Consider the following 72,089-nt stretch of genomic DNA (forward strand, 5'->3'; position numbering starts at 1 on the left):
ATGGCAATAACTTAAAAAGAAACTAAAACTTAAAAGGGCGTCGCAAAATTCTAAAGCACCTAAATCTTAGTCTAAAGAAAGAGCTCTTAAAGGATTTTACGGCAAAGCCTAAAAATCTAGAAGTAAAAATAACTATGGCAAAAACTATATTTAAAATTAAAAACGAGCGAAAAATACAAATATTACGCTAAAATAATTAAAAAGGGACAAAATATAAAAATATACAAAAAGTTGTAAAAAGTACAATTTTTATAAAAATATTATTTTTATATTATTTATTTTATTAAACTATTAATTTTATATTTTAATTAAACTAATTTAACTAAAATACAATTTAATTTAAAAACTTAAAACTAATTATAATAATAAATAAGTAATTAGGGTTAATAATAATAAATAAATAATAATTACCCCGTATTTAATGCTGATTAGGGTTTCTGTCACGTGTGTCAGGGAGGCTCCGCGAGTTGCGGTATTCGAAGCTGCAAACTCCGCGAGTCGCGGGGTTCCAAAATTCAACTCAGGTACAGGATTTAATTCGACGTTTTTTTTTATATTTTCTGTTTTAAAAACTAAATAAAATACTTAAAAAAAACTTATATTTAAAAATTAAAATAAAAATAGAACTACTGAATAATTTTATAAATAAAAATCTTAAAACTAGATTTATATATATATATATATATATATATATATATATATATATATATATATATATATAATTTTTTTTTCTTTTTCGGTTTTTGATTTTATATTTTAAATAAACACAAAATATTTAAATAAAACTTATAATTTTTATAAAATAAAAATAAAGAAACTTTATAAAACTTAAATATTTAACAAAATCTTAAAAATATTTATATTTTTGTTTTTCTTTTTATGTTTTCGAATATTTAAAACGTATTTTTACAAAAGCGTATAAAAGTAAACTAAAAAAAATAAATTTTTTTTTTATTATTAGCGTTGCGCTTCTCGCTTTTAAGGTAGATTGTTCCCCGGCTGCGGCGCCAAAAATAACTTGATGTTATGCGAGGTGTATATAAAATAGCTTTATATTTTACAAGGAAATACTATTAAATACGATACAATTTTACACAAGATATTTATTTATTTATAGAATGGATATACTTAAACCTTGCTACAACACTTATAGGCAGTGTACCTAATCGTACAGTAGTGTAGTTTTTAGTAAGTCCGGTTCGTTCCACAGGGAAAATCTTTAAACAAAGCTTAACGCTATATTAGTTTACTTTTATAAAAATACAAATATATATATATAAGTAATATTATTATTATAAAGGGGGGTTTTTACCGTTTAATGACCGGTTTGTCGATTTTAAAACTTTTGTCGCAGTTAAAACAAAATGTAAAATATTAAATAAATAAAAGACTTAATTTAAAGCATAAAGTAAATAACGATAATGAAATTGCGAATAATAAAAGTGCGATAAAATAAACTTGCGATAATTAAAAAGTACGATAATTAAAAGTGCAATTAAATACAATAACAATAAAAATGCGATAATTAGAAGTGCAATTAAATATAAAATAAAGGAAATTAAATATGAAATAAAATAATTATGCTTATTTAAACTTCCGTAATCATGATGTTTGACGTGTTGATTTTAGTTTTATGCCCATGGGTTAATTGTCCTTTGTCCTGGATTATTTAATATGTCCATCTGGTTTTTGTCCATAACAGTCCATCAGTCATAAATATAAAGTGCGAGTGTCCTCGTCAAATTATTCTTATACCCGAAGTCAAATATGCCAACTAATTGGGGACTTAAACTGTAACAAGATTTTAATACTTTGTTTAATAATTACACCAGGATGTCGACCGAGTGTAACCCAAGGTTTTAATACTTTGTTATCAATTATGCCAAGTGTCCTTGTACATAATTTTACCTCTGTTTTAATAATTCTAGTGGCTATTAATTCATTCCTGTGTCCGGTTAAATGAACGATTATTAGTACATATAAATATCCCGCCCATCTTGTCCGATCGAGTGTATATGGTTATTTATAGGGACGTCCAATTGTGAATCTTTATATTAAAATTAACAAACTATCGTTTAGTTAAACAAATATAAAGCCCATTAATAGCCCATAGTCTAATTTCCACAAGTGTCGTTCTTTTGTCCAAACCCCAATTATGGTACAAAGCCCAATTACCCAATTTTAGTAATTAGCCCAACATCATGATTACTTCGTTTTAAATAAGCATAATAATAACTTAGCTACGAGACATTAATGTAAAAAGGTTGAACATAACTTACAATGATTAAAAATAGCGTAGCGTTACATGGACAGAATTTTGACTTACACCCTTACAACATTCACTAACATACCCTTATTATTAGGATTAAAATTAAAATTAAAATATAAATTATAAATATAAATATTACGTATATAGATAGAGAGATTGATATATATTGATATTTTTGCGATCAAACTGCGTTTGCTTTTATAGGCGGTTTCAGAATTTGGGGCTCCGCGACTCGCGGCAATTTTTGCCTTCAAACTCCGCGAGTCGCGGAGTTTGATTTTCCAGCTCACCAACTTTGGAGTCTTTCTTTGCCGACGAATTTTTAATATATTATAATATTTAAATAATTATAAGAATTATTTAAATATTATATTATATTTATGTGCATAGTTGACTCGTAATTTTTAGTCCGTTGCGTCAAGCGTTGAGAGTTGACTCTGGTCCAGGTTCCGGATTTTCGAATGTCCTTGCGTACAATTTAATATCTTGTACTTTGCGTTTTGAATCTTGTACTCTTGTAATTTCGAGACGTTTCTTATCAACAATTGGAACCTCTTTGATTGTATTTTGTACTTTTGAGCTTTTTGGTCGTTTGCGTCTTCAATTCGTCGAATCTGTCTTTTGTCTTCACCTTTTATTATTTAAACGAATATCACTTGTAAATAGAACAATTGCAACTAAAAGCTTGTCTTTCTTGAGGAATAATGCTATGAAATATATGTTCTTTTTTAGCATTATCACCTGAATAAACGTTTAACACGTGTCTGTGCTAGCTCCTTTGGCATTGTTATTACTGAAAATAACATTGCAACTCCTTTTCAAATTAGCTAATTTTGTCACAGCTTCAGCAAATCAACTAAGACTTCCATTCGAATTAGCCTTATTATAACCTCGATATATAAGTTTGCCTGTCATCATCGTTACCGGGAAACCGTTTATATTCCACCACATTAGCAGTAAACTTACCAGCAACTTCAATGAATTTGGACTTTCCAAAAAATCATTATATTCATTGAAACCCCATCGTGTATTCATCTATACCCTGTAACAATAATTGCCATACCAACTACCGAGAATCAGCAATCAGTATTTCGAATCTCGTAGCATTTCTACATCAATAGTTATATGTATACATATAACAATTATCTCCTAGAATTATGATCTTAAATTATGAAATTTTGAAAAGCACCCAGCCAACGAATCAATACATTGAACTTTGAAAAAGCTGAATGAAGCAGCAGAAACTGTAGGCAACCGTAAACGACCTTAATCGTCGAAAGTTTGATGATAAAGAATAGTATGTTGGAAAAGCTCAGAAAAGTTAGAACTGGAAAACGGATTTAGCTAACCACGAAGGAGACCAAGGACAAATACAAGGACCATACCCAATATTCAAAGAATCTAGGTAATTCTGGATCCGTTGAAATCTTTAGAGAATATCTTGCTCTGAAGTCATGTTAAAATCTTGCGAAAAATTTTTCTTCATCAACCTTCGAACTTGGAAATTCTAAAATATCATCATAAATATCTTCGATATTTCTGAGGATATTTTCATAAATATTCTTTTTTGAAATTATATACCTCTTTGTGTTTCCTGTGTTTCATTATATTGGAAACTTCTGTAAAATTTAAGTTTAATTTATGAATGAATTCTGGAGAAATGTAAAGAAATTGATGCATGAATTAGTATAATATAATGACACTTGATCAACGTGATTAGATTACAGTAAGTCATGCTGAGTTTCTAATGGAACGTGATGATTCACAGATCATACCGTCATCATGTGCCATGTTACACGACTCTTGTATTCTATTTAACCTCAAAAATATCAAGAAAATATTTTCTTGATGATTCGGTCTTTTTCGGATATTCTGGTAACTTGACAAATCAAATCGTGCTAATACGTTCTTTCTTGTTTAGAACATGATGTTCATTCAAAACTCCATATTTACGAATTCAGGACCATTACTCGCTTTACTAGAGGTTGAGAAGAGAATAAAAAGGCAAAGAGCTCCAAAATATAAGAGAAAATATAAAGCCCAATAACAGCACGGAGGTTACAAACCGTGGATATTAATACGAATATCAATATAGAGACACGGTAGAATTAAGAATAGTATCACCCCAAGGTAATAGTAGAAGTAAACAGATTTTTCTGGTGGAAGATTGAAAAGAAGGATGACAGAAATGATAATTAGGAAAATATCAAGGATTAGAACGGGATCAAGCACTTTTACAATCTTTTAGATGCATGAACTAAGAAAGAGAGTATAGGAATGGTGAAAATAATGGAACGGAAAAAGTTTAATTTATAATGGAATATCAGACAGAGTATTCGAGGCAGATCACTGAATTTAATCATAGAGATCTTAATTCACGAAGAATCAAATCTTTTAGATTTCAAAGATTTTCTTTAAATCCCTTGAATTTCGGAATTCAACCATGACTATTCAAAAGTTATGATAAAACATATCTTTTTTCATTTCACTATTTAGTGATAGCTTCATTCGTACTATTCGAGTAATCGAATTATTTTATCCGTATTACTCAATGATGATAAAACTCTATTTATCAACTCATATTCGTCATGAAAACAGTTTTATTGTTAGCCATGACAACCTCGATCAAATTTCGGGACGAAATTTCTTTAACGGGTAGGTACTGTGACGACCCGGAAATTTTCGACCAAATTTAAACTTAATCTTTATATGATTTAATGTTTCCGACACGATAAGCAAAGTCTGTAATGTTGATGTTTCAAAAACTTTGAACTGTGTTCATGTAATCAATTACCCTTCGACTATTCCCGACGATTCACGAATCATTATGTGTAAATAAATATATTTATATATATATATATTGATTATTATAAATTAAATATTATATGAGTTAATTAATAATGTAAATATAATAATATATGATATTAAAATAAATCTATATATATATATATATATATATATATATATATATATATATATATATATATATATATATATATATGTAAGGTATATTGAATGTATATTTATATGGTTTCGAATTTATTTAGTAAACAATAACAACACTCGTTTGTTAGTCGATCGCTATTAAGCAAGTTAAATACAAACTTATGTGATTTTAAAATAAACAGTGATTCGAAAATGAGTTCTATAAATTTTAGGCTTACTAAAAATGTATTTAGAACCTAGTTTTTAAATTTTAACACTTTTTATATTTTACCCATAAATGAGAGGGACAGTTGATGTAATCTTTATTTAACAAATCAAGGATCAAATTTTATACCATAATGACCAAAATAAATAAATATAGTTAATTTAAAAATATGGGATTTTTCTGAACACTTTTATTCGCCACTGATTTTGCACGATATACAGTCCATGAAAACTGTCGGTAGAAGAGAACAAATTAAAGGCTGCTATACTATTCCCTAGTCACTGTTTTTGTTCTTCTCCTCATCAATTATAACATTATAGTGTATATATATATATGATTACATATATTACATGATGAACTCACACACCACTCCCTACCACCGCAAACAACCACAATTTCTTCACTTTTGTCTTCCTTAGGAACACCCACCGTTCATCACCATCAAACGCCATCATACTTCACCACTTTCGGTTGTGTTGAACGAAGATCCAACACACACCTCTGCAATTACCTTCACTGTATGCCACTTCCACCATCACTGGAGTACCACCACTTCAACCACCACCTGGAAACCATCGTGAACCACCCAACAAAACCCACCTTTCTCTCTCTATCTCTCTTCTCTCTCTCCTGTTAGAAAACCACCGATAATCACCTCATTTATATTTCTATTTTGGAACCAAAAACCCCACCACCATCATCGTGATTCACTCCTACTACTACTCGCTTGTTTTTGATTCTGTTTACATTCGAACAAATCAAAACCATCACACGCTACTTAAACTATTGTTGCTAAATTTTGTTTTATGTTTCTACCCGTTTTGGTTTTAAACCGCCATTGTTTCTATTACAAGACGTCACCAAAACCACCATCAAACCATTGAACACCATTAGTAGTAAACCTAGTAAAAACCTACAACCTGCAAGTCATCACCTTCATTGATTATTATTATCAATACTTTTCTTTTCTTTCCCTTCTTTCTTATTTGTTGTTACTACTGTAATCACTACATTTTCCACTACAAAATAGCCATCAAACCTGCTGTGCAGTTTCTATAATTTTCTTTCTGAAACAGTGCGTGAAAAAGGAACATGGTGATACTGCTATTTCTCTGTCTAAAAACCACCATTTAAACATGCTTTTCGAAGAAATAAGATGATTCAGTAGTTATAGCAACGATGATATGATCGATGATGGTAGTTACTAGCGAGTGATGACGATGAAGAACCAAGTCGTAACCTGCTATTTTTTTTTTCTGATTCCGGTTCTAGTTTGGATCGATAACCTATAAGTTTTATATTGAGCCGAGGCCCATTGTAAGTTTCCTGTTGGGCCGATGTATTTTGGGCCGAAGCAAATACTAAATAATTAATGATGATTCGATGATCGTCTTAAATAAAAAAGAGCAAGCTTAATAAAACGGAAAGACAAGCCAGAGTAGATGGTTTAGGGAAGTGTTTAGGAGGGTTGATGTTGTTCGAGAGGTCACGTGTTCGAGCCCAGGCGACGACAGTTTATTTTTTTTAGCTTGTTTCCTTTAAAGGTAGTTATTATTATTATTATTATTATTATTATTATTATTATTATTATTATTATTATTATTATTATTATTATTATTATTATTATTATTATTATTATTATTATTATTATTATTATTATTATTATTATTATTATTATTGTTATTATTATTATAATTATGATATAAAAGATATATAAATTATGAAAGATTAAGATAAAAGTAGTTATGGTTATATTTAATGATTATGAATATTATTAGTATGATTAAGATTAGGTTAAAATTATAAATACATATAATATTATCATTAGTAGTAAGATTTTATTATTATTATTATTAAGTATTAAGTATTATTATCAAAATTATTATCATTTTAATTATCATTATTATTAAACTTATCATTTTCATTAAAAACTATTATTATTACTAAAAGTATCATTTTTATTAAAATTATCATTTTTGTTAGAATTATCATTAAAAATATCATTTTTTAATATTATTATCATTATTATTATTATTATTACTATTATTATAAAAATAATATAACTCTTAAATTTATCATCATTATCATTATTACTTTTTATATTAACAATATCATTATAACAAATAAATAATATCTATAAAAGAATTTTTTTTTACAAATACCATAATATTCCATATAATTATATATATATATATATATATATATATATATATATATATATATATATATATTAATCCTAATACATTATAAAATATATAAAAACTTAGTTGATTAAATGTGATATGTGTTAATATATATACTTGATATAGGTTCGTGAATCCGAGGCTAACCTTGCATTGTTCAGTATCGTCGTATGAATATTTTTACTACAAAATATCGTATTGTGAGTTTCATTACTCTCTTTTTATATATATTTTTGGGACTGAGAATACATGCGCTGATTTTACTAATGTTTTATGAAATAGACACAAGTGATCAAAAACTACATTCTATGGTTGGATTATGAATATTGAATATCACCCCTTTTTAGCTTGGTAACCTAATAATTAGGAAACGTGTATGGCCCCTAATTGACGCGAATCCTAAAGATATATCTATGGACCTCGACAAGTCCCATCCAGGGTACGGATGCTTTAGTACTTCGAGATTATTATTATTATAGAGACGAGAGGTTCTGTTTGGGGATATTCTGTAGTGACCCGAACTTTTCCATGTTTATATATATTAACTGAGATTGATATTTATATGATTAAATGTTTCCAACATGTTAAGCAATCAAACTTGTTAAGACTTGATTAATTGAAATAGGTTTCATATAGACAATTGACCACCCAAGTTGACCGGTGATTCACGAACGTTAAAACTTGTAAAAACTATATGATGACATATATATGGATATATATATATAGTTAACATGATACTATGATAAGTAAACATATCATTAAGTATATTAACAATGAACTACATATGTAAAAACAAGACTACTAACTTAATGATTTTTAAACGAGACATATATGTAACGATTATCGTTGTAAAGACATTTAATGTATATATATCATATTAAGAGATATTCATACATGATAATATCATGATAATATAATAATTTAAAATCTCATTTGATATTATAAACATTGGGTTAACAACATTTAACAAGACCGTTAACCTAAAGGTTTAAAAACAACACTTACATGTAACGACTAACGATGACTTAACGACTCAGTTAAAATGTATATACATGTAGTGTTTTAATATGTATTTATACACTTTTGAAAGACTTCAATACACTTATCAAAATACTTCTACTTAACAAAAATGCTTACAATTACATCCTCGTTCAGTTTCATCAACAATTCTACTCGTATGCACCCGTATTCGTACTCGTACAATACACAGCTTTTAGATGTATGTACTATTGGTATATACACTCCAATGATCAGCTCTTAGTAGCCCATGTGAGTCACCTAACACATGTGGGAACCATCATTTGGCAACTAGCATGAAATATCTCATAAAATTACAAAAATATGAGTAATCATTCATGACTTATTTACATGAAAACAAAATTACATATCCTTTATATCTAATCCATACACCAACGACCAAAAACACCTACAAACACTTTCATTCTTCAATTTTCTTCATCTAATTGATCTCTCTCAAGTTCTATCTTCAAGTTCTAAGTGTTCTTCATAAATTCCAAAAGTTCTAGTTTCATAAAATCAAGAATACTTTCAAGTTTGCTAGCTCACTTCCAATCTTGTAAGGTGATCATCCAACCTCAAGAAATCTTTGTTTCTTACAGTAGGTTATCATTCTAATACAAGGTAATAATCATATTCAAACTTTGGTTCAATTTCTATAACTATAACAATCTTATTTCAAGTGATGATCTTACTTGAACTTGTTTTCGTGTCATGATTCTGCTTCAAGAACTTCGAGCCATCCAAGGATCCATTGAAGCTAGATCCATTTTTCTCTTTTCCAGTAGGTTTATCCAAGGAAATTAAGGTAGTAATGATGTTCATAACATCATTCGATTCATACATATAAAGCTATCTTATTCGAAGGTTTAAACTTGTAATCACTAGAACATAGTTTAGTTAATTCTAAACTTGTTCGCAAACAAAAGTTAATCCTTCTAACTTGACTTTTAAAATCAACTAAACACATGTTCTATATCTATATGATATGCTAACTTAATGATTTAAAACCTGGAAACACGAAAAACACCGTAAAACCGGATTTACGCCGTCGTAGTAACACCGCGGGCTGTTTTGGGTTAGTTAATTAAAAACTATGATAAACTTTGATTTAAAAGTTGTTATTCTGAGAAAATGATTTTTACTATGAACATGAAACTATATCCAAAAATTATGGTTAAACTCAAAGTGGAAGTATGTTTTCTAAAATGGTCATCTAGACGTCGTTCTTTCGACTGAAATGACTACCTTTACAAAAACGACTTGTAACTTATTTTTCCGACTATAAACCTATACTTTTTCTGTTTAGATTCATAAAATAGAGTTCAATATGAAACCATAGCAATTTGATTCACTCAAAACGGATTTAAAATGAAGAAGTTATGGGTAAAACAAGATTGGATAATTTTTCTCATTTTAGCTACGTGAAAATTGGTAACAAATCTATTCCAACCATAACTTAATCAACTTGTATTGTATATTATGTAATCTTGAGATACCATAGACACGTATACAATGTTTCGACCTATCATGTCGACACATCTATATATATTTCGGAACAACCATAGACACTCTATATGTGAATGTTGGAGTTAGCTATACAGGGTTGAGGTTGATTCCAAAATATATATAGTTTGAGTTGTGATCAATACTGAGATACGTATACACTGGGTCGTGGATTGATTCAAGATAATATTTATCGATTTATTTCTGTACATCTAACTGTGGACAACTAGTTATAGGTTACTAACGAGGACAGCTGACTTAATAAACTTAAAACATCAAAATATATTAAAAGTGTTGTAAATATATTTTGAACATACTTTAATATATATGTATATATTGTTATAGGTTCGTGAATCAACAGTGGCCAAGTCTTACTTCCCGACGAAGTAAAAATCTGTGAAAGTGAGTTATAGTCCCACTTTTAAAATCTAATATTTTTGGGATGAGAATACATGCAGGTTTTATAAATGATTTACAAAATAGACACAAGTACTTGAAACTACATTCTATGGTTGAATTATCGAAATCGAATATGCCCCTTTTTATTAAGTCTGGTAATCTAAGAATTAGGGAACAGACACCCTAATTGACGCGAATCCTAAAGATAGATCTATTGGGCCTAACAAACCCCATCCAAAGTACCGGATGCTTTAGTACTTCGAAATTTATATCATATCCGAAGGGTGTCCCGGAATGATGGGGATATTCTTATATATGCATCTTGTTATTGTCGGTTACCAGGTGTTCACCATATGAATGATTTTTATCTCTATGTATGGGATGTGTATTGAAATATGAAATCTTGTGGTCTATTATTATGATTTGATATATATAGGTTAAACCTATAACTCACCAACATTTTTGTTGACGTTTTAAGCATGTTTATTCTCAGGTGATTATTAAGAGCTTCCGCTGTCGCATACTTAAATAAGGACGAGATTTGGAGTCCATGCTTGTATGATATTGTGTAAAAACTGCATTCAAGAAACTTATTTTGTTGTAACATATTTGTATTGTAAACCATTATGTAATGGTCGTGTGTAAACAGGATATTTTAGATTATCATTATTTGATAATCTACGTAAAGCTTTTTAAACCTTTATTGATGAAATAAAGGTTATGGTTTGTTTTAAAATGAATGCAGTCTTTGAAAAACGTCTCATATAGAGGTCAAAACCTCGCAACGAAATCAATTAATATGGAACGTTTTTAATCAATAAGAACGGGACATTTCAGTTGGTATCCGAGCGTTGGTCTTAGAGAACCAGAAAATTTGCATTAGTGTGTCTTATCGAGTTTGTTAGGATGCATTAGTGAGTCTGGACTTCGACCGTGTTTTCTTTAAAAATGATTGCTTAACATTTTTGTTGGAAACTATATATTTTTAACATATGAATATTATGTGATATATTAATCTCTTAACGTGTTTGATATTATGTGATAGATGTCTACCTCTAGAACAAGTCCCATTGACTCACCTAATAATAATGAAGAGTCAAATGTAAATTGGAATGATTTGTGGACTGATTCACAAGTTCCCGAAGAGGAACCGGAAGAAGAGTCGGAACCGGAAGAAGAATCGGAACCGGAAGAAGAATCGGAACCGGATGAAGAAATAGAACCGGTGGGGAAATAATAAAACGGTTAAGTAAAAGAAAATCCTCAACCAACCGACCAAAGTTAATTATGGTCAATGGTGTTTCCGCCAAGGAAGCAAAATATTGGGAGGATTACCAATTCTCCGATGAATCGGATTCCGACGAGAATTCCGATGATGTTATAGAAATTACCCCAACTGAATTTAAAAAGGCAAAAGAAAATAATAAGGGAAAGGGCATAAAAATAGAGAAATCTAATTCCAACCCCGATGAACTTTATATGTATCGTCAACCCCCGAAGTCCTTAAGTTGTAACAATGACCCGGGAACCTCTAAACCACCAGGTTTTTCTAAACCAATGTGGATAACGACGGCTCGTATTAGGGGAAAATCATATATCCCTAGAAACTTGGCAAAACGAACCAAAACCGAAGAAGAAGAAACAAGCGAGTCGGAATAAGATAGTTGTATTCATGTGGTGTAATATATGTAATGTAGTGTGCTTATGCTTTATGATATATGTAAAAATTGCTTGTATTAATAAGTATTTTTTTTATGAATCTAACTCTTGTCTATTTTACAGTATAAAAACGCAAAATGGATAGACAACCCAATATTTTAAGAGACCTAGCCGGAGACATGATTGATGAAATCTTGTCTAGAGTCGGTCAGAATTCCTCTGCACAACTATTTAAGGCGAGATCAGTTTGTAAGACATTCGAAGAACGTTCCAAGAATGTCTTGGTTTATAAGAGACTTTCGTTTGAAAGATGGGGGATATCACATTGGGAAACCCATAAGTTACGATGTGTTTACTTTGACGCATATATTGCGGGGAACCCAAATGCTATTTTACGCAATGGGTTAAGAAATTATTTTGACTCAATATATCCGAATATTGGACTTCGTGATTTAGAAAAAGCGGCTAACATGCAACATAAAGAAGCATGTTATGCTTACGGATTAGTAATGTTCGCTTCTCACCAAAGTGAGAACAAGAACATCGGGCTACAACTATTAAACAAAACGTTCCCACAAGTGACGGAGTCGGTAATTGGGGTAAGAAATGAGGTTTTTAGATTGTTACGGGACTGTTGGACATTACGTAACCCTCGTCCCTTTGACGACGTTACAACACGCTGTCTTATCAACGGCCATAACGGTTATGTTGCACAAGACCAAGGATGGGAAGTAGTCCTAGTAAAACCAGAATGCATGACTTGTTTCTGGACGTATGAATTACGTGTCTTTATTGCCTTTGCTGAACGACTTGTGTACTAGCTAGAATTATCTTCACAACTATCTTGTATCAAAGTTATTGTGTGCTATATTTCATGCTTTATGTAAAATAAGCGGTATTGTAAGTTTGTAAAATATTGTATAAAAGTTTGAACGCGAAATATTATTATAATCAGTTTTTCATATAGAATTGTAGTAGTTGAATTGTATATTAGCTACTAAGTATGAACTTAACGGGTAGGTACTACCCGAATTTAAACTTATAAAACGCTAATATGAAGAAAAAGCTTTTATAAATGAGTTCATATTATGCTACGAAATACTATTAACTACTCTTAATATTCTGTATGATTAACTTGTTCCATTTAACTATTTTGAAGGAAATGGCACCGACTACTCGACACACCGTGAATATGAATGAAGAGGAATTCCGTACTTTTCTAGCTTCAAACATAGCCGCAGTACAGGCTGCGCTACATACCAACAATAACCTTGGATCTAGCAGTACAGGAAATCGTGTAGGATGCACCTACAAAGAATTCACTGCCTGCAAACCTTTGGAATTTGATGGAACCGAAGGACCGATCGGATTGAAACGGTGGACCGAGAAGGTTGAATCGGTGTTTGCCATAAGTAAGTGTACTGAAGAGGACAAAGTGAAGTACGCTACGCATACCTTCACAGGTTCTGCGTTAACATGGTGGAATACCTATCTAGAGCAAGTGGGACAAGATGATGCGTACGCACTACCGTGGTCAACATTCAAGCACTTGATGAACGAGAAGTACCGTCCCAGAACCGAGGTCAATAAGCTCAAGACAGAACTTAGAGGGTTACGAACCCAAGGATTTGATATTACCACGTATGAAAGACGATTCACAGAATTGTGCCTATTGTGTCCGGGAGCATTCGAAGATGAGGAAGAGAAGATCGACGCGTTTGTGAAGGGATTACCGGAAAGAATCCAAGAAGATATAAGTTCACACGAGCCCGCCTCCATACAACAGGCATGTAGAATGGCTCACAAACTAGTGAACCAGATTGAAGAAAGAATTAAAGAACAGACTGCTGAAGAGGCCAATGTGAAGCAAGTCAAAAGAAAGTGGGAGGAAAACGGTGATAAGAATCACCAATACAACAACAACAGCAATTACAACAATAATCGCAACAATTATCCCAACAATCGCAACATCAATCGCAACTACAACAAACGGCCCAACAACAACAACAACAACAACAACAGCAACTACAACAATCATCCCAACAACAATAATAACCGCAACAACAACAACAATCAGAAGCAGCTATGCCAAAGGTGTGAAAAGAATCACTCGGGGTTCTGCACCAAATTTTGCAACAAGTGTAAAAGAAATGGTCATAGCGCGGCGAAGTGTGAGGTCTACGGACCAGGGGTTAATAGAACGAAAGGAACAAATGGTGTCGGAACGAGTAATGGCGGAGCAAGTAGTGTCGGAGCAAGTTATGCCAATGTAGTTTGTTATAAATGTGGAAAACCAGGCCACATTATTAGAAATTGCCCGAACCAGGAGAACACGAATGGACAAGGCCGTGGAAGAGTTTTCAATATTAATGCGGTAGAGGCACAGGAAGACCCGGAGCTTGTTACGGGTACGTTTCTTATTGACAATAAATCTGCTTACGTTTTATTTGATTCGGGTGCGGATAGAAGCTATATGAGTAGAGATTTTTGTGCTAAATTAAGTTGTCAATTGACGCCTTTGGATAGTAAATTTTTACTCGAATTAGCAAATGGTAAATTAATTTCAGCAGATAATATATGTCGGAATCGAGAAATTAAACTGGTTAGCGAAACATTTAAGATTGATTTGATACCAGTAGAGTTAGGGAGTTTTGGTGTGATAATCGGTATGGACTGGTTGAAAGAAGTGAAAGCGGAGATCGTTTGTTACAAAAATGCAATTCGCATTATACGAGAAAAAGGAAAACCCTTAATGGTGTACGGAGAAAAGGGCAACACGAAGCTACATCTTATTAGTAATTTGAAGGCACAAAAACTAATAAGAAAAGGTTGCTATGCTATTCTAGCACACGTCGAGAAAGTACAAACTGAAGAAAAGAGCATCAATGATGTTCCCATTGCAAAAGAATTTCCCGATGTATTTCCGAAAGAATTACCGGGATTACCCCCACATCGATCCGTTGAATTTCAAATAGATCTTGTACCAGGAGCTGCACCAATAGCTCGTGCTCCTTACAGACTCGCACCCAGCGAGATGAAAGAACTGCAAAGCCAACTACAAGAACTTTTAGAGCGTGGTTTCATTCGACCAAGCACATCACCGTGGGGAGCTCCTGTTTTGTTTGTCAAGAAGAAAGATGGTACATTCAGGTTGTGTATCGACTACCGAGAGTTGAACAAACTTACCATCAAGAACCGCTACCCACTACCGAGAATCGACGACTTATTTGATCAACTACAAGGCTCGTCTGTTTATTCAAAGATTGACTTACATTCCGGGTATCATCAAATGCGGGTGAAAGAAGATGATATTCCAAAGACTGCTTTCAGAACACGTTACGGTCATTACGAGTTTATGGTCATGCCGTTTGGTTTAACTAATGCACCAGCTGTGTTCATGGACCTTATGAACCGAGTGTGTGGACCATACCTTGACAAGTTTGTCATTGTTTTCATTGATGACATACTTATTTACTCAAAGAATGACCAAGAACACGGTGAACATTTGAGAAAGGTGTTAGAAGTATTGAGGAAGGAAGAATTGTACGCTAAGTTTTCAAAGTGTGCATTTTGGTTGGAAGAAGTTCAATTCCTCGGTCACATAGTGAACAAAGAAGGTATTAAGGTGGATCCGGCAAAGATAGAAACTGTTGAAAAGTGGGAAACCCCGAAAACTCCGAAACACATACGCCAGTTTTTAGGACTAGCTGGTTACTACAGAAGGTTCATCCAAGACTTTTCCAGAATAGCAAAACCCTTGACTGCATTAACGCATAAAGGGAAGAAATTTGAATGGAATGATGAACAAGAGAAAGCGTTTCAGTTATTGAAGAAAAAGCTAACTACGGCACCTATATTGTCATTGCCTGAAGGGAATGATGATTTTGTGATTTATTGTGATGCATCAAAGCAAGGTCTCGGTTGTGTATTAATGCAACGAACGAAGGTGATTGCTTATGCGTCTAGACAATTGAAGATTCACGAACAAAATTATACGACGCATGATTTGGAATTAGGCGCGGTTGTTTTTGCATTAAAGACTTGGAGGCACTACTTATATGGGGTCAAAAGTATTATATATACCGACCACAAAAGTCTTCAACACATATTTAATCAGAAACAGCTGAATATGAGGCAGCGTAGGTGGATTGAATTATTGAATGATTACGACTTTGAGATTCGTTACCACCCGGGGAAGGCAAATGTGGTAGCCGATGCCTTGAGCAGGAAGGACAGAGAACCCATTCGAGTAAAATCTATGAATATAATGATTCATAATAACATTACTACTCAAATAAAGGAGGCGCAACAAGGAGTTTTAAAAGAGGGAAATTTAAAGGATGAAATACCCAAAGGATCGGAGAAGCATCTTAATATTCGAGAAGACGGAACCCGGTATAGGGCTGAAAGGATTTGGGTACCAAAATTTGGAGATATGAGAGAAATGGTACTTAGAGAAGCTCATAAAACCAGATACTCAATACATCCTGGAACGGGGAAGATGTACAAGGATCTCAAGAAACATTTTTGGTGGCCGGGTATGAAAGCCGATGTTGCTAAATACGTAGGAGAATGTTTGACGTGTTCTAAGGTCAAAGCTGAGCATCAGAAACCATCAGGTCTACTTCAACAACCCGAAATCCCGGAATGGAAATGGGAAAACATTACCATGGATTTCATCACTAAATTGCCAAGGACTGCAAGTGGTTTTGATACTATTTGGGTAATAGTTGATCGTCTCACCAAATCAGCACACTTCCTACCAATAAGAGAAGATGACAAGATGGAGAAGTTAGCACGACTGTATTTGAAGGAAGTCGTCTCCAGACATGGAATACCAATCTCTATTATCTCTGATAGGGATGGCAGATTTATTTCAAGATTCTGGCAAACATTACAGCAAGCATTAGGAACTCGTCTAGACATGAGTACTGCCTATCATCCACAAACTGATGGGCAGAGCGAAAGGACGATACAAACGCTTGAAGACATGCTACGAGCATGTGTTATTGATTTCGGAAACAGTTGGGATCGACATCTACCGTTAGCAGAATTTTCCTACAACAACAGCTACCATTCAAGCATTAAGATGGCGCCGTTTGAAGCACTTTATGGTAGAAAGTGCAGGTCTCCGATTTGTTGGAGTGAAGTGGGGGATAGACAGATTACGGGTCCGGAGATTATACAAGAAATTACCGAGAAGATCATCCAAATTCAACAACGGTTGAAAACCGTCCAAAGTCGACAAAAGAGCTACGCTGACATTAAAAGAAAAGATATAGAATTTGAAATTGGAGAGATGGTCATGCTTAAAGTTGCACCTTGGAAAGGCGTTGTTCGATTTGGTAAACGAGGGAAATTAAATCCAAGGTATATTGGACCATTCAAGATTATTGATCGTGTCGGAACAGTAGCTTACCGACTAGAATTACCTCAACAACTCGCGGCTGTACATAACACTTTCCACGTCTTGAATTTGAAGAAATGTTTTGCTAAAGAAGATCTCACTATTCCGTTAGATGAAATCCAAATCAACGAAAAACTTCAATTCATCGAAGAACCCGTCGAAATAATGGATCGTGAGGTTAAAAGACTTAAGCAAAACAAGATACCAATTGTTAAGGTTCGATGGAATGCTCGTAGAGGACCCGAGTTCACCTGGGAGCATGAAGATCAGATGAAGAAGAAATACCCGCATCTATTTCCAGAAGATTCGTCAACACCTTTAACAGCTTAAAATTTCGGGACGAAATTTATTTAACGGGTAGGTACTGTAGTGACCCGAACTTTTCCATGTTTATATATATTAACTGAGATTGATATTTATATGATTAAATGTTTCCAACATGTTAAGCAATCAAACTTGTTAAGACTTGATTAATTGAAATAGGTTTCATATAGACAATTGACCACCCAAGTTGACCGGTGATTCACGAACGTTAAAACTTGTAAAAACTATATGATGACATATATATGGATATATATATAGTTAACATGATACTATGATAAGTAAACATATCATTAAGTATATTAACAATGAACTACATATGTAAAAACAAGACTACTAACTTAATGATTTTTAAACGAGACATATATGTAACGATTATCGTTGTAAAGACATTTAATGTATATATATCATATTAAGAGATATTCATACATGATAATATCATGATAATATAATAATTTAAAATCTCATTTGATATTATAAACATTGGGTTAACAAAATTTAACAAGACCGTTAACCTAAAGGTTTAAAAACAACACTTACATGTAACGACTAACGATGACTTAACGACTCAGTTAAAATGTATATACATGTAGTGTTTTAATATGTATTTATACACTTTTGAAAGACTTCAATACACTTATCAAAATACTTCTACTTAACAAAAATGCTTACAATTACATCCTCGTTCAGTTTCATCAACAATTCTACTCGTATGCACCCGTATTCGTACTCGTACAATACACAACTTTTAGATGTATGTACTATTGGTATATACACTCCAATGATCAGCTCTTAGCAGCCCATGTGAGTCACCTAACACATGTGGGAACCATCATTTGGCAACTAGCATGAAATATCTCATAAAATTACAAAAATATGAGTAATCATTCATGACTTATTTACATGAAAACAAAATTACATATCCTTTATATCTAATCCATACACCAACGACCAAAAACACCTACAAACACTTTCATTCTTCAATTTTCTTCATCTAATTGATCTCTCTCAAGTTCTATCTTCAAGTTCTAAGTGTTCTTCATAAATTCCAAAAGTTCTAGTTTCATAAAATCAAGAATACTTTCAAGTTTGCTAGCTCACTTCCAATCTTGTAAGGTGATCATCCAACCTCAAGAAATCTTTGTTTCTTACAGTAGGTTATCATTATAATACAAGGTAATAATCATATTCAAACTTTGGTTCAATTTCTATAACTATAACAATCTTATTTCAAGTGATGATCTTACTTGAACTTGTTTTCGTGTCATGATTCTGCTTCAAGAACTTCGAGCCATCCAAGGATCCATTGAAGCTAGATCCATTTTTCTCTTTTCCAGTAGGTTTATCCAAGGAAATTAAGGTAGTAATGATGTTCATAACATCATTCGATTCATACATATAAAGCTATCTTATTCGAAGGTTTAAACTTGTAATCACTAGAACATAGTTTAGTTAATTCTAAACTTGTTCGCAAACAAAAGTTAATCCTTCTAACTTGACTTTTAAAATCAACTAAACACATGTTCTATATCTATATGATATTCTAACTTAATGATTTAAAACCTGGAAACACGAAAAACACCGTAAAACCGGATTTACGCCGTCGTAGTAACACCGCGGGCTGTTTTGGGTTAGTTAATTAAAAACTATGATAAACTTTGATTTAAAAGTTGTTATTCTGAGAAAATGATTTTTATTATGAACATGAAACTATATCCAAAAATTATGGTTAAACTCAAAGTGGAAGTATGTTTTCTAAAATGGTCATCTAGACGTCGTTCTTTCGACTGAAATGACTACCTTTACAAAAACGACTTGTAACTTATTTTTCCGACTATAAACCTATAATTTTTCTGTTTAGATTCATAAAATAGAGTTCAATATGAAACCATAGCAATTTGATTCACTCAAAACGGATTTAAAATGAAGAAGTTATGGGTAAAACAAGATTGGATAATTTTTCTCATTTTAGCTACGTGAAAATTGGTAACAAATCTATTCCAACCATAACTTAATCAACTTGTATTGTATATTATGTAATCTTGAGATACCATAGACACGTATACAATGTTTCGACCTATCATGTCGACACATCTATATATATTTCGGAACAACCATAGACACTCTATATGTGAATGTTGGAGTTAGCTATACAGGGTTGAGGTTGATTCCAAAATATATATAGTTTGAGTTGTGATCAATACTGAGATACGTATACACTGGGTCGTGGATTGATTCAAGATAATATTTATCGATTTATTTCTGTACATCTAACTGTGGACAACTAGTTATAGGTTACTAACGAGGACAGCTGACTTAATAAACTTAAAACATCAAAATATATTAAAAGTGTTGTAAATATATTTTGAACATACTTTAATATATATGTATATATTGTTATAGGTTCGTGAATCAACAGTGGCCAAGTCTTACTTCCCGACGAAGTAAAAATCTGTGAAAGTGAGTTATAGTCCCACTTTTAAAATCTAATATTTTTGGGATGAGAATACATGCAGGTTTTATAAATGATTTACAAAATAGACACAAGTACGTGAAACTACATTCTATGGTTGAATTATCGAAATCGAATATGCCCCTTTTTATTAAGTCTAGTAATCTAAGAATTAGGGAACAGACACCCTAATTAACGCGAATCCTAAAGATAGATCTATTGGGCCTAACAAACCCCATCCAAAGTACCGGATGCTTTAGTACTTCAAAATTTATATCATATCCGAAGGGTGTCCCGGAATGATGGGGATATTCTTATATATGCATCTTGTTATTGTCGGTTACCAGGTGTTCACCATATGAATGATTTTTATCTCTATGTATGGGATGTGTATTGAAATATGAAATCTTGTGGTCTATTATTATGATTTGATATATATAGGTTAAACCTATAACTCACCAACATTTTTGTTGACGTTTTAAGCTTGTTTATTCTCAGGTGATTATTAAGAGCTTCCGCTGTCGCATACTTAAATAAGGACGAGATTTGGAGTCCATGCTTGTATGATATTGTGTAAAAACTGCATTCAAGAAACTTATTTTGTTGTAACATATTTGTATTGTAAACCATTATGTAATGGTCGTGTGTAAACAGGATATTTTAGATTATCATTATTTGATAATCTACGTAAAGCTTTTTAAACCTTTATTGATGAAATAAAGGTTATGGTTTGTTTTAAAATGAATGCAGTCTTTGAAAAACGTCTCATATAGAGGTCAAAACCTCGCAACGAAATCAATTAATATGGAACGTTTTTAATCAATAAGAACGGGACATTTCATATTCTATGCATTAAAGTTAAGTCAGTTATCAAGCGTTCACCATATGAATGATTTTTAATTCGCGGGTTACGCGTGTTATTTTGTACTCGGGTTACGTGTACAATTAATTATATGAAATCTTGTGGTCTTTTAAAATGATGGAAATGAGTTTTTATGATAAACTAATGTACTCACCAACCTTTTGGTTGACACTTAAAAGCATGTTTATTCTCAGGTTTGAAAGAAATCTTCCGCTATGCATTTGCTCATTTTAGAGATATTACTTGGAGTCATTCATTGCATATTTCAAAATACGTTGCATTTGAGTCGTTGAATTCAACAAGATTATTATTAAGTCATTGATAGTTTGATATATTATGAAATAGTATGCGTGCCTGTCAACTTTCGATGTAATGAAAGTTTGTCTTTTAAAAACGAATGCAATGTTTGTAAAATGTATCATTTAGAGGTCAAATACCTCGCGATGTAATCATATGTTATTGTATTCGTCCTTATGGATTAGGACGGGTCACTTCAGTTGGCGTTAGACCATTTTTTTATTCAACTCTTAACAAAGTAAATCTTCAAGAAAGTAACCTACATTCTACCCTTTTGAATTTTGATTTTCACGGGGCGGCAACTAATTGCTATGTCGCATTGCACCTATAAGTTAGAGTATTTTGTAAACAAAGGAAAGATGAGTTTTATTGAGTTCATTTGCCCACCCCCCTGGTGATGAATTGTTGTTGGTCTTGGAGCTTTAACTGTTGCCAAAAGGTGGAGTGATTTGGCCGAAATGGAGGGTTTTTATTCGTGCGGTGTCGTCGGGCCGCAGCACGCCAGGATCAGCCACTCGACGGAGGGGTACTATTTTAAATTTATATTTAGTGGGGCCTAAATCTTACTGCTCCTTATAAGTAAGGGAAGTATGACCTAGAGTCGTATTTTTGAGATATCAGTAGAATCGAACCTATATTTAAGCCTAAGATAGTTAAGACGGAGTAGTGATTACCTATTTGGGATTTTTTAATTTATAAGACAGATAAAGTAAATGCGATAAAATTCGTAATTCAGATAAGGTTAAAGTGAGTGCATACTATGACTTCATCAATTATTCTGCTGAGATTATGGAATTATGGCTCATGAATAGGCAGAGGCCTTGTATTCATTACACTCGTCCTAAACACCCCTGTCATAAGACATGTCACTGGGTACTGCGTTAGGCTTAAAGATTCTGAATAGACAGCAACGTCCCTTACCCCCGACGCCTGTGCAGTCTGACTACAGGCATACACATTTAGACGGCTCATCCAATTGAGCGACTCGGTTGAGTGACATATTAACATTCCACAATGGTCTAAACTTTCTTAAGCATAATAGAATACATGGTTTACCATATCCGAGAGACATGATGTGTTTCAATGCTTTCGTTAATGATTGGTTTTAAAAGATAGTTAGGCCCTTAAAAAGAGTTCAACCATAAAGAACACCATGGCCAAGTCAAGCCGACTTCCATGAACACGTTCGGTTATCCTAACGGTCCAATCCTTAATTAACTAAGAATCCCTCAATTAACTAAGAATCCCTCAAGTAGGGTGCAATGCTTGAGACCGCGTTATGGTGCAGTGTACTGGTCAACACTAACCGGGTTCCATGGCCTTACTTAGCAGAGGTACAACTTACAACAACCGTTGTACTTCAGCGTGTACGTACGAAGTTTATATGCTTGGTGACTACACTAGCATGGTCTGGGACCGACAATGTACTAAGGGTCTAGTCAGACGTTTCACTACGAAAGAGTCCTCAGTCGGAATCTAAAGCTTGATAGACTTACTACAACTGGTGTGCCTCAGTCAATCTTACGTTGTATTCAATAGACTTCTCTTACCAAGGGGTGACACAGATAGTGTACTCTGAATCGGGGTTCACGACTTCCCAATAACAGAGCCTATAACTACGTTCTATTAGTTGGAAAAGTGATTGAGTTTAAAGCATAATCGGAAAGCATTTCAACAACATACACAAACCATAATATTATTTCGGCATTATAACTGCTTACATCATAGCATACACTAAAGATAACTACTCGCTAATCATGGCAACAATATCACATAACATAATGATAGAAGACATTATATAAAGATAAGGGATAGAAGTACCAGTAGATTAAATGAGTTCTGAATACAAAAGTGACAACTTCAAGACTCCAGACCGCTCCTAATACAATCTTCGGCGTTCTTCTCCGGGTACTAGGTTTCCCGCACGGAGTCGAAGGCCTTGAGAGTATGACTAATATTGTACAAGAGAGAGAAAGAAGTGAATTGAAGTGTGTGTTGGAATGAATGACAAAGACCCTTTAAATAAACAAGAATTTTTCCTGCAAACGGCTGGCAAGCCGTTTGGCAGGCCGTATTTGGCAGGCCGTTTGCTAGGCAAGCCGTTTATTGAGCCCGTTTGCCTGACCATTTACCAGGCCATTTGCCATACTGGCAAGCCGTTTGGCAAGCCGTATGGCAGGCCATTTTTGTGCCTGGTCAGCCATGATTCACTGGATCGTAACTTGATTTCTTGTCTTTCACCGTTTTCGCTCTAGAATCTTCATTTTAGCTCCGATTCTCTTGATTCTTTTTGCACCGTCTTCGTAATTACTTGTTCTTCAATTCTAACCGATGAAGTGGGTATTTTGCCGACAAAGTTCGAATATTTCTTGTTTTTGGGCCTTAATACCGGGGTGAATACGTGACTTTTTAGCCGATATCAAATATCCCACACTTAGACTTTGCTTGTCCTCAAGCAAACTCTCATTTCCTTAAGAATCCTTTCGGCGTTTCTTTTCTAATAGCCTAAGCAGTTTGCTTTTATTATAAGAGTAAAAAGATAATGTGAGTCATCTATATTAGGATTGAAATTATCTCTACAAGCATGCGAGGAGGTTACATGACATAGGCTAGCTTTCACGGGTCACTCAAATCACTCAAGTGTTTAGGGTTCCCTATAGATCTAAGAAATGAATACACTCATAGCCAGTCATGCTGCACCCATCATCATAGGCTTGATTAAGACTCAAATCCTTGCTGCTAATGCGAGAACGGTAGTAATCTCAGCTTTATAGATCATTTGTCAATGATGGAGTGGGAATTTTGGAGTGGTAGTGAAGTTGTTTTTGAGGGGTGAGATAAAAGGGTAATGTAGTCTTTATACAGACTTTTATTCGAGTAGATAGGAGTGCTGAAGCATTTTGAGAAGCACTTTTGAACTTTTCTACATTTGATAATCATTTTTGGTCGAGTTTTCTTCAGTATTTCTCTTATTAAGTTCTGCTCCTTTTTTCAGAACCAAATTTTTTTTTTTTTTTTTTTTAGAGACTTCATCTCGAGAACCTTTTTGCCGGTAAACTTTTTCAAGACCTTTTGCCATGATACTTGAGAGGTTTATAACATCAGATTTTCGGAAGGAATCTCGTTTTATGGATTTTTCGAGTAAATAGTAAAGATGATGTGGATGTGGTGGGGAGTAAAAGTAGTGGAGGTGCGGAAGGCTTATTTTTGACAAATGGCTAGCTCTTTTAATTACAACCGAATCATGTTTCGCTGCTTGGAGATGTAGATCTAAAGCAAGTTCTGATTCTAAGCACAGACATCGGCACTCTCAATGGAAAATAGTGAAGCATTAAAGATGAATGCTCGTCTTATTTGGGGTGCCTCACCATAATCAATTTAGGTCGATAATGCCTTAGTCATGCAATGCTCTATTAGAGATTTGGTTCAACCTAACAAGATTTCCACCTTACTTAAGCCTTATTTTTATTGACAAACATTTTAGGTTTTCAAAAATACTTTTTCGAAAAGGGTTTATTTTGTAAAAATTTTGAAATTTGGCTTAAGGACTTGGAATCTTCATAATGGGTTATTTTAATACAGCATAAAAAGATTATACCAACATCCCACACTTAGACGAACATTGTCCTCAATGTTCCTAGTGTATCCCACACTTAGGAGTTTTAGTTGAAGATTTGGGAGTATTTGTCTAGTGTTTTAATCAGGTGTTATCCCACACTTAGTGATAAGCTAGGATGTGGCATAGTTTGAATCTTGAGCTAGTAGCGAAAAGAAAGAAATACCCCTAGCAGATGCGGCTGGCTTCCAATCCTTGCGTCTTTATTGGCTCATTTGTCATCCTTGATTCTTCTACTCTACTTTATTGCACGGGTTGCCTCCCGAGAAGCGATTTTGTTTAAGGTCGTTGGCTCAACCGTAGTGATGCTTTAAAAAGCAAACATTCCTCGCTGATGGTTGTGATCTTGGTCTTCTCGAGGGAATGTGAGTCTTGGCAGATAAATCCTGAGAAAGTGTCGGACCAATAGTGGTAGCAGATCCGGTACTTCTCTTGAAGATCTTCTGAAAGATAAATAGTGCGCAGTTTTGGCTCTTGATAAGTCTTGAAGTCTGATGAGAATATGATCTACGGCTCTGCTGGTTGACCCATGAATGTCAATCCTAGAAGCAGTACTGGTGGTGATTGTTTCTCTGATGGGACGCTCCTTTCGGAGGTCTTCAAACAATGTCAGAAACTGTATCTTTAGAATTTCGAAGTCTTCGGAACGGTGATCTCTACAGTAAGAGTCTGTAGCTTTGCACAGATTAGTTAACAGACGAAGTTGAAAAGATGTGAACATCAATCCTGACCCGAGCATTAATGTCACCGTCTTTGAGTATATCTCCCGACATCCAGCTTTAAATGTGAAACTAGGATCTGTGGATTCGTGGAAGATACGTGATAGCTGCTTCGTAACATAGGTGGCAATGTTGACTCGATCTGGTTCAAGATGAGAGAATGGATTGTTTCTTCTTGCTTCTTCCGTAACTGCATCTTGTAACTCTTTGATAATCAGATCAGCATGGTGATCAATTGTTACGTAAATCACTAGTCTGTCTGGTGTGCTTTCGAAATTATCTCTTTCTAAGAGAGTGAAAAGGCTGTGAATATCCTCGATCATTTACAAATCAGAGTGATAAGTCGGGCGTCCGGTGGAAAGATCCATATGCTTTCGGATGAGAGTCAGTAGTGCTCGTTGGTTTCGTGAGAACGGAAGTGCAGATCCAGCTAAGGCGTTATAAACCCTAGAGTAAATGATCTTCTGATCTCGACAGAATCTTGTCTCGAGAATAGTGCGAACCACTGAATTGTGCTCTCGTTGCCTTTCTTCTTGGTAAATATGATCGTGAAGAGCATTGATAAAGTCTTGAATGCGTTCTTCTAAGATTTCAACATCATTGTCTTCTCTTTGGAGACAGAGGTTGTGTTCTTCTCGGATAGCCATAATTCGTTCTGTTAAGTGTAGCGAAAAATCAATGGTTGATCTTCGGATGGTTTCGAGAATGTCTTCGAATTCATCGGTATCATTGATGAAGGTTATCATGTCTGCGTGTGTCGATATGACCAGAATCCAATCTAAAGAAGAGTCCGGCTCCCCTTGATCTGGTTCGGTTGAAGAGTGTGAGTTATTCAGAATGTCTTCATGTTGCTCTCCCTCGTCATCATCGATGTATTGTTCTTCTGAGGATGCGTCTGATGAATGGGTTTCTTCAGTATTCTGATTCTCCACTTTGACACTTGCAGGATCAATTTCTATATCCTTGACCTGAGCTTTGTCGGTCTTCTTTTTGAAGCGAATGATTAAACTGTGATCTTCCATCCCAAGCCTCCTTATCTCTTCATGATGCTCAATGCTTGGAACGGGTATTGTCACAGTCTCTTTTACGTCTTCCATTTCCTCCTCCTCTTCAGATTCCTCCTCTTCCTCTATTTCTTCACTGGGATCCTCTTCTTCCATTTCTGGGTCGTCTATAGACTGTGATTCGACACCCATCTCGATATCATTGGCTGGCAGTGAAGATTCGTCATCGGAAGTGATCCGTCTGGTGGAAATAGCAAACATCTCTACCTGTCCAAAAAGATCAGTTGGTCGGTCAATTTTGAAGGTAACGCTCTCCCCATGTGATCGTAAGATCAAGGTTTGATTGTACACATCAATGACAGTCCTAGCCGTATTCATGAAAGGTCTTCCTAACACTATTGGTGTGTGTAGGTCTTCCTTAATATCCATTACTACGAAATTAGTAGAATACAAGAATTTATCGACTTTCACCAAGACGTTCTCAAATATGCCCTTAGGATATCGAATTGTGTGATCGGCAAGTTGGATTGTCATTTTAGTTGGTGACAAGTCTCCTAACTCTAATTTCTTGTAGAGAGAGTAGGGGATTAGGTTGATACTTACTCCTAAATCTGCTAGCGCATGAATGGTTCCAGATTGGTAGATTGAATACGGGAAAACGAATCGGCCCGTATCTCCTAGCTTTGGTGGTAGAGAGTTTCTGAGTAATGTAGAGCATTCTTCACTTAGTGAAATTTTGTTAGAGTCTGGTATCCTCTCCTTTGTAGAAAGAAGCCTTCGGATGTATCTCTTCTGGTTGGGAACTTTGGACATGGTGTCCAGGAATCTTCCATCAAGTTTGAAAGAATCAAGCTTGGATGGTTCTTCTTGTAGCCTTCCAGGATAGGGTACACGAACTGGAGTTTTCGGGGTCAGCTTCTGGGTATACGTTGATTTGTTCTTCAGCCTGGCTGACCTTCTTTGTGGTTCTTCCTCTGGGATTACGGAATCCATTTGATTTTCTTCTTCTATTTAGGGATTTTGGATAGTATTACTTTGCAACCTTCCATGCGGTCGGGTCTCAAGGCGTTGTGATAACTGTCCGAGCTGCGTTTCCAGACTCTTGAGCAGAGCCAATTGATTTCTCATTAGTATCTCCGTCTGATCTTGCCTGGCTGCAGTTCTCTGATTTAGCTGTTGTTGTCCTTGAATGAACTGAGTCAATTGATCATCATCTCCGAGAGTGGGGTTAGTTGCTTTTGTAATCTGGGTGGTAGGGGAATTTTCCTCAATTGGTGAACCAGTGAGTGGAAGTGGTTGATCGTAGGTCAATTGAGATTGTTGGGCTGGATAAGGTGGATAGCGATAGCGAAAAGGTTGATTGCTTCGCTGAAATTGATTAACCCTAGGTTGTTGATTGAATCTGAGATTTGGTGGACGAGCTGGGTATTGGACGTAACAGACTGAACCGTCATGGTTTTCATACTCAACTTGATATTCTTCAATAGGTTGCGGGTTGGTATAATTAACACAAGCCTGAGCTTGGTTAACCTGCTGCGGCTGCGTCTTCAATTCTCCGAGTTGTTTAGCGAGAGATTCCATCTTATCCGTAAGGGATTTGATGGCCTCCGTTTGATTGTTAAGTGCTGAGAGTGGGGCAGATGATGAAGTTGTTTCACCACTGTTCCAGTCATGAAGATGCATTGTCATGTTCTCGAGCAATTCCCATGCTTCGTCTGCGGTTTGGTTCACCAGATTTCCTTGAGCTGCTGCATCGATCGTCGTCCTATGATTTACCGTAAGACCATTGTAGAAGGTATAGATTTGGGCTGACCGTTCTAGCTGGTGATTAGGGCATTTCTTCAGCAGGGTTTTGAATCGCTCCCATGCAGTGTAAAGAGATTCATCATAACTTTATTTGAAGTTAATGATGTCATTCTTAAGTTTGGTTTGTTTAGAAGGAGGGAAATATTTGGTTAGGAATTTGGTAGCCATCTCCGTCCATGACGTAATGGAATCTTTTTCCAGTCCTTCAAACCAGGTTTGAGCATGATGAGTGAGAGAGTAGGGAAACAAGTATAGCCGGACTATATCTTGTCCGATTCCTGGCTGTTTGTAGGAGTTCGAAAGAGATATGAATTTATCAAGGTGAGAATTAGGATTGTCATTCGGTAATCCATGAAATTGGCAGCTATTCTGGATGAACTGGATGATGTGATGTTTTAACTTGAATGAGTGTCCTTGAATCTCTGGAAATCTGATTGGTCCTCCTCGACCTTCAATCGAGGGTTTGGTGTTTTCTGCTAAAGTAATGCGTAACGCCATTTGATTTCTGATTCATGCTTCCTTGCGTGCTTTAGAGATTGTTGCTTCTGGATCAGGTACGAATAACAACGGCCCTGGTCTAGATTGGGTTTGGGTCATACACTGGGTATGCCCTTTTTGTTTTTAATTTTTAGCAAATAAACTAAGATAATCTAAAGTAAGCTAAACTATTCTAAGGTAATCTAATTCTAAGGTAATCTAATTTAATCTAAGGTAGTCTAAAGTAATCTAATTTAATGTAACTAACTATCCTATGGTTGAATATGTTTTTGGTTCTGGCTACTGATTCCCTGGTATTTCGGTAACAGAGCTCCGCACGAACTATTCAACAAACCAAGTGGCCAGGCCGACTACGGAGAGGCAGGATCCTTTTGGTCCCAATATAATTGGCGACTGTTCGGAAAATCCAACAACTAAGTCCGTGTATAATTGCCTTTCTTAGACACCAGTAAATGCTTGTGAATAAGTTTGATAGAGTGCAGTATTGTCTGATACCAGTTTCCCAGCAGCGGCGCCAAAAGCTAGCTCCTCCCGTGATATGGCCGAAACGGATGTTTTTTTTCGCGCGGTGTCATCGGGCCGCGGCGCGCCAGGATCAGCCACTCGAGGGAGGGGTACTGTTTTAAATTTATATTTAGCGGGGCCTAAATCTTACTACTCCTTATAAATAAGGGAAATATGACCTAGATTCGTATTTTTAAGATATCAGTAGAATCGAACCTACATTTAAGCCTAAGATAGTTAAGACGGAGTAGTAATTACCTATTTAGGATTTTATAATTATAAGACAGATAAAGTAAATGCGATAAAATTCGTAATTCATATAAGGTTAATGTGAGTGCATATTATGACTTCATCAGTTATTCTGCCGAGATTACGGAATGCTGGCTCTTGAATAGGCAGAGGCCTTGTATTCATTACACTGGTCCTAAACGCCCCTGTCATAAGACATGTCACTGGGTAATGCGTTAGGCTTGAAGATTCTGAATAGACAACAACATCCCTTACCCCCGACGCCCGTGCAGTCTGACTACAGGCATACACATTCAGACGACTCATCCAATTGAGCGACTCAGTTGGGTGACATATTAACATTCCACAATGGTCTAAACTTTCTTAAGCATAATAGAATACATGGTTTACCATATCCGAGAGACGTGATGTGTTTCAATGCTTTCGTTAATGATTGATTTTAAAATATAGTTAGGCCCTTAAAAATAGTTCAACCATAAAGAACACCATGGCCAAGTCAAGCTGACTTCCATGAACACGTTCGGTTATCCTAACGGTCCAATCCTTTATGTGTCTAAACAAACAGTTCCTTAATTAACTAAGAATCCCTCAAGCGGGGTGCAATGCTTAAGACCGCGTTATGGTGCAGTGTACTGGTCAACACTAACCGAGTTTCATGGCCTTACTAAGCAGAGGTACAGCTTACAATAACCGTTGTGCTTCAGCGTGTACGTACGAAGTGTATATGATTGGTGACTACACTAGCATGGTCTGGGACCGACAATGTACTAAGGGTCTAGTCAGATGTTTCACTACGAAAGACTCCTCAGTCAGAATCTAAAGCTTGATAGACTTACTACAACCGGTGTGCCTCAGTCGATCTTACATTGTATTCAATAGACTTCTCTTACCAAGGGGTGACACATATAGTGTACTCTGAATCGGGGTTCGCGACTTCCCAATAACAGAGCCTATAGCTACGTTCTATTAGTTGGAAAAGCGATTGAGTTTAAAACATAATCCAAAAACATTTCAACAGCATACACAAACCATAATATTATTTCGGCATTATAACTGCTTACATCATAGCATACACTAAAGATAACTACTCGCTAATCATGGAAAAAATATCACATAACATAATGATAGAAGACATTATATAAAGATAAGGGATAGAAGTACCAGTAGATTAAACGAGTTCTGAATACAAAAGTGACAACTTCAAGACTCCAGACCGCTCCTAATACAATCTTCGGCGTTCTTCTCCGGGTACTAGGTTTCCCGCACGGAGTCGAAGGCCTTGAGAGTATGACTAATATTGTACAAGAGAGAGAAAGAAGTGAATTAAAGTGTGTGTTGGAATGAATGACAAAGACCTTAAATACACAAGAATTTTGCCTGCAAACGGCTGGCAAGCCGTTTGGCAGGCCGTATTTGGCAGGCCGTTTGCTAGGCAAGCCGTTTATCGAGCCCGTTTTCCTGACCATTTGGCAGGCCGTTTACCATACTGGCAAGCCATTTAGCAACCGTATGGCAGGCCGTTTTTGTGCCTGGTCAGCCTTGATTCACTGGATCGTAACTTGATTTCTTGTCTTTCACCGTTTTCGCTCTAGAATCTTCGTTTTAGCTCCGATTCTCTTGATTCTTTTTGCACCATCTTCGTAATTACTTGTTCTTCAATTTTAACCAACGAAGTGGGTTTTTTGCCGAAAAAGTTTGAATCTTTCTTGTTTTTGGGCCTTAATACCGGGGTGAAAACGTGACTTTTTAGCCGATATCATGGAGATAGTTTTTAATTAGGATAATGTCTATATCTGCTGGTGCTGGGATAGTATTATGGGTAGTTTTGTTTTTATATATCTGATGTGGGCCAATGATATTGCTGCTATTTTCTATCGGGTCAAAATGCTTACTATCTATATGATTTGGGTTTACTTTACCTTGGTATTTCGGTATTGGGTCAAAATTATTGCTGCTACTTATTATTGGGTCAAATTTGCTTATGTATCAGTGGTTTGGGTCAACATTGCTATTACATTAGTGTCATGGGTAGAGCTTTCCTTTGTATTAATATTTTGGGTCACGGTTATCACTGCGTCAGTTCTTGGGTCAAATTATATACTGTGGAGAGTGGGCTTGGTTTGCTTTGCTGAATGGCAAATTTTGGTTGTCATTGTGCTTTTTTTAGAATTTGATCATGGATTGTTATTATTGTTGTTGTGATGATGTGAACTCTAGGGATAATTTCAAATATGGTTTGGGTCAATGTTGTTATTGTAGTTGGCTTGAGGGTCAATTTTGGTTCTATCATATGCACTTGAGTTACTGTTGCTACTACGATAGTGACATGGGTCTATAATTTCATTTGTTGAGGTTCAGTTGCTTCTATAAAGCTGAATTGGGTCAATTTTACTGTTACAAAAATGTTATGAGTTGTGTTATTTATGTATGATGTAAACTGAGCAAAATATGGAGTTGGTTGATCTCCTAGATCAAGTAATATCAATACTTCATTTAGTTGAAGATATAGATTGTGGTGACATATATGAATGCTTAGTGTTTTGATTCATGGATTGATTATAGTGATTTTTGTTGAGGGATATTAGGCTATGAATTAGTCAGTCTTTGGTATTGGTTGTATTGACTATAATTTGGGCTTAAATTATGAAAGTGAAATAAAAATGCTAAATAGAGTTACTGATTTAAGGTGTATGACAATAGATGTACATTTTTCTCTTTATTTCAAAATCAGAGGTGGAATGGATCACGTTGAATTTTATGATGCTGAGCTCAATGTCACCATTTATTTACCTATAGTATTATTTTTTTAATTTTTTTGATGATTGGGCCTAAGTATTTTGTTTTATAATAATTTACATGTTTGTGTTTCATCAACATTATACTTTGAACTTATTTCAGTTTCAGTTTATTTCATTTTCAGCATCAAAATTTACAAACATTTATTACGATTTTTCTTGTCTATCAAAAATTTCTTAAAAAACCCCGCGAAGTCACGGATCTTTGACTAATATACCCTTATCAACATTTAAAATTACATATTTAGCCAAGTAAATCATATAATATCATATATACCCAATTTAAATACTAAAACTACCATATGTGCCCATTTAATTTAAAAAATTCACTAAACTCAATTTTACACAATTTAATTTCTATTTAATCCCTACTCTTATATAATACTATGATTATCAGAAAAACTACAGACATTTGTTCATACACACATGTCCTATTATTATAGTATATTCATACACACATTTGTTCATATAAAATCATAAAAAAAACTACCGAACAATTTTTAATACTAATTTTGAGGGAATGGTAACCTATTACTCCGTATTACTAAAATTATACCATTACATAATTAGATTCAACCAATTTCTTAAATCTGATAGAACTCGAGCATTTTTTGTTGTTGTAACTACACGTAATATGAAACATATATGTATTTTATAGTCCCATTTTGCCAATGAAACATACTAACGTACTGGAAATGCGTCATTTTTAAGAGCTTTCGACGATCGTCCGAGCACATTGACACATTGACGATTTTGTTTCTAAGAACAACCATTAATTAAAGATTTGTTAGTTTGTTTATTGTAATTAAAATGAAAAGAATTGGTACGCAGTAAGTACATAATTTATTTGTGGAGATATAACGTCAAAGAAGAAAATTGATACAAAATTTGTTTGTTAGAGAGAAAATTGAAAAGGAGTGGTTTATAAATCTGCATCATAAAATATATGTACGTTTCTTCTCTAACATCTAAGGTATGAACTTGACCGACTGTACTTCTCTAACCTCTAAATTATGAACTTGATTCCAACACTTTTTTGCTCATTTCATTTTAGTCTTATTGATTCTTATGTGTTATTTGTGGCAGTCAAAATATGATGTAACATATTATCTAAAAGACACATATTTAAAATATTTCAATGAATCAATAACAAAATGGGTAAATTTTAACCCTTTTGATCTGATCAACTAATCAAACCCATTTTCATTTTATCTAAACTTTCAAATAGTAACAGCTATGACTTATTGAAAATAGAGTACGAGCTTAAACTAACCACACGTAAGCTATTGAGTCGACATGTACCCCTTAAACGCAACCACAAATATTGCTTGAAAATGTAGATCAATGGTCATAAAATTAAAATAAGTGACTTATTTAAAACAGATTTTGAGTAGTCGTACAACGCAAGAGCTCAAAACCTAGTACGAGTAATATATAGCGTGATATCAATAATAAGTCATACTCCATCCATCCTTATATTTATTGTCTAAATATTTTTTTAATGCTTCAAATCAATGGTTCATTTTCAAAAAATAGATAGGATTAAAGAATTAAAGTTAATTCATACCCCTAAATCCCTTAATGTATGCTTGTAAGAATAGAAAAAGATATGTAAAAACTATAAAGTAGGAGCTGGCATGTGTAAAAGTGTGTGTTTGTACTTACCTTGTTTCAACATTCAAATTTATATTTTCTAATTTACTTTTCACTTTTAACACTTTAACGAGCAACAAAATCCGATCAAAGTAATATAGTAATTAATAAATTAAGTTTCGTTCAAAGAGACTACGGAAACGGAAACATATTTGTTATGTATTTACACTTAACCTCTAACATATTTTATCTGTTTGTTATTGTATTTCGATGCTCTTCATTGATTTAATGAAAGCATTTGATATATATAATCCATCTTTTTTTCGCCAAAAAAAAAGCTATAGAATCAGGTAAAAGTTGTTATTTAAATCTAATTCAGGAAATAATTATAAATATATTATATAATATATTATTATATTATATTTTAATTATTATATTATACCTCTTAGGTAAGAAATAATAAAGTAAAATTTTTTAGAGATTTTTATAAGACTATGTTATTATAGATAGAATTTGGATTATAATAAATTCATATATAATTAAACGAGTGGTTATTCGAACTTTAGAGTCATTAGAGATTAAATTGATTGGTTAGATTCACAACTTATATTTGATTTAAAAAATAACAATTATAGACCGACTGTTATTCCTATTAAAATAGTAAAACTAATTATCATGTAACAATCATTCATTATGACTTAATCTGGTTTTAATGTGATGAGTTAAACCTATCAGCTAAGTGAGCATACAAAGCTAATATCCTGATTTCATAGAATTCATATAATTGAATAATAAATATCATCTAGGTTTTGTGATGAGAACTCATATAATATTCAATCAGACTGATAAATAGATAAGCTAATAAACCTAATTAGATTAAATTTGGTGATATGCTAAAATTTAATTTTAATCAGATTCTCATGCAACTTTCATACAAACTCAAAAAAACTAATGTTCTTTTGAATAAGCCAAATAAATCAGTTATCACTGTATAAACGTATTCATTATCTTTCCACAAATTACTCCTAATAATTTTTTATTAGAATTCATGTTGATGCATTTTCTGTAAGTCCCTAGACATCTACCTTACGTTTGTGAACAGTACTTCAGTTTATGGGCTACCATGATTGCTCGTTATTATCCTATCTGTGTTTATATGTGGTTACAGGTACTGCAAGAACACGAAAAGGATGTTTGACTATTTTAGACTCAGTCAGACGTATGAGTGAAGACTCACTCGTAATGCTGACAAGCTCATATGCCGGTTGAGCTGAGCTAAGCCACAAATCTAATATGAGTATACGTACACGAGTAAGTGATCACTCATGCGGCTGAGGCAGCCCACTCGTACGAGTGACGGCTGACTCGCACGGTTGACTCAACAGCAGGGGTATTTAAGTGTTATGTTCTTCATTTTAGGTTAAGCCTCTCATTACACACACATCACTCAGATCTAGTAGCCTTATCCGATTCTCTCTCAACCCAAATCACTCAAGAGGTGAATAATAGCTCTAGGCATTAATCTAATCACACATCCATTGTTGTGGTTTGACTTAATTAATCCCAAAAAGCACAATATTCACTAGAATAGTTTGATTCACTAATTCCACCTTTGTGTGAATTAAATCTGTTGATTTCGAAGTTCCTAGTCATGTTTCATCATTGGTATCAGAGCGTTGGTTCTGATTTCAACATCATCTAGTGATTTTTGGTGATTAAAGAGTTTGTTATTTTGGGATTTTGAGTTTAGAATGATTTTGATCAAAAAGGAATCATTTTTACGTGTGTAATTGTGATTAGAGAGTGTGTTTATGTTAGTTTAGTGCTAATCCAGCTTGTGGATGAAGAAATTGAGGTTGAACATCAATTTCTAGGGTTTTTGAGTGAATTAGGTTGAACAGCAACCCACACGAGTGGGGCAGTGAATTTGCTCACACGCGCTGTTGATAGCGCGGTTGACTTCACTTGTGAACTCACACGCACGGTTTAGCATAACCTTGTTTGGTTAAGTGACTACAGTCTGATCACACGTGTGATCATACGATTGACTGTGACACGTACGAGTAAATCACACGGTTGATCCTTACTCGCACGTCTGAGACTTAGTGATTGTTGTATTTATTTGAGTTGTGACACGTACGATTAAGTAGTGACACGTACGCTTGAGGTTGTGACACGTACGTTTTAGATAGTCACTCGTACGGTTGATATCATGAACCGCACAGTTTACCTTTTGGTAAAATTTTCAAGATGTTTAATTCAAATGATTACTCGTTAGCTGCGCCGTTAGTTCAGAGTATTACGAATATGACTCAACGATTACTCCTTGCTGAGAGTGAATCCGGAAGTGGTACGAAATGTCCGAGGTTAATGAATATGGATAATTATTCTACTTGGAAGTCGAGATTTAAGATTTGGTCTTGATGGTTAGGACATGAAGCTTTGCAAGTACATTGAAACCGAATTTCAATGGCCACGTTCACCAGTTACAAATGAATTGTTTACGTTACATAACATGCCTTCGGAAGAATGTGAAGAGTATAACTTGGAGAAGAAGATGTACTGTAACTTGACAAGTGCTCTTGATGGTCCGATTTTCCATTAATTTCTGTGTCATGATAATTCATTCAAGATATGGGAAGCACTTCATACTTTCAATGAAGGAAATACATCTTACATAACTAGAAAAGGTTTAGAGTTGAAAGCTGAGTTTGATCATTTTCACTGGTAAGTCGGAGAATCTATTACAGAATTGGTTGAAAGATATCGTCATTTGCTAGCTGAACTACACAAGCATGATGTAACCATTGCTGAGAAAGACAAAGTGACATGTCTAGCTGGAGCATTACCATTAGAATGAAATGGTTTCGTACTTACTATGAAAACCAGTGGAGAACTTGCTACTGCTACAGTGAACTCGTTTATCGCAAGACTTCAGGAAGAAGAGTTAGAGTTGTTAAACAAAGTTAAGAGGTCTAAACAAGTTTAAGACACCAAAATGTACTGTCCAAATGGTTATTCACCACCAAAATCAGCACATGCACCATTTCAAACAGCTTTTGCTACAAACAATCAGAATACGTATGGTTTGAATGTTAGCAGTAAACCTATTCAACAACCTTCGTATCCACCACAAGTTTCACCATGTTCACTCAATACTCAATCACATCCTACTTCCAATACTACAGAGTCATCTACACTGACTGCATCAGATGTTCTATCTGCACTTAAGATCGAGAACATAAGGAAAGTGTAACAACCCGACCTCGTTATACCAAAAACACACCAATTTTTTTTTCTGGACTAGTACATCTGGACGGCGTCCAGATTCCTGGACGGCGTCCAGTACTGAAGACTTGGACGACGTCCAAACAATTGGGACGGTGTCCCAATGAACTGTCAGGTTCTGATCTCGAGTTCCAAATTACACGAGCAGAAATCCCGCTTCCCGATACGTTTAAACGAAAAACCTTTCACAACATGTTATAATAAGTAAAACTAAGAGATTTTCATCATCAAAACAAGTTTTACAACACCGGGCCCACAATGTCCCATTTTACGAAATTCGTTCAAAATACAAGTTTCGATCATCATAGTTTAAGTTCTAAACGACACCTAGAGCACGGTGTTTGGGGTTAAACTACCCAATCTCGGTCATACATCAAAAGCTAAACACCCAAAAGTATCCCCTATCAAAACAAGCGGGAGACCACTAATCCAACTGAATACCTTTGCCTTTGTCCACGACGGAGCCTAAAAAGGTAAACAACGAGAGGGTAAGCTAACGCTTAGTGAATGCAATAATTATACACATACATATATAATATACCTACTTGCAATCACTTACTCACATATCGCATACATGTTAGCAACACAATTAGCTTATAATCTCAAATACAAAGCTATTAACCTCCAATACCGCAAGCTAGCACAACAATAGCATATATATATATATACATATATATATATACATATATATATATATATATATATATATATATATATATATATATATATATATATATATATATATATATATATATATTGAACAATATAATACGCTACACTACAACACAATAACCATGGTTAACCATTCGTACAAGGAATGGTACTCAAATTTCCCATCGGTGTTCATAACAACCATTAGAGTACTTAACACATCGTACACTAATCCCACGGGTGGCATCTTAACACGTCGATGCTTCACCCCGGGTGGCGTCTTAACACATCGACACTTCACCCGTGATAGTTCTTGGAGTGGCATCTTAATACATCGATACTTCACTCCGAGTAGTGTCTTAACACGTCGACACTTCACTCTACATATTGCTTGGGGTGGCATCTTAATACATCAATACTTCACCCCGGATGGCGTCTTAACACGTCGACACTTCATCCTTTACTTTCTTGGAGTGGCATCTTAGCACATCGAATATTCACTCCGGGTGGCGTCTTAACACATCGACACTTCACCCCGGGTGGCGTCTTAACACATCGACACTTCACCCGTCATATTACTTTGAGTGGCGTCTTAGCACATCGACACTTCACTCGTCACGTGAACGTGGTGTCTTAGTACATCGACACTTCACATCTCACGCTACACAAATAAATACATTATATATCTACGCATATAATTATTCCACTCACCTTAGAGCCTTTTGTGAAAGATAACCGAGCTTGCAACTTCAATGTAACGTACCTATTACATTTAGCACATAATCAATCACAACTCAAGTTGGTCAACCAACTCATTCAACATTCTAGAGTCTTTTTGACCCAAGGTGCAATTCCCATTTGCACACTTAACCCTAATAATGGGTCAACTTCACCAAAACCCTATATCTAGTCATTTATGGTCTTAATACCCATATAATCACAAGGTTATCACATTTTCATACTAGCAAGACAATTTAGGTCATCAAAGACCCGTTTTACCCATTTCGAGGTTTACACACCCATTTGGGTCATCACATACCCAAATAACACCCAATTACATAACATCTAGGTGTGCTAGTAGTTAAATAACCAATTTAAGACTCATAAACTCATTTAGCATTTCAAAACCCTAGGTTAGTCATCTTTGAGTCCTCATGACCCAAACTTACCCAAAAACCCTCCAATCATTAATAAATGGGTTTTATGTTCATCTATAACCCAAACCCTAACCCATAACAACTTAAAATGAGGAAATTAGGTTTAAGACTTACCACCACTATCACAACGTAGTTAGGAAGTAGATGAACAACTTTAAAACACGTACTTTGGCCCAAAACTAGCTTCTTCCTCTTTGGATTGAGCTTTCTCACTTCTTCCTCTTTGGATTGAGCTTTCTCACACTAAAACCTTTCTTTCTCTCTAAAATTCAAGTGGATAGGAGGTAGTGGTTGAAAATGGAGTAATGACTTACTCCAATCTGATCTTGTGGCCTTAAATTCGTTCAACAAGTGAAAAGACCAAAATACCCATTTAAATATCTAAAACAAACCAGCTGGCCCGCCAGACCATTTGGACGGCGTCCAAAGAGTCTGGACGGCATTCAGCCCTTCACACTGGGACGGCGTCCCATCCTTCTGGATGGCGTCCCAAACAACTGAGGAAAACTGGTTCTTACAACTCTCCCCCACTTGAACCGGATTGCGTCCTCTCAATCCAAGCCGCATGACAAGAGGGAAGATACACCAACACAAACTCTTTGGGCTCCCAAGTGAACTCGGAACCTTTACTACGGCGCCATTGAACTTTATAAGTTCACACTTCTTTATTTCTCAACTGCTTGACCTTCTCATCGAGTATAGAAATCGGCTCCTCAACATACATTAACTTATTGTTTAACTCAATCTCGTCTAAAGGTACCCAAGATGAATCATCCACAAGACACTTACGGAGATGGAAAACATGAAATGTATTATGGATCCCTGCAAGCTCTTCGGATAATTCCAAACGATACGCAACTTCACCAACACGAGCTAAAATTTTAAAAGGACCAATAAACTGAGGAGCTAACTTTCCCCGTTTTCGAAACCGAATAACACCTTTCCATGGCGAAACTTTAAGCATCACCATGTCACCTTCTTGGAACTCAATTTGTCGTCTTCGCTTGTTGGCATAAGATTTTTGTCTATCTTTGGCCTTTTTCAAATGAGTCTGAATCATATCAATCTTGCTATTCGTCTCTAAAACCAAATCGGTACTCCCGATTTCTCTTTGACCCACTTCGCCCCAACAAATCGGAGTTCGACACCTCCGCCCATAAAGCATCTCGTAAGGTGGCATCCCGATACTAGTATGATAACTATTATTGTACGAGAATTCCACCAAAGGTAAGTGCTCATCCCAACTACCACCGAAATCAATAATACATGCCCGTAACATATCCTCTAATGTTTGATTCATACGTTCGGTTTGCCTGTCCGTTTGAGGATGATACGCCGTGCTCAATTTCAATTGTGTACCCATATCTTCGTGAAACTTTTCCCAAAACCGAGATGTAAAACGGGTCTCTCGATCCGAAATAATAGATATAGGAACCTCGTGTCTCGATATCACCTCCTTGATAAATAACTTAGACAAAGTCTCCGATGATATCGCTTCCCGAATGGGAAGAAACAAGGAACTTTTCGTCAATCGATCAACTATTACCCAAATCGAGTCAAATTGAGTTCTCGCCGTCTTTGGTAACTTTGTGATGAAATCCATGGTAATGTGCTCTCATTTCCATTTAGGGATTTCTAAAGGTTGTAGCGTACCATACGGCTTTTGGTGTTCGACTTTCACTTGCAAACACGTGACGCATTGTTCGACATACTTAACAACATCACGTTTCATGCCCGGCCACCAATACTCTCTCCTCAAATCAAGATACATTTTCGTCACGCTCGGATGAATATAATACCTTGAGTTATGTGCTTCATCAAGTAGCACTCGTCGATGATCACCTATTTTAGGCACCCATACTAGTCCTTGAAAGGATAACAAACCATGCGGACCTAAGGTAATAGACTCCGTTTATCCCACGATTCGTTCCTCATGCTTGTTGTTAACAAAAGCTTCGATTTGAGTCTCGCCAAGCTTTACAAGAAAATCGTTGGTGATTAATCATGCGTAACGATCCTACTCGTATCGTCGGATGTTAACTCTTTCGACTTAACGCATCCGCGACCACATTCGCCTTACCCGGATGATAAAGTATTTCACAATCATAGTCTTTCACCACATCCATCCATCTACGTTGATGATAGTTCAAATCTATTTGATCAAAAAGGTGTTTTAAGCTCTTGTGATCCGAATAAAGCGTACACTTGACACCATACAAGTAATGGTGCCAAATTTTCAACGCATGCACAACCGCCGCCAACTCAAGATCATGAGTCGGATATCTCCTTTTGTGTTCCTTTAATTGTCGAGAGGCATAAGCGATAACTTTACCCCTTTGCATTAGAACACACCCGAGCCCATTTAAAGAAGCATCACAATAAACCGTCATGTCTTCTACACCTTCCGGCAACACTAAAACTGGAGCTTGACATAACTTCTCTTTTAACAATTGAAAAGCAATTTCTTGCTCGTTCTCCCAATTAAATCTTGCGTTCTTTTTCGTCAATTTCGTCAATGGAGAAGCAAACTTAGAAAAGTCTTGGATAAACTGACGATAATAACCGGCCAATCCAAGAAAACTTCGGATTTCCGTAGGCGTAGTCAGTCGTCCCCAACTCTTCACCGTCTCTATCTTCCCCGTATCTACTTGAATACCATCTTTGTTCACAATGTGGCCAAGGAATTGAACTTCCCTTAGCCAAAATTCACATTTGGAGAATTTAGCATACAACTTCTCCTTCCGCAACGTCTTTAACACACTTCGCAAATGATGTTCATGTTCCTTCATACTCTTCGAATAGACAAGTATGTCGTCAATGAACACAATTACCGACTTGTCCAACATAGGTTGACACACTTGGTTCATAAGATCCATGAATGTCGCCGGTGCATTCGTAAGACCAAAAGGCATTACAACAAACTCAAATGCCCATAACACGTCCGAAAAGCCGTTTTCTCAATATCTTCCTCATGGACCCGCATTTGGTGATAGCTGGACCGTAGGTCGATTTTAGAGAAATACGTTGCACCTTGGAGTTGGTCAAACAAATCATCAATCCTAGGCAATGGATAACGATTCTTGATCGTCACTTTGTTTAACTCCCGATAATCGATGCACATACGCATACTACCATCCTTCTTCTTCACGAATAAAACTGGATCGCCCCATGGCGAAGCACTCGATCGAATAAAACCCTTCGCAAGCAACTCTTGGGTTTGATTTAACAACTCTTGCATTTCCATTGGTGCTAAATGATAAGGAGTTTTAGCAATGGGAGTAGCTCCCGGAACCAACTCAATGCGAAATTCAACTTGTCTTTCTGCCGGAACACCCGGTAACTCATCCAGAAAAACGTCTTCAAATTCATTAACCACCGGTATTTCACGAATGGGTGGTGGCTCATCACGAGTATCAATAACATGGGAAAGAAAAGCCATGCCACCACTAACAAGGAAACGATGTGCCCGTGCAAAAGTGCATATCGGCACAAGTCTTCTTCGCTTATCACCATGAATAATTAGCTCTCCCCCACTAGGGGTCTTCACACGAATAGATTTTTCATGGCATGCAATATCGGCTATATAACGATCGAGCCAATCCATACCAACGACAACATCAAAATCACCCAAAGTCATCGGGATGAGATCAATTTTAAAGTTTTCGGCACCAAACACAACATTACAATTTTTACACACGTCAACCACTAGCACCGTCTTGCCATCCGCTATTTCGACTTCTACCGAATGACTTTACTTAGATAGCGGTTTATTTAGCTTAGGCACAAATCTTGGAGACACAAACGACAAATTAGTACCACTATAAAAAAGTATCCTCGCCGGATTAGAATTAACCATGAAAGTACCTGAGACAACTTCATTGTATTGCTTGGCTTCTTCATTCATCATCAAATAGTTGTGACCCCTAGCCGTACCCGCCACCTTCTCCAACCTCTTAACATTGTCATTGCGCAAGTCGGGACATTCCGGCCTCTTGTGCCCTTCTTTACCACAATTAAAACAAGTGATTTTGCTTGCGGAGGATAGACTCGGACATTCACGAGCCATGTAATCCTTTTGTCTACAATTGTAGCACGAATAAGAAAAATCCTCGGAAGCACCCTTCTTCCCACTACTAACATTTCCCGATCCCTTCTTGTTCTTTTTGTTTGAAAAGATCGAATGGCTCGAACCTTCACTCTTTCTCTTGCCAAAAGTGAAGCCACTCTTCCTCAACACGAGCGCCTCAAAGCCTTTGGCCATATCAAACAACTCATCAAAAGTCTTTACCACCGTTACGCTAATCTTCTCTTGATAATTGTCATTTAAAATTCGATAGAAGTCTTCCTTCAACATCTTATTGTTCCCGACATACTCCGGGTAAAATTGGGTCTTGGACAAAAACACGGATTTAAGAGTGTTCAAATCCATCGCCCTTGCCTCAAGGAACGTAACTCGTACATAAGCCTAGTAAGATCGGCCGAAGTTCGGTATTCTTTGAAAAATTTGGACTTGAATTCACCCCACGTGAATGGTGGGAGGTTGAGAATCCTTGAAATTCTTATAGAAAAACTCCAGTCTTCCCACATTATCTTCGTGAAGAACGGCCTTAACTTGCTCCTTTACCACATTGACTAGTTGCTCGTCAATCGTATCTAGGAACATCTTCTTAACATCTCCGAGAAACTCCGCCTTTTGACGTTTAAAGATGGCCTCAACTTTGGCCGTAAACTCAGAGTCCTCGTTCGTACCTTCATTATCATGTTCGTTTCCATTCCTCGTCTTCATTCTATAAAACGGAAAAGATTAAGCAACGAAACGAAAGGACTTAACACATACATATATACATTTACACCACACTACCCCATCTTTCTCAACAATCGTCGTACATCGCTTGCTTGACACAATTTGAACCCGTAACAATGGTAGCTAATCATTGTTACGCGAGCACGTCGCATTAACTTGCTAGTACAACGTCTATCTCGCTTTATGATTGCTAACACAACATGAACAATTAGCGCAAGGTTAGTTCACATAAACCTAAACACTAGTCAACTCCCGGTCCGACCCGTCTCCTACAAGTCCCGCATTAAACGCATACACATTTAAGTCTAAGTCTAGGCACCTATCTCAAGTCGCCTAAATCCCTCAGACCATGCTCTGATACCACTTGTAACAACCCGACCTCGTTATACCAAAAACACACCAAAAAAAAAAATTCTGGACTAGTACATCTGGACGGCGTCCAGATTCCTGAACGGCGTCCAGTACTGAAGACTTGGACGGCGTCCAAACAATTGGGACGGCATCTTAATGAACTGTTAGGTTTTGATCTCGGGTTCCAAATTACACGAGTGGAAATCACGCTTCCCGATACTTTTAAACGAAAACCTTTTCACAATATGTTATAATAAGTAAAACTAAGAGATTTTCATCATCAAAACGAGTTTTACAATACCGGGCCCACAATGTCCCGTTTTACAAAATTCGTTCAAAATACAAGTTTCGACCATCATAGTTTAAGTTCCAAACGACACCTAGAGCACGGTGTTTGGGGTTAAACTACCCAATCTCGGTCATACATCAAAAGCTAAACACCCAATAGCATCCCCTATCAAAACAAGCTGGAGACCACTAATCCAATCGAATACCTTTGCCTTTGTCCACGCCAGAGCCTAAAAAGGTAAACAACGAGAGGGTAAGCTACGCTTAGTGAATGCAATAATTATACACATACATATATAATATACCTACTTGCAATCACTTACTCACATATCGCATACATGCTAGCAACATAATTAGCTTATAATCTCAAATACAAAGCTATTAACCTCCAATACCGCAAGCTAGCACAACAATAGCATATATATATTCCGAACAATATAATACGCTACACTACAACACAATAACCATGGTTAACCATTCGTACAAGGAATGGTAATCAAATTTCCCATCGGTGTTCATAACAACTATTAGAGTACTTAACACATCGCACACTAATCCCACGGGTGGCACCTTAACAAGTCGATGCTTCACCCCAGGTGGCGTCTTAACACATCGATACTTCACCCGTGATAGTTCTTGGAGTGGCATCTTAACACATTGATACTTCACTTCGAGTGGTGTCTTAACACGTCGACACTTCACTCTTCATATTGCTTGGGGTGGCATCTTAACACGTCGATACTTCACCCCGAATGGCGTCTTAACACGTCGACACTTCATCCTTTACTTTCTTGGAGTGGCATCTTAGCACATCGATACTTCACTCCAGGTGGCGTCTTAACACAACGACACTTCACCCCGGATGGCGTCTTAACACATCGACACTTCACCCCGGGTGGCATCTTAACACATCGACACTTCACCCGTCATATTACTTTGAGTGGCGTCTTAGCACATCGACACTTCACTCGTCACTTGAACGTGGTGTCTTAGCACATCGACACTTCACATCTCACGCTACACAAATAAATACATTATATATCTACGCATATAATTATTCCACTCACCTTAGAGCCTTTTGTGAAAGATAACCGAGCTTGCAACTTCAATGTAACGTACCTATTACATTTAGCACATAATCAATCACAACTAAAGTTGGTCAACCAACTCATTCAACATTCTGGAGTCTTTTTGACCCAAGGTGCAATTCCGGCCCATTTGCACACTTAACCCTAATAATGGGTCAACTTCACCAAAACCCTATCTCTAGTCATTTATGGTCTTAATACCCATATAATCACAAAGTTATCGCATTTTCATACTAGCAAGACAATTTAGGTCATCAAAGACCCGTTTTACCCATTTCGAGGTTTACACACCCATTTGGGTCATCACATACCCAAATAACACCCAATTACATAACATCTAGGTGTGCTAGTAGTTAACTAACCAATTTAAGACTCATAAACTCATTTAGCATTTCAAAACCCTAGGTTAGTCATCTTTGAGTCCTCATGACCCAAACTTACCCAAAAACCCTCCAATCATTAATAAATGGGTTTTATGTTCATCTATAACCCAAACCCTAACCCATAACAACTTAAAATGAGGAAATTAGGTTTAGGACTTACCACCACTATCACAACATAGCTAGAAAGTAGATGAACAACTTTAAAACACACACTTTGGCCCGAAACTAGCTTCTTCCTCTTTGGATTGAGCTTTCTCACACAAAAACCTTTCTCTCTCTCTAGAATTCAAGTGGATAGGAGGTGGTGGTTGAAAATGGAGTAATGACTTACTCTAATCTGATCTAGTGGCCTTAAATTCGTTCAACAAGTGAAAAGACCAAAATACCCATTTAAATATCTAAAACAAACTAGCTGGCCTGGCAGACCATTTGGACGGCGTCCAAAGAGTCTGGACGGCGTCCAACCCTTCACACTGGGACGGCATCCCATCCTTCTGGACGGTGTCCCAAACAACTGAGGAAAACTGGTTCTTACAGAAAGCAGGGAAAGAAAAGATTAGCGAAGATATAGCTTTAATATCAAGCCTTGTTAATTCCTACGATAGTTATCTTGATGGTCGTGTGGGTAACATTCATCTAACAACTGAAGATTATCATCAACTTGATAAAGATGAAGCAGAAAAGATGGATATTATGTGGGGTATGGCAAATCTTGTGAGAAGAGCGAGAGATTACGAAGAGCGAACTGGAAAATCGATCAGTCTGACCAAAGATACAAAACTGGGATTTGATATGAATATTGTTACTTGTTACAACTGTGGAGAATTAGGTCATTTTTCAAGACAGTGCACAAAACAGAAGAAGCAGGGTAATCGTAATCCTTTCAAGAATCAGAACTACAGTTCTCAGAGTCAAACAACTAAGCGTGAGATCTACATTACTGATAAATTGAATGAACCAGAAATAGCTGAGACTCCTAACAAAGCTTTGGTTGTCATTCATGGAGATGATGATGATTGGTCTATCAAATTGAATGTAGATGATCAACAACCTAAAGCTAACATGGTGAAGGTTACTAAAATTGAAGAAGAGTGTGTCACTAATCAAAATTTAATTGAGAATCTGATTGCTCGTGCTGAAAGAGCTGAAGAGTTATCTCGAACCATTCGAAAAGAGAAGATTCAGAAACAGGTTAAAGATAAATTCAAGAAGGCACGTAATTCAGTTCCTCGCACACCTGAATCTGGAAGTGTTTCACCAACTTCGTCAGAGGACTACTACTACAACAGTTGGAAGGGTAAATATGGTGATACCTCAGTGTTTGAAGACAATCTAGAAGCTGATCAAAGTGAAGAAACATTGGTTGATGCTGACAAGGAACTAGACGAATGGGGTAGAATGATTGCCGAATAGTTGGAAATGTTAGTTCTCATGGGTGAAGGTTCATATCTTGAGAGTGTAAATTCAGAAGATAATGATTCAGATGAAATTTCAAATTCAGAAGTTGAAGTTAAAACTGATCATACTGGACTTGATCAAACTGATTTTGAGGCACTGAACAAGAAAGCAGTAGATTTACTAAAGATGTGCTTATCAAAAAGTGATCTTGAGAAGGTCACCGGGTTAACAAAAGCTAAGAATATTTGGGACAAACTTGAACAGATTCATTTGGGAAAAGATGTTGATACATCAGAGTTTCTTACAGATTCATCAGAATCAGAAGATGAACTCGATGATAGGAAGAAGACAAATTTTTTTGCATTTATGGCTGAGACTTCTTCATCAAATAACGCTCAACAGGTATCTTCTGATCCATCTACTGATAATGAATGTGTTAAATGCGCTGAATCTAAAATAACAATAGATAATTTAACAAAGGCTTATGCGGAGATGGAAGAAAAATGGCACGCAGACCATGTGACCACTAAGGTTGAAAACGAGTTGAAAGATCAGATCAAAGTTTATAAAAAACAACTTCATGATCTTAAATGTTATAACTTTGACATAAATCAAGCTTTAATTAAATGTTTTGACACAATTAATGAACTAAAGAATGAAAATGAATGCGTTAAAGATGATTTAGAAGCAATTTCAATGAAAATGAAATGTTGGGCAAGTGCGTCACAGTGGAATGCATTAATGGTGGAAATTAATGACACCAAGGGCAAGGGTATTGGATATAAGTCTGCATCTCCTCCTTTTCAGAACACATTTGTTAATGCAAACGTAATTGACAGTCGACCAGAAGACTGTATCCCTCCTTGTTATGAAGATTACTTTGAAAAGAATAAAAAGTGTAGCTCAACTAAGAATACAACTTCTGATGATACTGCTGAAGGTGCTCTAGATCATGAGGAAGATAGGAAAACTGGTTTAGGAGATAACTCTAAGACAAGTAGGGTTAGAACAGCAAAAGGTCCTGTTAAAATTTTAAGAAATCATAGATTTGCTGACAGACCTGTTCCTCCTATTACCCCTAAGCCTGTTTCAAGAGATAAGCCAAATGATTCTCCTGTGTTCGTAAGAAAACAAGATCCTTCATCTTCGAACTCTAATAACATGTATAAATTTAGAGGACATAGGGAGTTTCGTCAATGTTTTAATTGTGCTGTCTTTGGATACATTGCTGCTTATTGTCCTAGAAGAGTTCGTTCCACTAGACATAAGATTGACTTGTCACATGATAATTTTAGATCATCTTATGCTCATAGAACAAACTCACCAGTAAGTAATGAACGTCATGATAAGAGGTTTAAGACAAATGTTGTTTATGGAGATCCTAAGAGAAAGAATTTAAATAGATATGTGTCACCTGCGAAAGGTAAAATTCCAAAGAGAAGTTTTGAGGAAAATGTGATAGGGTTTCGTAATCAAGAAAAACCTTTTGAACCAAAGGCACGATCACCCTCGCAAAAAGCTAGTCGTCGAAAATACTTTTCTCGTAACAGACCGCAAATGAGTCACTCCAAAGATGAGAAAAATGTGAAAAACCAGAAGAGCAATATTGCTACTTCTAAACTGTCTAAGTTTATGGTTTCTAAAGATGAGATTCCACCGGACTCAAACGGGAAATGGATGGAATTTCAAGCTATGGGTGTTAATGGACAACCTACTGCCCTCCGAGCGTGGGTTCCCATTATCAATTAATATTCTTAATGTGATATGCAGGGAACCAGGGTACCTGCAAACAACACCTGGATAGTGGAAAGCGGCGCTTTGAGACATATGACTGGACAACTATCTCTTCTCTCGAATTTACACCCAATTAAGGGAGGCTATGTTGCATTTGCTGGAGATAAAGGAGGTCACATTTTAGCTCAAGCTTTATTGAAGAATGAGAAAGTTAGTTTCGATAAAGTGAATTATTTTCAAGAGCTTGCAAACAATCTATTGACGGTTTCACAAATATGTGAAAAATCTTTCAAGGTAGCATTTGATGACGAATTCAGCTACATTTTGAAACCAGAGTTTGTGATTCCTCCAGAAATGATTTTGATGAAGGCTCCTAGACAAGCTGATTTATACATGCTAGATATGAATGTTGCTACTTCAACTGCTGAACATCATCAAGCTTTTGTTTCTAAAGCGGCTGAACAAGATTCTATTACATGACACAAACGCATGGGTCATTTAAGTTTTCAAAAAATGAATCACCTTGTCCACAACAATCTTGTAGAAGGTGTTAATCTTCGATCTTTTCAGATTTCAGGAACATGTGTTTCGTGTAAGAAGGGTAAGCAGAGCAAGAAAACTCATAAGCTGGTGAAGTATAATCCAATCTCTGCTCCGCTTGAATTGTTACATAGGGATCTTTTCGGTCCAATTCGTTTTGAAAGCATTGATGGAAGTAAGTATTGTCTGGTTGTAACTGATGATTATTCAAGATTTTCTTGGGTATTGTTTTTGAAAGAGAAGTTCGATACTTTTGAGAATTTGAAAGTGCTAATCAATCGATTAGAAACAGGTTTTAATCTAAAGGTAAGAAAGATTCATTGCGACAACAGTACATAATTCAAGAATCAGTATCTTGCAGGTTTTTGTATTGAAAAAGGTATCAATATGCAGTTCACTTCTGCATACGCTTCTCAGATGAATGGTGTTGCTGAAAGAAAGAATGGGTTATTGATCGAGACAGCTAGAACAATGCTGGCAGATTCATCGTTACCTGTTCATTTTTGGAGTGAAGCTGTTGCAAATGCGTGTTACACTATGAATCGAGCTCTGACTGATAAACGACTGGGTAAAACTTGCTATGAGTTATTGCAGGGGAGAAAACCATATTCGAAGCATCTAGAACCATTTGGTGCACCGTGTACCATCTTGAAAAGAAAACCAGGAAGTAAGTTTGATTCTAAAGTGGTTACTGGAGTATTTCTTGGGTATAGTTCTCCTAACAAGCGAGTGTTCAATAATGAAACAAGATGTGTTGAAGAATGGTCTAAAGTTGACGTCCAAAGGAATCATACGAAGAGTGCTCCTAAGAGTCATCCTTGGATTTATAACTATGATGAGCTGATTGAATCATTCAATCTTGCTCCAGATCAGACGGAAAATGAAGTTGAGTTACAAATGTTGTTTGATTTACAGAATGAACCAGAAGTGTCTGCACCTACTCCAATTCCAACTCCATTACCGACAGTCAATGAGCCAGCTCAAGATTCAGATCAAGATGTTGATCCAGTGTACGATACCCACAGATCTGATATTTTAAGTGAAAGTTCTGATAATCCTGAAGATATTGGTGATACTACGAATCTACATCATGAGATACCTTTTCTGCACAACCAGTTCCCAGAACTACAGCTGCTCATCCTAGAGAGAATATTATTGGAGATCTAAATGCATGTGTTAGAACAAGAAGGCAAGTTCAGTTTGATGGGCAAGTTGATACTCATATGACAGCTGCTGCTGCATACTACGAGTACTCATGTCATATTTCTAGAATAGAGCCAAAGACAATAAAAGAAGCCTTGAAGCATGTTGATTGGGTCATGGCTATGTAAGAAGAAATTCAGCAATTCAATCGCTTGGATATTTAGAAGCTAGTTACTAAGCCGCATGGATCTAAAGTAATTGATCTCAAATGGGTTTGAAAGTGCAAGTTTGATGAAGATGGCGATGGTATCCGTAACAAAGCAAGATTATTCGCTAAAGGTTATCAGCAAGATCCTGAATTCGATTATGATGAATTTTTTGCTCCTGTTGCCAGATTGGAAGCTATTCGCATTTTCTTGACTTTTACATCATTTATGAAGTTTAAAGTGTTTCAAATGGATGTCAAGAGTGCATTTCTTTATGGCAAGCTTAATGAAAGAGTATATGTCAGTCAACCACCGGGTTTTGAAGATCATCTTCATCCTGACAAAGTTTACCGTTTACAGAGAGCCCTATATGGTTTACATCAAGTCCCACGTGCTTGGTATAGACGTCTGTCAAGTTATCTGATTGAAAAAGGTTATCAAATGGGCACGGTAGATTGTACTCTGTTCACGAAAGTTAAAGATGATGATATTATCTTAGTTCAGATTTATGTGGACGACATTATTTTCAGTGCTACTAAGCAGGAACTCGTTGATGAATTTGAGCAGATGATGAAGGATGAATTCGAAATGAGCAAATTGGGTCTCTTACACTACTTTCTTTGTTTGCAAGTCGAACAGACTGATAATGAAATTTTTCTTCATCAAGCAACATATATATAAATGATATACTCGAACATTTCGGTATGACTCAAGAAAGTCCTGTGTTGACCCCGCTAGCTGTGAATCATGGTATTTCGTTAGACTGTGAAGGGAAGCCTGTTGATCCTACATACTATCGAGCAATCATCGGATCGCTCATGTATCTCATTGCATATAGGCCGGATATTATGTTCGCAACATGTCTGTGTGCTCGTTATCAAGTTAATCAGAATACTGTTCATCTTAAAGCTACTAAAAGAATCCTATGTTATCTGTTACATTCTCCAAATCTTGGCATCTGTTATTCGAATGAAGACAAGTTTGATCTTTTAGCATACAGTGATTCAAACTATGCATGTTGTAAAATCAACAACAAATCTACATCAGGAGGATGTCAATTTCTAGGTGAAAGCCTGGTGACCTGGCAATGCAAGAAACAAACTGCAGTTGCGCTTTCCACGTGTGAAGTTGAATATATTGCTGCTGCAAGTTGCTGTTCGCAAGTTGTTTGGATTCAACAACAACTTCGCGATTACAGACTAAGAATCTCTTTCTCTCCTCTTTATATTGATAATACCGCTGCTATTGCAATTACTAAGAATCCTGTGCAACACTCTAAGACTAAACACATAGGTGTTAATTATCATTTTCTTAGGGATTGCCATGAGAAAAAGATAATTGAGGTTAAGATAATAGGTACTAAGGACCAGAGGGCTGACCTTTTTACTAAGGCTTTTGATAAACCTAGGCTCTTGCTACTTTTAGAGATGAATGGCATTGTTGATCAAGACAAAGTAATTTCGGATGTTGATTGTGAGGTTTAATCAAACTTTTAGACTTTACATGTAGGATGCATGACATATAAATTTTAGTTTCTTATTATCTGTACTGCATATTTTTGTGTTCTGTCTGCATTTCCTTGCATGATTTCTTTTATTTAAAATGCTAAAAGACAAAAAGTTTTTATGTTTTAGTATTTTAGGGGGAGTATATGTTTCAACAGAAAATACCTAAAAAGTGTAAAATGCCTCATCAGAAAATCCTAAAAAGTTGAAAATTCCGAAAATGAGCATGTTTTGATTAATTTGAGGGAGATGAAGAAATTACTGTACTGAGAATTGATATGTTTGATTAGTAAGGACTGATTTGAACGTTTATGTTTATCTGTTGTGTGATGTGCTGGTAGACGTGACTTACGAATTCTTGGCATTAGACAATCATAATAAGAATACCGATCATCTAAGATTCAGAAGTTATGGACGATCTGTAGCGTTTGAAGGTAGTCACCTAATTATCTTCGAAACTGTATCTAATGATAATTGTTGAGGAACTCAACAGTCGGTTGAGGTGATAATGCTAAAAACGAACATATATTGCATAGCATTATTCCCCAAGAAAGACAAGATTTTAGTTGGTATTGTTCGATTTACAAGCAATATTCGTTTAAATATTAAAAAGTGAAGACAAAAGGCAGATTCGACAAATTGAAGACAAAAAGGTCCAAAAAGCTAAAAAGTATAAGATACAACTAAAAAGGTTCAAAATATTGATGAGGAACGTCTCAAAATGATAAGAGTACAAGTTACAAGACGCAAAGTACACGATATAAAATAATACGCGAAGACGTCCGAAAATCCGGAACCGGGACCTGAGCCAAGAAGAAACGCCCGACGCAACGGACCAAAAATATCTAGTCTACTATGCACAAGAATATAATATAATATATATATAATTATATATAATTATATATTATATATATTATTATTATTATATTACGTCGGCAAGAAGAAAACAAAGTAGTTGGCTGGATCCAGGGTGGCCATGCGACTCGCATGGCCAGAAGCACAAAATCATGCGAGTCGCATGGAGTGAGATTGCTGGTCAGGTCCTATATAAAGCCAGTTTTGTGCCGAGTTTTAAACATCTTTTTCTCTTCCTCTTCATACGTAAATATATTTATATTTATAATTTATATTTTAATTTTAATTATAATTCTAATAATAAGGGTATGTTAGCGAATGTTGTAAGGGTGTAAGTCGAAATTCTGTCCGTGTAACGCTACGCTATTTTTAATCATTGTAAGTTATGTTTAACCTTTTTATATTAATGTCTCGTAGCTAAGTTATTATTATGCTTATTTAAAACGAAGTAATCATGATGTTGGGCTAATTACTAAAATTGGGTAATTGGGCTTTGTACCATAATTGGGGTTTGGACAAAAGAACGACACTTGTGGAAACTAGATTATGGGCTATTAATGGGCTTTATATTTGTTTAACTAAATGAAAGTTTGTTAATGTTAATATAAAGATTTACAATTGGGCGTCCCTATAAACTACCATATACACTCAATCGGACACGATGGGCGGGGTATTTATATGTACGAATAATCGTTCATTTAACCGGACACGGGAATGGATTAATAGCCACTAGAATAATTAAAACAGGGGTGAAATTACATTCAAGGGTAATTGGTGTAATTGTTAACAAAGTAGTAAAACCTTGGTTTACACGCAGTCGATAACCTGGTGTATTCATTAAACAAAGTATTAAAACCTTGTTACAATTCGAATCCCCAATTAGTTGGAATATTTATCTTCGGGTATAATAATAATTTGACAAGGACACTTGCAATTTATATTTATGACTGATGGACTGTTATGGACAAAAACCAGACGGACATATTGAATAATCCAGGACAAAGGACAATTAACCCATGGGCATAAAACTAAAATCAACACGTCAAACATCATGATTACGGAAGTTTAAATAAGCATAATTCTTTTATTTCATATTTAATTTCCTTTATTTTATATTTAATTGCACTTCTAATTATCGCACTTTTATTTATTGTTATTTAATCGCACTTTTAATTATCGTACTTTTTAATTATCGCAATTTTATTATTCGCAATTTCATTATCGTTATTTACTTTACGCTTTAATTTAAGTCTTGTATTTATTTTTATATTTTACATTAGGTTTTAACTGCGACTAAAGTTTTAAAATCGACAAGCCGGTCATTAAACGGTAAAAACCCCCCTTTATAATAATAATATCACTTATATATATATATTTGTATTTTTATAAAAGTAAACTAATATAGCGTTGAGCTTTGTTTAAAGATTTCCCTGTGGAACGAACCGGACTTACTAAAAACTACACTACTGTACGATTAGGTACACTGCCTATAAGTGTTGTAGCAAGGTTTAAGTATATCCATTCTATAAATAAATAAATATCTTGTGTAAAATTGTATCGTATTTAATAGTTTTTCCTAGTAAAATATAAGCTATTTTATATACACCTCGCGACACATCAAGTATTTTTGGCGCCGCTGCCGGGGAACTCGCCGAAGCGAAACGCCATATTTTTAATTTTTAAGTTATAATTAGTTTTGGTAAAATTTATATTTTAAAAAAAAAAATATATATATTTCAAGTATATTTTTAAGTTTTTCTTTTATTTTTACAAAATTATAAAGTATTTTAAGTTTATTTTTAGTTTTTAAAATTAAGTTTTATTTTAATTATATATATATTTATATTTTAAATATAAAACAGAAAAAAGAAAATAAATATTAAATATTACGTGACCTGTCAAACTGAACCTGTCAATTGAACCGGTCCAGTTCAGTCATGCGACTCGCATGACCCACCTTTTTAAATCATGCGACTCGCATGAGGGGTCTGATAGGGCCACAAACAAACCCTAAAAACGCATTAATTACGGAGTATAATATATTATTATTATAATTAAACCCTAATTGATTTTATTATTCTTAATTAAGTTTTTAGTTTAATTAATTACTTTTAATTAGTTTTATTATATTTAAAACTTAATACTTTAATATAATTAATATAAAAATAATATTTTAATAAAAATTGTAATTTTTTTTATCACTTTTTATTTCTTTTAATATTTTGTCCCTTTTTAATCGTTGTAGCGTAATATTTATATTTTTCGCTCATATTTAATTTTAAACTTAGTTTTTGCTATAGTTATTTTTACTCCTAGATTTTTAGGCTTTGCCGTAGAATTCCTTAAGTGCTTTTTCTTTAGACTAAGATTTAGGTGCTTTAGAATTTTGCGACGCCTTTTTAAGTTTTAGTTTCTTTTTAAGTTATTTCCATTTGGGATTTAGTTTTTCCTGTAAGCTTTAATATTTTTAGACCTTTTACTATGTATCAATTATCATTCCAATTAGTAATTTCAATTTGCGATTATAATTTTAAGTTAGTTGTAGTAATAAGGTTAAATTAGTTAAGTATTTTTAAGTTTTTATAAGTTTCTTTTATTTTTCCGTCACCTTTTATTTTTCAACCATTTTTTCTTTTTCAACCTTTTTCGACGAACTCTTTTTCTTTCTTATTTCTCGCTATTCTAGTTTTTAGGACTTAGATTTTTATTCTACTTCTTATCTAAATTTCTTAAAATTACGAAAATTTATTTTGAGTGGTTAAATTAATAGACATCAAAATTTTCTGGTTCGTAGTAATAGTTGGATTTGTACGTGGACCGGGTTATTGGAGCCAAACAGTCCTCAATTATATTGAGACCAAACGAATCCTGCCCCTCTGCTGCATCTTTTGGCTATTCGAAACGTGGGCAAAATCAGAAAAGTCTATTGATTGGATAACTTATTATAATTTTTCTTTCCTTTTAAAAACTAATAGGATATTCTGTGAATGCACCGAGCAAGACGTTCATCACCTTTTGTACGTTCACCACCTGTAACTCGATCAAGACATCGTTTAACAAATATAACCGCCGTTGATTTTTCTTTAGAATCGTCATCCAGTCGACCAAGTACTTCAGTTCAAATTTCCGATAATCCAGTTTTTGAAACAAACCTCACAATTGAGAATCCAGAAAATATTCAGGAACGGTTCATAGATCCTGAACCATTAAACTTTCCTCCGGAACCACCAATCATTCAAACAGAGATTGTTGAGGAACGAACCATTAAATCAGAATCATCTAGTGATTCCGATTCAACAAATTCAATTATGGAGAATCTGGAACCTTTAAGTATGGAAGACCGAATGAGAGCTAAACGCACTGGCCAAGGTCACGCAATTACTCATCCAGACATTAATGCGCCAGATTATGAAATCAAAGGACAAATTCTACACATGGTGACTAATCAATGCCAATTTAGTGGTGCGCCGAAGGAAGATCCAAATGAACATCTACGTACCTTTAATAGGATCTGCACACTATTTAAAATCCGAGAAGTGGAGGATGAACAGATATATCTCATGTTATTTCCCTGGACTTTAAAGGGAGAAGCCAAAGATTGGTTGGAATTGTTACCTGAAGGGGCGATCGATACATGGGACGTTTTAATTGATAAATTTCTTAAACAATTCTTTCCTGCATCTAAAGCCGTAAGACTTCAAGCAGAAATTGTTACGTTCACACAGAAGCCAAATGAAACTCTATATGAGGCGTGGACAAGATATGGAAAATTGTTAAGAGGATGTCCGCAACATGGTTTAGACACCTGTCAAATAGTACAAATATTCTACCAAGGATGCGACATCACTACAAGGAAAGACATAGATATAGCAGCTGGTGGTTCTATTATGAAGAAAACCGAAACTGATGCTTACAAAATTATTGATAATACTGCTTCTCACTCACATGAGTGGCACCAAGAAAAAGATATCATTAGATCATCTAAAGCAGCTAGAGCCGATTCTAGCCATGACTTAGATTCCATTTCCGCAAAGATAGATGCTTTCGAGAGACGAATGGAAAAGATGACTAAAGATATTCATGCTATACGAATTAGTTGTGAGCAGTGTGGCACATTTGACAAAAGATTGTCTCAGTATTGAATTAACAATGGAACAAAGAGAGAATATTTCATACATAAACCAAAGGCCTGGAAATAATTATCAGAATAATTATCAACCGCCAAGACCGATTTACAATCAAAACCAGAATTATAACCGAAATATTCCATACAATAACCAACAAGGTCCTAGCAATCAACAAGTATCCAATAATACTTACAATCAGCAAAGACTGAATTTTCAAAACAAACCACCACAACAAACCGATGATAAAAAGCCAAATTTAGAAGATATGATGACGAAGCTAGTTGAAACTCAAACGCAGTTTTTCACATCTCAAAAACAAACAAATGAACAAAATGCTCAAGCATTTAGAAATCAACAAGCTTCTATTCAAAATCTGGAACAAGAAGTAAGTAACCTAGCAAGGTTAATAGGTGAAAGAAAACCGGGAAGTTTACCTAGTGATACAAATGCTAACCCCCGGAATGAAACAGCTAAAGCTATTACCACAAGAAGTGGTACAACACTTAAACCACCTGAAATACCTGTAACTTCTGATGAAACTATTCCTACTCCACAAGAACCACAACCTGATCAAGATAAGGAAAAAGAACCGGTAGTTGAAAAGGTTAATGAAGATAACACAGTTAAGGATAAACCTTATGTTAAACCATACCAACCACCACTTCCTTACCCGAGTAAAATGAAGAAGGAAAAACTTGAAGCCGAGCAATCCAAATTCTTGGATATGTTTAAACAGATAAATGTAAATCTTCCTTTCATTGATGTGATTTCAGGAATGCCTAGATATGCTAAATTCTTGAAAGATCTAATCACGAATAGAAAGAAAATGGAAGAACTCTCGGCTGTTACTATGAATGCTAATTGTTCAGCAGTGCTGTTGAATAAGATACCAGAAAAACTATCTGATCCAGGAAGTTTCACAATTCCATGTTTTCTGGGTAGTCTTAGTTCAATAGAAGCATTGGCAGACTTAGGTGCTAGTATAAATTTAATGCCGTATTCACTATACGCTAAACTAGACCTTGGAGAATTGAAACCAACCAGAATAAGCATACAACTAGCCGATAGATCAATAAAATATCCTAGAGGGATAATGGAGAACATGCTAGTTAAAGTTGGTACTTTAGTATTTCCAGTAGATTTTGTTGTTTTGGACATGGAAGAAGATTCTCAAGTTCCTCTCATATTAGGAAGACCATTCTTAAACACGGCTAAAGCAATGATAGACGTGTTCGGTAAGAAACTGACCCTAAGTATAGAGGATGAGAGTGTTACCTTTTCAGTTGATAGAGCCATGCAAAAACCACAATCTGCAGATGATACATGTTATTATATTCAAACTATAGATGCACATGCGGAATTATTAGAAGAATTTCCAGAATTACAAGGAACAGGAGAATGTTCTTTAGGAGAAGGTAATGAACCAATTGATGAAGCTGAAATGTTAGCTACACTTATAGCTAATGGATATGAACCAACAACAGAAGAAATTCAAATGCTAAAAGAAGAAGATAGATATCGATATAAATCATCGATAGAAGAACCTCCGAAATTAGAGTTAAAGCCACTTCCAAACCATTTGGAATACGCTTATTTACATGGTGAATCTGAATTACCTGTAATAATATCGTCTTCTCTTACTGAAAATGAGAAATCACAACTCATTTCTGTGTTGAAAGCTCATAAACCAGCCATTGCATGGAAGATTCATGATATTAAAGGAATAAGTCCTTCGTATTGCACACATAAAATCCTTATGGAAGAAGGTCATAAAACGTATGTGCAACGCCAACGAAGACTAAATCCTAATATGCAAGATGTAGTTAAGAAAGAGATTATTAAACTGCTAGATGCAGGTTTGATATATCCAATTTCTGATAGTCCATGGGTAAGCCCAGTTCAATGCGTACCTAAGAAGGGTGGCATGACTGTCATCACAAATGAGAAAAATGAGCTTATTCCTACTAGGACTGTAACAGGATGGCGTGTATGTATTGATTATAGAAAATTAAATGACGCCACCAGAAAAGATCACTTTCCCTTACCTTTCATAGATCAAATGTTGGAAAGATTAGCCGGAAATAGTTACTATTGTTTTCTAGATGGATTTTCCGGATATTTTCAAATTCCAATAGCACCCGAAGATCAAGAGAAAACCACATTTACGTGCCCTTATGGTACTTTTGCTTACAAAAGAATGCCATTTGGACTTTGCAACGCCCCTGCAACCTTTCAAAGGTGTATGATGGCGATTTTTCATGACATGATAGAAGAATGCATGGAAGTATTCATGGATGACTTTTCAGTCTTCGGTGATACATTTAAATCATGTCTAGTTAATCTGGAACGAATGCTAATTAGATGCGAAAAATCAAATCTAGTACTTAATTGGGAGAAATGCCATTTCATGGTTAAAGAAGGCATCGTTCTTGGACATAAAATTTCAAAAGAAGGAATTGAAGTGGATAGAGCTAAAGTAGATGTAATTGCTAAACTTCCACATCCCACCAATGTTAGAGGAGTTAGGAGTTTTCTAGGGCATGCCGGTTTTTACCGACGTTTCATAAAAGATTTTTCTAAAATTGCCACTCCTATGAATAAACTCCTAGAAAAGGATGCTCCATTCATCTTTTCAGATGAGTGTATCAAATCTTTTAATATTCTTAAAGAAAAACTCACTAATGCACCGATCATGATAACACCAAATTGGAATCTACCATTTGAACTAATGTGCGATGCAAGTGATTTTGCAATGGGAGCCGTTTTAGGACAAAGGATTGAAAAACGATTTCAACCTATATATTATGCTAGTAAGACATTACAAGGAGCACAAACGAACTATACAACTACTGAAAAAGAACTCCTTGCTATTGTCTTTGCTTTTGACAAATTTCGATCATATCTCGTTCTAGCAAAAACGGTGGTCTATACCGACCATTCTGCTCTTAGATACCTATTTTCAAAACAAGATGCTAAACCAAGATTAATCCGTTGGATCTTACTCTTACAAGAGTTTGATATTGAAATCCGAGATAAAAAAGGAGCAGAAAATCTCGCCGCTGATCATCTTTCTCGTCTTGAAAATCCCGAATTAGAAGTTCTGAATGAATCGGCCATACAAGACAACTTTCCTGATGAATATCTATTGAAGATAGATTATAAAGAAATCCCATGGTTTGCAGACTATGCAAACTACTTAGTTTGTGGATTCCTTGAAAAAGGATTATCGTACCAAAGACGAAAGAAATTCTTCAGTGATATAAAACACTATTTCTGGGAAGATCCACATCTGTTTAAAAGTTGTCCCGATGAAATAATACGCCGATGTGTATTTGGAGATGAAGCTAGTAAAATTTTAAACCATTGTCACACAGGACCAACAGGAGGGCATTATGGGCCTCAACTAACAGCAAGAAAAGTTTATGAAGCTGGATTCTATTGGCCTACAATTTACAAAGACGCACACCTTCTTTGCAAATCCTGTGATGCATGTCAAAGGACCGGAAGAATAAGTCAACGTGATGAAATGCCACAAAATGTCATCCAAGTATGTGAAGTATTTGACATTTGGGGTATTGACTTTATGGGTCCATTTCCAAAATCTCATAATAATCTATATATACTCGTAGCCATTGATTATGTATCTAAATGGGCGGAAGCACAAGCTCTCCCAACTAACGATGCACGAGTTGTAGTCAACTTTTTAAAACGTCTTTTTGCAAGGTTTGGAACACCGAAAGCTTTAATAAGTGATCGGGGTACTCATTTCTGTAATAATCAACTTGAGAAAGTTCTTAAAAGATATGGAGTAACTCATAAAATCTTCACCGCATATCATCCACAAACAAGTGGACAAGTTGAAAATACCAACCGAGCTTTAAAACGTATTCTAGAGAAAACCGTAGGATCAAATCCGAAGGAATGGTCCATTAAATTGGAGGATGCACTCTGGGCTTTTAGAACAGCCTACAAAACTCCAATTGGAACCACACCTTTTAGACTTGTTTATGGAAAAGCATGTCATCTTCCAGTAGAAATTGAACACAAAGCATTTTGGGCTTTGAAGACATGTAATCTTGATTTACATGAAGCCGGACGTCTACGATTAAGTCAACTAAACGAATTAGAAGAATTAAGACATGAAGCATACGAAAATTCGTTAATCTATAAAGAAAGAACGAAGAAATGGCATGATAAAAGAATCAGAAGTTCAAAAGAATTTAAAGAAGGAGACAGAGTTCTTCTTTTCAATTCACGATTCAAGCTATTTCCTGGAAAATTGAAATCAAGATGGTCTGGACCATTCATAGTCAAAAGAGTTTTCCCATACGGAACGATAGAATTGATAAATTCAAATGGGATTGAATTTAAAGTTAATGGTCACAGAGTTAAACATTACATACATGGTCCGATGGAAGTCGACAACGAAGTTAATCACAATTTCGACACCACAGCTAACTAAGTGTGGGGAGAATCAAGTCTTTAAAGGATAATATGTATTTCTGTTAGAGTTAGATTGTCTGTTTTCGTGTAGTTCTCGAAAATGGAACACGTATGGTCTTTCCCTAGCAGACCCTAAAGAACTAGTCTTCTCCCCCCATTCTGAATTTTTATTTTTTTAGGTTTTTACGAAATGAAGACTGCCTGTGAACTAAACCATGGTCTAATGCTACACGCTTTGATCACTAAAAGAAATAATGACATACTACCGAGTGAATTAGTATCAGTAATCAGAGAAAGAATGGACGGAGTTAGAAAAGGATCCAGATGCGAAGATAATAAGTTACAATTTGGTAAAGGAAAATCAAAATCCGCAGCGAAAAGAAGAGCACGACACCTAGAACGATGTCACAAATGCGGAAAATGGTCACATGGAGGTAAATGTTCAAATAATCAAACCTATTCAAATACCGAATTTGTTACTTTATGCAGAGACGGACCGTTCATATGTTTAGAAGAAAAGACAATGAATGCTCGAGGTTACGCCTATGCAGCCATGGAAAACCAATTAAACCGACTATCTTATGAATATAATAGATCATATAACTAAGAAATCTATTTCACAGGTATGTCTGTACAGTTTTTATTTTTATTTTTATTTTTAACCTTTTGATAATAAACGCTAATTTGTTCGCTAAAAAGTATTAAATTGGTATTAAATAAAATTAGGTTTGGCGACCGAAATTATTGATATCGTTCAAAAATTTATTACATCACTGCGAAATTTAACGTTTATTCTTAAGGTATAAATATCTTTAATCAATCAACCCAAAATATTTCAAAAATTCGTCATGAGTTAAATTAGGTCTTGGAACCGAAATTACTTTACCGAAAAGAGGGGCGCATATTTTTGATAATATTTGATTGATTAAAGTGGGATAAAAAGACAAAAAGATTTTTAATTTTATTTTTACCATGTTTTTAATCTTAATATTTAAATCTTAAATTAATATTGTAAACTTTGTAAAAACAATATTTTTAAAAAATTGTAAATATTTGAAAAATTAATATAAGTTTGGTATGAATTTATGAATTTTTAAATTAAGTTTGGTGTGAATTTTTAATTTTTAAAATATGAAATTTTAATTTTATGCATTTCAAATTTTAAGTTTGGTGTGAATTTTGAATTTTTAATATTAATTTTGAATTTTATATTTAAGTTGTGTGAATTTAAAAACAAAAATTTACTTTATCTCATTAAGTTAAAAATATGATTTTTAAAATTCGTCGTAAGTTGAAGACTAGGTCTTTGAACCGAAATTGCTTTACCCGAGGAAGGGACGAGAACTTTTATTATCATTATTTTTAATCTTATTGATTTAAAGTATGCCAAAAACATTGAAAAAACCCAAAAATCTTAGCTTTTAAAACAATCGCTACAAAAAGACAAATTTTAAAATTTTGTCGAAGGACGGACTAGGACATCGATCCGAAACGACCTCGTCCTAAATAACAAGGGAAACAAAATTTTAAAAATTAATTTCTTAATTGTTTATAAGTTAAAGATTATGTTCAAAAAAAAAAAAAAAAAAAAAAAAGGGTAAACTCCGCGACTCGCGGAGTTTGCAGTGCAAACCTCCGCGACTCGCGGAGAGACCGGATTACAGAAAAAAAAATAAGAGCTGCACACGAACTGATCAGCTCCCACACACAAACACACTGCATAAACACCCGAAAAATACTGCGAAAACCCACGAAAATCACCCCCAAAAATCTCAATTTTTAACCGTTAATCACCAAATTTTTTGCTAAAATCATGTTGAGAAGGATGATATCTAAGAACTACTCAAGAAAAACGGTAAATTTCTACACCTAAACACCATTTAATTCGAATTTTAGTGTTCTTGAGCTATTTTTCCCCAATTTGATTTTGATGCTTTCTAGTGTAATTAGACTTAAATTGTTTATGTATTATGCTTGTATAACCTAGATTGATGCTGTTTAACATGATTAGAAGCCTTAAACTTCAAATTTTGAATAATCTAGGGTTTGTGTTCTTGAGCAAATTTGGGGCTTTTTGATATAAACAGGTTATGGCCGATTTTTGTCATGAATTGTTGCTAAATTGAGTAGTGTAACATGTCTAGGTAGTTAAATGATCCAAACTTTGAGCCTAAACATGATTTTGAGAATTAAAGTGGACTTTTTCAAGTCCAAAATTCATGAACTTGATTTTTGAAAGATAATGCCATTTGAGACTTGTTTATTTGCTAGTAATGATTATTTTGACATGTTATTTGAGTTGAATGCTTATGAACTTGGCGAAAATTTTCGTATATGCTTATTTGAAAAAGTGTAGATTTGATAAAAATGTGAAAATGAGCTTAAGTTTGATATAAATTGATAATGTCATTGTAATTATTTTGATTGATGATGTTGCTGACACTAATGCATATTTGGATGCACAAAATTTGTGTTTGATGTGTTTTGCAGAATGAAAGGGGTGAATCTTCATCCCAAGCCCGCCATGCTCCTGCTGAGAACTTGGAACAACAGGAGGTAGATAACTACTACAAGCAGGATGTACCTCATCCAGTCATGACCTTTTCAGATATGCACTTGGAACAGTTGCACCCGAACCTGAGATTTGACAGACTTTGGAAAGATTATCCAAAATATCAACGGGGTTTGCATACTCTTCATTCCAAGGTTGTTGAGGTACCGAGGGTCATAGAATGGGGACCCTTGGAAGCTGTAGAATTGGCCGGGCCAATTAGGGAATTACTGGTACAGAGGTATGGTAATTCTTCTTTTAATGACTGGATATGTTTATTCACCATACGCAGACCTGTATATAAAGTATGGTGTGAAGAGTTGTTATGTAGTATAGAGTTGAATGATCGGGTAGCTAGTTTAACCGATCGTTCTTTTATTAGATTTTTGTTAGGCGGTTCGATGCGCCACATGTCTTTACTGGACATGGCTCAGGCTTTACGTATATATACGCCTGAGGAGTTAGCGTCTGCCGATTGTAGAGGATTAATATTAAACGGTAGAAAGATAGATGAGAATTTTGATACACACGGTGTGTGGAGTCAAATGACAAGCCATCACCGTTTCAAAGGGGGAAACTACTCTTATTTGGATATAGATAGAGCCGAATTAAGAGTAATACATAGGTTTTTAGCTAATTCGATTACACAAAGGGGTAAAAACAAAGAAAAGGTAAATGAACAAGATTTGTTTTACCATATGTGTATTCGAGACCCACACAGCGCTGTAAGTATACCATATTGTGTGGGTTATTATTTATCAGCTATGGTTCGGGGGATGCGTCCACATAGCATAATAGGAGGTGGTATTTTTATTACTTTGATTGGTGAATATCTCGGTGTGGATATAAGTCGGGGGGGATTATTAGTAGAAGAGCCGGAACCCCGCGACACTATAGGTTTAAATGTATACCATGGTGCGAAAGTTTTGAAGCGGCGAAATAACGCCGCAGTACGATACAATGGTAGACATCCACAGGTAGAGAGAAACCAGGAACAAGGTAATGTAGGAGGGGGGAATGAGATGCAAGAAATGCATAGGTTTATAGCTTCTCAGGAATACGAAAATGCTAGACAGAGAGCATTTGAAGATTGGCAAGTTCATCAGAACCAGATCATAGCGCATTGCCAACATATAGGTAGAAACTATATTCCTACACCGAAACCCGTCTTCCCTCCTTGGTCGATAGAGATGCAGCCACCATATCCTACGTATGACCCTGCCGAAGCATTCTATAGCACTTATGGTTATGCGTGGAACCCCTATTGGTACCAATATCATCCTTAGTTTACTTTATATTTTTTGTATTATTTTGTAAATTGTAATTATTGATGCATTTAATATTTTTGTTAATATTGTAATCATTTTTATAATTATCTAACTTTTATTCTTAGATTTTAATAATTTTTGAATGTGGGGTAATAAACCAAACTTCAAAAATATGTATATATGTTTGCAGTTTATCTTATGTACACAACAGGGTAAAACAATGCATTTTCAAAGACTGGCATTAAGTTCAGCAAAAGCAATTAATTTTGACGACAAGATGCAAAATATATGTGAAATAACAACAAGACGGAATGAACAAATGATGTGCACCATTTATCATTCAGCAAACAAACGCCAATATATTTGGAAACTTTGGTAAAAATTTAATCATTTTCACACAAATCACCCTCAATAATTTAAATTGTTACTGATTTCTTGCAAATGAGGGCATTGCAAGATCTTAAGTGTGGGAAGGGGTTAAATTCTTTCGGATTTTAAAATTTTTTTACTTTATACACTTGGTTACCATTAAAAATACTAGTAAAGCAGTAGTTGTATTAGAATCTAGTGCTCTCTGATAAAAAAGAACAGCCCTAGTCTTATATACTGACTACCCAATTCTAGTAAAAATTTTCAATTAAATGAATTCAAATCATGTTTATACATATTTATGAACGATAAAACTAGGTTTTAACACCGAAATTATTGTTACCTCGGAAAGGACATAAATTGAGAAACAAACTAAAATGTTAAAATTCATTTAAAATGGAATAGAGGACGATAAAAAAAAAAAAAAAAAAGCCAAGTGTGGGAAAATTTACCAAGTTATTTTAAACATATGTCACATATATTTGTAACAAATAACTGAAAATACTTTTGCTTTGGACTAAACTAAACTGTTTTACCCAATGAAAGAAAAGAAGAGATGGATCTACACGATGAATCAATTCCATCATTAAAAGGAAGTAAAGTCTTCCGAAAAAGAAACGCGCTTCTTGATTTAGGTCATGAAGTTGTCGTCCAGACCAGCTGTAGGTTGACGAAAAATCTAGAAAAGTCATCACTAAAATCAGCAGGAAATCCACGGACCTCAGCATCAAACAGGGTCGCCAAGTGGTCAGATTTATCCTAACCATGAGAAGGATTATTCTCGTACAATGGGGGGGGGGGCACCATGCAAATTAGCTGGATAAGACTAATGAATCAGATCCCCAGAAAGGATAATCTCCTTAAAGATTAAAAATCAGCTTTTAAGACTGATATTACTCAATCCTAGAGATTGACCTTAAAGATTGAGAATTACAAACTCATGGAATTCGATGATATCTAAACTCGAGCTTGAACGAGAAAATATTTTGATCAAAATTACAAACCGATTTGTTTTCTGAAAACCCTATTTTCAATGCGTTCATTACCATTGAACGTAAAATCCTAGGAATTCACCTGGAATTCATTAGGTCACCTGAACTAAATCGGGTGTCAACCGTAAGAACGGTGGTTGCATAGTGGTCAAAGACATGACCTTGTGCCAGACCGAAAAAAAAATTATAAGGGTGAGCTTTACTATTGCTCCTACCAAGGATAGTAATTGCGTCCGACACGTTATAGACCATAATCAAAAGCATGTCACGGGACATTGCCTTAACAGTTGCTTGTTCAACACTTTCCTTTACAACCGGACGGTAGTTTACCGAAAGGTAATATACGGGACAAGTAAACTGGACGTGTTGCTTTCCAAATACAAGGTTAGCAAGTGGGTGACACAAAACCGCAAGTTTTGAGCTAAAATTTTCAAATCTGAAACCCACCAAACCCACAAAAATATTTTGCAAACACCGGTAAAGGGTTATTCCGGAAAACTTATCTAGGGTAAAAACTAGATTTCGAAAGATCAAATGTTTTCATAAAGATCCAATTTCCTTAATGGATCTAAATTTTTATAGTCATGTGGGACTGTAAACCATATCGTTACTACCATTGTTTATACCGCCGTATAGAAATCACTGATGTACAAAGTGTGAAGAATAAAGAAGTGATTCTAGTATTTCAAGACAATATTGCTTGAGGACAAGCAACGCTCAAGTGTGGGAATATTTGATAATGCTAAAAACGAACATATATTGCATAGCATTATTCCCCAAGAAAGACAAGATTTTAGTTGGTATTGTTCGATTTACAAGCAATATTCGTTTAAATATTAAAAAGTGAAGACAAAAGGCAGATTCGACAAATTGAAGACAAAAAGGTCCAAAAAGCTAAAAAGTACAAGATACAACTAAAAAGGTTCAAAATATTGATGAGGAACGTCTCAAAATGACAAGAGTACAAGTTACAAGACGCAAAGTACACGATATAAAATAATACGCGAAGACGTCCGAAAATCCGGAACCGGGACCTGAGCCAAGAAGAAACGCCCGACGCAACGGACCAAAAATATCTAGTCTACTATGCACAAGAATATAATATAATATATATATAATTATATATAATTATATATTATATATATTATTATTATTATATTACGTCGGCAAGAAGAAAACAAAGTAGTTGGCTGGATCCAGGGTGGCCATGCGACTCGCATGGCCAGAAGCACAAAATCATGCGAGTCGCATGGAGTGAGATTGCTGGTCAGGTCCTATATAAAGCCAGTTTTGTGCCGAGTTTTAAACATCTTTTTCTCTTCCTCTTCATACGTAAATATATTTATATTTATAATTTATATTTTAATTTTAATTATAATTCTAATAATAAGGGTATGTTAGCGAATGTTGTAAGGGTGTAAGTCGAAATTCTGTCCGTGTAACGCTACGCTATTTTTAATCATTGTAAGTTATGTTTAACCTTTTTATATTAATGTCTCGTAGCTAAGTTATTATTATGCTTATTTAAAACGAAGTAATCATGATGTTGGGCTAATTACTAAAATTGGGTAATTGGGCTTTGTACCATAATTGGGATTTGGACAAAAGAACGACACTTGTGGAAACTAGATTATGGGCTATTAATGGGCTTTATATTTGTTTAACTAAATGAAAGTTTGTTAATGTTAATATAAAGATTTACAATTGGGCGTCCCTATAAACTACCATATACACTCAATCGGACACGATGGGCGGGGTATTTATATGTACGAATAATCGTTCATTTAACCGGACACGGGAATGGATTAATAGCCACTAGAATAATTAAAACAGGGGTGAAATTACATTCAAGGGTAATTGGTGTAATTGTTAACAAAGTAGTAAAACCTTGGTTTACACGCAGTCGATAACCTGGTGTATTCATTAAACAAAGTATTAAAACCTTGTTACAATTCGAATCCCCAATTAGTTGGAATATTTATCTTCGGGTATAATAATAATTTGACAAGGACACTTGCAATTTATATTTATGACTGATGGACTGTTATGGACAAAAACCAGACGGACATATTGAATAATCCAGGACAAAGGACAATTAACCCATGGGCATAAAACTAAAATCAACACGTCAAACATCATGATTACGGAAGTTTAAATAAGCATAATTCTTTTATTTCATATTTAATTTCCTTTATTTTATATTTAATTGCACTTCTAATTATCGCACTTTTATTTATTGTTATTTAATCGCACTTTTAATTATCGTACTTTTTAATTATCGCAATTTTATTATTCGCAATTTCATTATCGTTATTTACTTTACGCTTTAATTTAAGTCTTGTATTTATTTTTATATTTTACATTAGGTTTTAACTGCGACTAAAGTTTTAAAATCGACAAGCCGGTCATTAAACGGTAAAAACCCCCCTTTATAATAATAATATCACTTATATATATATTTGTATTTTTATAAAAGTAAACTAATATAGCGTTGAGCTTTGTTTAAAGATTTCCCTGTGGAACGAACCGGACTTACTAAAAACTACACTACTGTACGATTAGGTACACTGCCTATAAGTGTTGTAGCAAGGTTTAAGTATATCCATTCTATAAATAAATAAATATCTTGTGTAAAATTGTATCGTATTTAATAGTTTTTCCTAGTAAAATATAAGCTATTTTATATACACCTCGCGACACATCATGAGGGTATCCCCTATCATGATTGATAATCACTAGAAAATGTTGGGGGTGGATTTAGGGTTGAGGATTATCTGTTTGGCTGGTGCATATCACGTTTTCACGGGCCTAAGACTTAATAATCGAAACTAAACCCCGAAAATATCAGAGAAAATTAGTTTATGTCGAAGTAAGTGTCCCTTCTCACTTAAGGTCGAAAAGTATAATTCCTTATTGCGGACCGTTCAAGCATTTAAGGGAGAACACCTTCGAGTGATCTGAGCACACAACAAAGAAACATGAGTTCATGCATAAAAAATGGAAAATCCATTCATGATGGCGTTCAAAATCAATATATCAAAAGGCAGTGATATGCTGAAAAAGAAATGTCAAAAGAAAATCAAAGTAAAAAATAATTGGCGTATCAAGATGGCAAAGTCCTGAAAGTATGAAGAATGCTGATTCATGAAGAGCTCATAAAGAACTCAGATCATTCTTAGTGTGATGCCCCCACGCAGCTTGAATTGTTTAATCACGACGTTCACACTGAACTATCAAGATTCTTGTCGTCTGCAATTTAGAGTTATACGTATTAAGACTGTAAGTTAGGAAGATACTTACCTAGATATACTCTAAATAATATATAAATGAAAGTTTATCTTTCGATTCCATTTTCCATGTCAACTTGAACATAAAGAAGTTAAGGGCCTTGAGATTTATTTTGTGTGACGACTAGTCATCAGGCAAGTCTGCTTTAACTGTAGACCAATCCCCGCGGTAAATAATGCTCCTATTCGGATAATCTAATATACTCTAAGATCTCCCGAACCAACTAGATTGAACATTGTCAACACATTGGTAGAAGCCAAAGGCTGATAGGGTTATTCAAAATGCCGTGAGAACCATCCTGTTCAATTTGATTGAAGTACATGGATAGAGATAACGGAAAGTTACGCGTAATGAATTGACAACCTAATAAATTGCACAATCATAAGTGATGAAAGAATCAAGGATTAATGAACTTAGCATGATCTCAAAAATCATTGCTCTATAATGTTCAAGCAATTAATGCCAACATGATTGTCAAAGTGTCGGGAATGAGTCTGTTCATGTTTAATGAGGATTGATATCAGTAATTGCATGATAATGGACATAGACTGGATAATTAGGAATGAACAACAGAAATCATTTCAATATGTCAGTTCTGATCCATTTTTAAAATTGTTAATCAATTTGCTCACAAAAAGAATGTGGATTTGTATGTGTTTGTTTATTTTTCTATTAAATAGTTTACATTGAAATCTGTAAAACAACAAAAAGATTTTGGTTTGCATGTTATTGCATTTCATGATAGAATGTCTTTCCTGTGCATATTTTTAGTTGCATGACATTATATTTCAGTAAATTTATAAAGATTTTATCCGTTCCTTTATTTTCTGATTATCCTCTGAATGCACAATGACATCTGAAAGAACCTTGTCAAGATCAAGATATGTTTGGCCACCAAATCCATGAGATAGAAGTTTGTAGAGCTTGTGACTGTTTGAAGGACTCTAATGATTTAAGGTGTTAGTGAATTTAAGGTGACATTACACTGTAGGACATACTCCTATGAAACAGAATGTTTAGAGTAATAACCTCATTTTGGTTAAGTTTCTTGATCTGCCTAAGTGTTAATGATCATACCTTGATGGATAAGTGATTTATGACTCAAATTGAAAGTGCTAGTTAGTTCTAAGATTGCCAAATGAGTCAAAATTCTAAGTTTATGAAAATTTGAAATTGCCTAAGTGGCTCACTAGCACGTTTGAAGTGTGAACCGTACGAGTAATCACACGATTGAGGTTAACTGTACGGATGACCCTATTCTAGTATTGTCCATTATGTGATGACCCGGGAATTTTTGACCAAAATTTAAATCTGAATCTTATTTGTTTTCAATACGATAAGCAAAGTCTGTAA

This window comes from Rutidosis leptorrhynchoides, chromosome 9 (genome assembly GCF_046630445.1).
Source record: "Rutidosis leptorrhynchoides isolate AG116_Rl617_1_P2 chromosome 9, CSIRO_AGI_Rlap_v1, whole genome shotgun sequence".
Lineage (NCBI taxonomy): Eukaryota > Viridiplantae > Streptophyta > Magnoliopsida > Asterales > Asteraceae > Rutidosis > Rutidosis leptorrhynchoides.